Source organism: Gossypium hirsutum, chromosome D13 (assembly GCF_007990345.1).
Source record: "Gossypium hirsutum isolate 1008001.06 chromosome D13, Gossypium_hirsutum_v2.1, whole genome shotgun sequence".
NCBI classification, from domain to species: Eukaryota; Viridiplantae; Streptophyta; class Magnoliopsida; order Malvales; family Malvaceae; genus Gossypium; species Gossypium hirsutum.
Window position 1 is genome coordinate 13844032 of NC_053449.1, and position 72089 is coordinate 13916120.

The 72089-nt window shown below is 33.4% G+C and overlaps 1 protein-coding gene and 1 long non-coding RNA gene across 2 annotated transcripts in view; one reads left to right on the top strand and one right to left on the bottom strand.

The window, feature by feature from the left end:
• Positions 1-27700: 27700 nt before the first annotated feature.
• On the bottom strand, positions 27701-30505 carry LOC107918519 (uncharacterized). The gene is made up of 2 exons (XM_016848091.2): positions 30257-30505; positions 27701-28239 (listed from the first exon to the last, which is right to left on the bottom strand). Exons 1-2 carry the CDS (start codon positions 30358-30360, stop codon positions 27909-27911), a joined length of 435 nt encoding a protein of 144 aa, XP_016703580.2. The 5' UTR covers positions 30361-30505; the 3' UTR covers positions 27701-27908.
• A 37923-nt stretch (positions 30506-68428) lies between these two features.
• Positions 68429-72089, top strand: part of LOC107918606 (uncharacterized) — a 9365-nt gene continuing 5704 nt past the window's right edge. The window contains exon 1 of the long non-coding RNA XR_001690169.2: positions 68429-68849. This is a non-coding gene — a long non-coding RNA (uncharacterized lncRNA). The remainder of the gene's footprint in view (positions 68850-72089) is intronic.

Below are 72089 nucleotides of genomic sequence, written 5' to 3' on the forward strand. Positions count from 1 at the left end.
CATTCATATGTTAATATCTTTGTATTAAACAACTGTTTGAAAATGTATTGCAACATTACAATATTTAATACGATGATGCATGCGTCTTACATTAAACCTTAAAAACACTTGTAAGTCATTGCAACAATAATTCCTACACCTATTCAATGAAGCCACCTTGGCGTGATCATGATCAACTAGTAAGAACATGGATTTCCATCCAATTAGTACATGAACCTAATTCCTTAGGCATTCACACGTATTAATAATTGTGTAACATTAGACCATCACTCTAACTTAAGCATAGCTCCTTGGGGAGTTACTTAAGTGTATAACCATCAAATCAACACTTGTGGCATCATGCACCACAAATGAATCATCTTGGGACAATCTCACTAGCATGTTGTGACTAGTTGTCCCATTTAAAGATAAAATTTCTTGATATATCACAAGATAATACCTACCACAAAGGCTGATCCTACTATCCTTTGATTATAAGAAAATTCTGCTTACTTTTAGGAATTCTCCTCGATGGAATCCAAATAACAATATCTACCTTGAGGCAAGTCTCTTTCATGCCATCACAAGAGACCATTGGTGGAGGCTATAGATCTCCCACTCAATATTTTAAAAAATATGCAAGGTTTTTAATGTCCGGTTTCAACCATGAGTGATCAATATATGCATGACAAATTTATTGGCGTTCTCCCAAATCTATATGACATGCTTATCTAATATAGCATGAACATACATTTGCAGTCATATAATTATCATCATGGTTATCTCATAAAATTAAAAGTATAAATTAAATTACTCTAACTAGCCAAAGTTTCCATACTTCCATCCTAGAAAAATAAAAATGACAAAATTCACCCTAAAGCATACTTTGGCTCTTCAATTTTGCCATAACAGGCTTCTATTGTGGTATCGGTTCACATTTTTTCGTTGCAATCTTTTCACGATTGTTTCCATGTCGTCCCTGTCGTTGTTGAACCACCGTGAAACCACTACCAGCTGCTGTTGGATACCGCCGGATCGTCACTGTCGGACACTACCTTCAGTCACTTTTTGGTTTGTCTAGGTCAGTTTTGTGTCATCTTGATAAATTTATATGCGTATCGATTTTTCAGGTTTTAGAAGGAAAATTAGTTTACAAAATTCCTATTTTTGTTTCCGGCTCATATATTTTAATCTAAATAAATAATAAAATAAAAACCCTACGTGGAGATGATAGTCCACGATCTAAAATATACATGCCCAAGATAATAATAAATTACAATTAAATTTATAAGAATTACAACTTTGGCAAAATTACTTTATCAACCACAATAATAAAATAATAAAATAATATCATACATTTATTTGCATACATTCCCCTAATCATGCATACAATTACAAGAATACCACATTTTATCAAATATCATCTTACATGAAGAAGAGATAATTTCGATCTCGGGTTACACTATAAACATAGCATTTGTAACTTTAAAACCAATTTTTGGAAAAAAAAATAAAGTTTGAAAATGATATTCTTACATCGAGGAAAATAAAAATTTTGAAAATCGACCTGATTTGTGATATTTATAGCAATAAACCCTAGATCGAAATCGTACCTGTTTTTTTGGATAGACGGACCCTAGTCGTTCCTAGCTATCAACCAAACTATCTTCTTCGCTATTCTCGTACCACGAACTGCTTCAAGTGTGGACTCGAACCAGTTAAATAAAAACACAGAACTAGAAATTATTTTTTTATGTGGAAAGAAAATTTCTCTTCTCAAATAGAAACCGATAGAGTTTTTATTTTGGAAATATATATTTAATAGTCCAGAATAAATTTTCTCTATTTTTTGGTAAAGTAATAATATCTTAATGTTGTGTAAATAGCTCTACCGGTGCCATCTATTTATAAGGAGAGAAGGTAGAACCCTTGTTGAATTCGAGAAGTTTATTTCAACTAGAAAAAAGAAATCCTAGTTCTACTAGGATGTAGGTGGCAACAACCCTAGTTAAATATACTAGGGTTTGTCATCCCTCTTTATTACATAAAGAACTTTTGGGCCTCTTCCATATTGACTCCAATTACAAGTACTTCCCGGGCTTTTAGCCCAATACTTTATAATTTGATCCAACCAAATATTTGTTTTTCTATTTCCTCAAAAAATTTTCACTATTTATATTAAATAATTTTCTCATTCCAATTTACCTCCGATAAAATTATGACGATTTTACCCCAATAAAATTTTCAAAAAAATATATTTAATATTTCACCATTCAACTAGTTCACTACGATTGTATGATTTATTTTCATTTTCGGGCTTTAATATAGCTAAAAAACTTAAACTCAATCTTTCAATCATTTTTTAGAAATCCTTATTAATTTCTGAATGAATTCATTTCTCATTATCATCTTCATTTTGGAGAAAACCTTAATCATTCAAATGTTTCATATTTCTCCATTTCACCATTTCTATTCATTTATGCTCATTTGATTCAATATGTAATTCATTTGTAGTTTCATCGAGTTAGAGGAGGAATCGAGTGGACATATAAAATTAAGGCTCAAATTATTTATAATTAATTTCCAGGTTTTCACCTATTAATTATAAAATCATTTTAGCCACGAAGTCATTCCACTATAGTATTGTGATTGAGCTCTCCCCAACGGCATACCATTACGAAAGCAAACCGATTAGTGATTATCCAATGAACTTGTCATAAGTGTGTTACCTCATAGGATATCCTTAATCTCTTTGGGATAATATCCGTTCTCCTAATGTTATCTTATTTTATCTCATGGTAACCATTACATCTTTCTTCCTGAAGAGTCAACCACTATCAAATAATTATCAAGTCATCAATCACAAAGATGAACGACCCATGACCACGTTTTTTTTCATCAACCATGTAATGCTAATGAGAGGATATCATTTACCCATGTTTTAGGCTATGAATTCCATTATTGTGAATGATGCTACATACTGCAAAAGTCATACACCCAACACACTAGCTTTCGGTTTATTATTTTTTAAAACTCAGGCTTTTACTTACATCAAATTGTACGAGTCACACATAAGTCCATCCACTCAAGATTTAGGTATGCCACACTATGAACGTCACAAGTGAATAAATCAATAAATAGATTCAGGATCTATTATTCATAGGGCCAGTCTGATGTACTTGTCAGTCCAGTCAGTCACATCTATGTCTTTATCTTCTAGGAGTCATTCGCTTTGATGCCGAAGACAAAGCATCTCCCCAATCGGAATTGATAGATGGCATATTAGTCTTTCAATCAGTTTGCTCACTTCCAATTAGACTAAGGACATGTTTAGGTTCACCTACTAATATAAGTTTTCTTTCCATATTACGATCCAACCACGTAATACTACTTAGTATTAGTTAAACATTAGACAACCAATGAACAACATTTGTTTCCATTTTGCTTTGTATGCAAAAACCAAATGAGGACAATCGTACAAAGTATTAATGTAATTCATAAATAATTTTATTAACAAATCTATTCGAAAAATTACACGTGTACATTGACGAAAATACTACACTTAGGGCACCAGCTCCAACAAGGATATCCTTAATCTCTTTAGGATAATATTCTTTCTCCTAATATGATCCTATTTTTATCTCTTAGTAACTGTTACATCTTCTTTCATGAAAAGTCAATAACTATCAAATAATAACCAAGTCATTCATCACAAAAACTAACAACTCGTGGCCACGTTTTACTTCACATATACCATGTAATGCAAATGAAAGAATATCCTTTACCCCTTTTCGGGCTATGAATTCCACTGTTCTGAATGATGCTACATACTGCAGAAGTCGCATACTTAACGCACTAGCTTTCGATTCCTTATCTATTTGAATTCAGGCTTTTACTTATAAAAAACTATACGAGTCACGCACATATAGTCCATCATCCACTCAAGATTTAGGTATGTCATACTATGAACGTCACAAGTGAATAAATCCATAAACAAATTTAGGATCTAATCTTCTCGGGTCTAATCTGATGTACTGTCAGTCCAATTAGTCACATTTATGTCTCTATCTTTTGGGAATCATCCGCTCCGATGCCCTAGACAAGGCATCTCCCCAATTAAACTTGAGAGAGGGCATATTAGATTTTTTATTAGTTTGCTCATTTCTAATTAGATTAAGGACATGTTTAGGTTTGTCTACTAATATAAGTTGTATTTTCGTATTATGATCCGACCACGTAATATCGCTTAGTATTAGTTAAACATTAGACAACCAGTGAGCTAATTTTGTTTCTATTTTGCTTTGCATTCAAAAACCATATGAGAAAAATTATACAAAGTATATTAATGTAATCTATGAATTTATTTTATTAACCAATCTATTCTAAAAAATTACAAGTTTACCAACGAATATACTACACTTAGGACACCATATCCAACAAAAGGTAATCCAAAGGTTTAATATGGATAAAGCTAAAATGGTGAGAACTCCATTTCCTATGCAACTCAAATTGAGTGTCAAGCAAAGTCTTTCCACAGAGAAAGAGAATGAATACATGCAAAAAGTTCCTTACTATTTTACTGTGGGTAGTTTGATGTATGTAATAGTATGCATAAGACCAAACTTAGCTTATTTTGTTTGTACTATTAGTCAATTTCTTTCTAATCTAGGCAAAGAACATGGAAATGTAATATAACACCCTACACCTAACCCAGATGACAATTAGATGCAAGATGACACATCTATTGCTTAAGCAACTCAAAACCAATTCACATACATACTAAATTATGATCTTTTAATGCTAATTATGCAAGAGTGGCAATTAAAACATGTTATGCGTGTTAAAAAAACTCAAACGGTCCCTCATACATTAAATTGGGGTCAAGGATGATAAAAAATAAAGGCATGTTATGAATCATGGGTCAAACTAGCAAGATGCAGGGCAATGTCTCGAGACAGTAGAATCATATCTCAAGAAATACCACCCCTATTTCATGATTTTGCTTCGAAGTTGAATGTATCGAGACTTATAAGTCATTTCTCAAGACTTGGACTCAAGTCTCAAAAGTTAAGCTTGAATTTGCACTAATTTAGCATCAATATTTTATGTCTCAGAATAAGACCACGATTTCTCAAAATTTATCACACTCGAGATTAGCATGACAAGTCTAAAGACTTATGCCTAAAAATGTATAGAATGTAAGATAACATTCTTATGGTCTCTAGACATTAGTACAAAAATGCTAAAAAAATAAAATTTCAAGTCGTGCAAATGACCCTCTAAATACACTTAAACATGATCAACATGCAACCAACTTCACATGGGCATATTTTACATATTATAACAAGTCTAAAACATACATTCACATGACATTTAACTAGTTATATCAAAATCTCAATTGGTAAATACTTTGCAACATTAAACCATACTTAAACCATAGAAATTCGGTTATCAAAATGCAACATAAAACTAGTTAAGAAGCCTAATTTAGTTTCAAACTATATGCCAAATGCCTAAAATAGCCAAAATACCAAAAACCAAGTTTCAAGACATTATAGTCACTCAGCAACCTAGGTACAAATTCAAGGAAAAAGATAAGAGTTGAGCCTTAGATGCTAGAAAAATCACAAATCAAATATCGAGAATGCACCGAACTCCTACACATGGAACAAACAATCCACAAGATGAGCATTGAAAAGCTCAGTGATGATAATACATCCAATTTCTTAATATAAAAACATTAAATAACATAGCATACTAAAAACCAACATAAAATCAAGTTACCGTGCCATAATAAATCAAGATATAATTATTTAACAATAATTTCCATAATGCCCATAGAATATAACAATGGATAGAACCTACTTCATGAAAGATGTGCATAATGACAACACTTGGTTGTGTGTTTTTGAGTATATCAAAATCATCAATAATTAAGTTTGAATTCATCAATATAACCTTGTTTCAAATTAAGAATTTAGCTCTTTTAACCAGTTACGGATCAAGAGCAATTACATAAATTAATCCCCCAACACTCCAAGAATGCAAACTAATGCCAATTGGGCTTAAATGTACCAATGCATGTAAAAACATGACTTCCTCTAACAGTCTAAGAGTGCACACAAGTGCCAAGTATAAATTCATAAAAGCGCCAATAGAATGCACACAAGTGCCAAATCTTCCTCTATCATAAAATATTTCCTATGACATGTCAACTACACCTGAACCGTTTACAATATTGATAGGGTGTTTATTAATCAAAATGCTTTAATATCACCAACTAATATCAATTATTACAACATATCACCAAATAATTAATCACATATTTATTATATTAGCCTTTTCACAAATCAAGTCATAAGCATTTCCATGAGATCATCTTAAAACTATATCAAACGTTTACTCACATACATAAATGCATACATAACTAACATATTCTACCAAAAATAAACATAATTAACATCAGATCCTAAGCTAGATTACTTAATTGGAATTATATCACATAATTGCAACAAGTTGGCACAAACCGAAAACTATTACGGCTCAACGATCTTCTCCTTTCCTTTGCCTGTGGAACTTTCTCCAACTTCTATTGCTTCAAAATTGACATTTACACATTGAGTCTAGTTAGAACAACAAGAATTAACAATCAATGCCTTTAAAATTCAACAAAAACATGCAATGCAATCAAGCAATACATTTTCATGCTTCAATGCCCACTCTCAAGAACTTTAATTGAAACTTATCGTGCCTTAAATATAACCCTATATATACTCTTAGGAACTTAAAAACACAAATCACTGCTAAAATTCACCCTCTTCTCTTTCCCTTAAGCACTTATCAATGATAGTTTCTAGAAACTAAGACTAAACTCTATTCTAATCCAATTTCTAACATTTTATTAACTTATTAAAACTCATTAACAACTCAAATCTAACCTATAAACAACAACCTAATGAAATCTCAACTTCTTTTCACTATTTAAAAATCGAGACCGCAGTTGAGCAAATATAGAAAAATCATTGGAAATCCATTTTTAATATTAGAAAAGTAATAGACTAGAGTTAGAAACTTCACTACCTTGCTGTATTTTTTGAAATCAAATAAAAAAAACAAGCAAGAAGTTAAGAACTCTTTCTTTCTCAACTTTAATATTCTTGCAAAAATGGAGAAAATAGAAAAGAATGAGAAATTAAATTTTGATCTTAAAAAATTAAGAATCTTAATGAAAAATGATTTTACCATTCAAGATTGATTATTAGAAATTAAAGCTTTGAAAAAAAATATTATATAGAGATTTGAGAGAATTTTTAGAAAGTAGTAGAGAAAATTGTGTTCTTGCAAATGAAAAACCAACTGTCAACTTCATTCAAAAACTACCAAGTTTTAATTGCTATCGGGTTCTTGGTCACTTTTCCTTTTAAAAGCACTAAATTTTAAAAATTTAATTTTTACTAAATTTCAAAATTGTCCCAATTTTTTTTCAAATGTTACAATTTAGTCCATATCTTTAATTACTAATGTGACAGCCCAAAATTGACCCTAGTCGGGAAGTGGTTTCGGGACCGCTAAACCGAGTCACCGAAATGTTTGAATGTGATATTTATTGTCTAGAATATGTAATTATGAATGTGTGAAAATTTCAAGCTTCGATTTAGTCGATTGCATGTGAATTTAGTCAATAGGACTTATGTGCGACATTTTTGAAATGTGATAGGTCGAAGCATAAGGACCTATTAGTGCATGAAATAAAAAGGGGGACTTGCATGTCAAATTCCCCCCTAATTAGTAGTGGCCGGCCATGCTATGAGTGGAAACATGTCACAAACATGTTATGTTAGTGATGTATGTTAGGAACAATAAAATAAGGAGTATGGGTAATAAAGAAATGGAAAAAAAGGAAAGAATGTGTATGATTGTTCTTCCCCTCTCCATTGCCATGAATGTAAGAAAGAAAACAAAAAAAAAGTGTCCATCTTTCTTCATTGCTCTTGGCCGAATGTTCTAAGGAAGAAAGAAAAAAAAACAAGTTGTGTTCTTTGGTTCTTCTTGGCCGAATTGAAAGGAAGAAGAAGGGAGTGAAGCAATCGGTCATCTTAGGTCACTATTAAGGTAAGGAAGTTTGTACTAGCTTTTGAAATTTTAGTTGATATTGAGTGAGTTATCAAGTGATTTTTGTAAACCATGTTAAAATTTTGATTTTTGGGGGTGAGTATGGTTTTCGGCTATAAAAGATTAATAAGGGTGATGATTGTGTTTCATGCAAAACTTAGATTAATAATGGTAGTTGCTTACATCTTGATATCTATGAGTTCCTTTCTTGGCTCTACCATAGACCCACGAAGTATATGTTTAGTTGGTGTTGTTGGAGGTTTATGATAGAAGCTAATGAGTGAGAGTTTGATAGGTACTATGAGGTTAAACTTCATGAGATTGTAAGCTTGTAAGTTGGATGATGAAATTCATGCTTTGTGAAGGTAAATGGTGTAGAAGGAGCATTCGGCCATGAAAACAAAAAAAAAGGGGGAAATTTATGATGAATTAAGTTGGAAGCTATTATAATGTACTTGTGCATTCGGGTATGGGATGAAAAAAAATATATGAGATGGCTATAATCAGCCTTGTGATTCGGCTTTTGCATATATATATTTGCACATGGTGTATTGGTATGATACATATATATGTCATCCCAAGGTATATGTTTATATATGGTGATGGTTTAGTTATGGAGTGAATGATGGATGCATATTGAGTTGTAATATGTAATGCATTAGTTAGTAAAATGTATGTCATTTATATGTGGTACTAAGTATATAATTGGCCTCAACGTAGACATGCATATTCGGCCACATGAGATGGATTGGCGTTGCATGTATCTGGTTAGAGGCAAGCATATTAATGCTTATATCTTGGCTTAGACAATCGGCTAAAAGGAGTGTGGGATAATATGTTGAGTTGATGCATGATTTCACATGTATGTGACTTTAATGTCTAATGTATAAATATGGGCTAAGTGCCTTGTGTTCCTCTTTTCGATGCTCAAATGATTAAATCAATTTATTTGTCTAATTAAGCTCAAGAGCAAAGGGGATCTAAATCCGATAAAGGGAAGGAAAAAGTGGTCAAATAGCTATCGGAATCATTCGACAACATCCGAGGTAAGTTCTTGAGTAAAAGAGCTTAAATTATGATTTGATTAGATCATGTTTTAAGCAAATTAAAATCATGCTCTGTGTGTGTGGCTATTGAGCCGAAATTGCAAGAGTGATAAGTGTCTTGTGTTTGAGTTTTGTTAACGAAAATGAAATACGAATGTGCCATGATTTACTGTTAAATGTGCATGGTTATTTGAATGATGTCCGGGCTAAGTCCCGAAGGCTTTGTGCTAAGTGACCATATCCGGACTAAGATCCGAAGGCATTTGTGCGAGATACTAATTCCGGGCTAAGCCCGAAGGCATTTGTGCGAGATACTAATTCCGGGCTAAGCCCGAAGGCATTTGTGCGAGTTACTAAATCCGGGTTAAGTCCCGAAGGCAATTGTGCGAGTTACTATAACCGGGCTATGTCCCGAAGGCGTTTGAACGAGTAGCTATATCCGGTCAAATTCCGAAGGTACGTGGTTTGGGAATGAATGATCTTGCTGTAAAAATTTCAGTAAATACTCTAGAAACATCCCAACATTGAGGTATGTTTCGTATGTGCTTGAATTTAGTTGAGCCCTTACAAATAAGTATTCGCTCAGTTGATAAACGAGCTACCGGCCTTTGGCTAAGTTGATCTTTTGTGTATGTACATAAGGGTTGGTAATGTGAAGCAAGTATGATATTGAAAAATTGTGCATATGAAATTATCCGTTTAGCTACATGAATGCTATACTTTTGTTGTGCTGGAATTCCTTGCTCAAAACTTACTAAGCATAAATTGCTTACTCCGTTTCTTTGATCCTCTGTTTTATAGATTTTGGTTCTCCAGCTATCGGACTCGGGATTTTGAAGTCGAAGTCGCCCACACTATCAGAGCCCCCCCCTTTTTGGTACAATTTTGGTTGAACTTCGAAATGGCATGTATAGGACTACCCGTTTGTTGTGGGTCATGGACCCTATGGACTTGTATAATTTTGGATAGCCATGCGAAAATGGCTTATATATGTTTGAGTATAATGTTATAATCATTTGGTATGGATATGGTTATTGAGAGGTGTGGATATGCTTAACAAGGATTGGCCATGGGAATGGTTAATCACTATCATAAATTGTGCTATTTATGCTAAAAGGGCTAGTTGAATCATGGAAACTATGAAATAGGTAAAGTCTACCTTAAAGGCAGATGCTAACAGCAGCAGTGATGTAGATTTGGAAAATCACTAAAATAGTAGGAATGGAATTAAATAGTGAATAAATTATGTAAACAAACCTTGATGAATCTATTTTCATAGGAAAGTAACGAAACAATCATACGGACAGTATGTTAAGAGATATTCAGGTTCTTGTGAGACAGGTCCAGAACGGGTTCTGGATTTCCTGTTCCGACTTTGGAAATTCATTATAAATTAACCAGAGACAATTAGGAGTCAAGCCATATATGTATAGATTCCTCTCTGAGTCTAGTTTCTATAGAAACAAACGGCATCAGTGTTGAAGCCCTGTACAGGGAGATATCCAAGTCGTAATGCACAAAGGTCAGTGTAGTCGATCCCTGTAACATGGGAGACTTTGACTAATAAACTGTACTAATTGGCCCAACCAAAAATTCTAGAAAAAAATATGTAGATGGGCATATAAGTCTAGTTTCAGGGAAAATTTACGGAACTGGATTCCGAGTTTCTGAACTCAAGATATGATTTTTAAAGCGACTAGTACGCAGATTGACAGTGTCTGGGAAATTATTTTTAAAGTCTGTTAACACCTCGTGTTCGACTCCGGTGTCGGTCTCGGGTTCGGGGTGTTACAACTAAACTCTCAATATTAGTTAACTAATAATACTAATTAATACCCATGTACTAATTAATAAACCTATAATTCACTATCGTGCCCATTCCCAAAAATCTCTCGATTTAACTTTTTGTAATGGCTCGATATAAGAAATCTAACCCAAAATCAAATTTTCTAACATTGACAAAAACCGAGTTGTTACATGTAGACTTGATCATGGGTCGAGTCGAGTTCGGTTTGGGCCGAAGAAAAATTTTAGGCCCACTTTTTAGGCTCGGGCCTGGCTCGACCCAAAGAATGGGCCTAAAATTCTACCCAAGTCTAGCTTAGATTAAAAATGCTAAACTTGAGTCGAACCTAACATGCCTGTATTGAATTTTTCAGATTATTATTTTTACATAAAAACAAATTTAAAAATATAATACATTAGAAAAATTAAAATAAATATTTCTCAACAAACTGAAAATATATTAAAAAAATCTTTATACTTAAATAACATAAAGACAGTTGCAATTTAGCAAAGTAAATGCTTCTAAAATCGTAGCAAAAGTAACAATAAAACAGGAGTTATGTTTTTGCAAAACAGTAGCAAAATAGTATCAATATAATAATGAAATGATAGCAAAACAATAATAAAACAACAAGGGAAAAAGTTTAGGCTTATTCAGGCTGGGTTGGACCTAGGCCAAAAAATCCTACTCGAAGCCTGGACAATTTAGAAAATGGGTCTTATTTTCTGTCAAAACCTATTTTTCGGGCCTATATTTTTGCCCAAATCCTCCCACTTTTCAGGCGAATTTTGGGCATGGTTAGGTGGCCCGACCTATGATTAGATCTAGCTACATGCAGTGAAATGGATTATGAGATATGTTCGGGACAGCTCTAACTTTAAACTTTGTTTTAACAATGAGAAACTCAATCTAGTTGGTTATATAGATTGAAATAAGTCTGAAAACATTGAATCAAGAAGATTTACTTTTGGTTACTTAATTTCTTTTGTGGGGGAGTTGTGGCTTGGCAACCTATATTATAAAAATGTGTTGCATTTTTTATTATCGAGTTTGAATTTATTACAACCACCAAAGAATGCAATGAGTGATTTAGATAAACAAAATCATATACAAAACTCGACTTTCCTCAAGAGAGGTTTGTCTTGTTTTGTGAAAGCCAAAGTGCTATTGATCTTGATAAGAATTCCACTTTTCATGCCTAATATAAACATATTAATGCGAGGTATTATTCTATATAAGAAGTTCTTGAGGCTTAGTTGTTAAAGTTTGAGAAGATTTACATTGATGATAATGATATGTATATGTTGACCATGATTTATTGCTCGATGGTTGGTATAATGAAAACCAAAAAAAAAAGAGAGGAAAAGATTTATTGGGGCTTGGGTCCCACTATGTGTGGGAAAACGTAATTACCCATGTGCCCTATAATATAAAAAGTGAGCAAACCTTTTTTGAACAAGATTTTAGTGAGTTTGCAGCAAAAATCAAAATAAAAAGAGAGAATGGGAGAAAAAGAGAATTTTGTTCATCAAGTGTAGTTTTGATCAACTCTTTAATTGAGGATTTATTTGAAGTCCACTTGAGTTGAGTTTTGGGCATGAAAAGTACACGAAGATCTCAATCGTGAGTAATATGATTTTTCATGTGGGTATAATTGTTCGATTTTCTATTTCAAAGTTAGTCGTTTTTAACGTGAAATTTTTAATTTTTTTAAATTTACTTGAGATTATTTATTGATGGTCTTGTTGTGGTTTGTATTGTGATCTTGTTGCACGAATCTAATTATGGTGGGTTTTTGAATGGATTCTCAAGTTCTGTAATTTTTATCCTTTGCTATAAATTGGGTTTTCCATGTAAAATTGTCTCATTTTATTGTTTTTGTTTATAATATTGGGATTGATTTGTAATGATGTTGATATATTATATTATTAAATTTTTCATAATTACTAACTCGTATTTATTGAGAATATAAAAATGCGATTTATGTTTCACTGGAATTGGTGGGGTTTGGTTTCATCCCATCAATTCCTTCGTATTTTCCTCGCTTCCAGTACTCTTATTCTAACCACCTCTAAATTCGGAAATCAAAACAAATAAATTTAAAAATAAATCTTTGAATGGACTGATAAGATTTGAAAGGTTATTGCCCTATATAAGGTCATATTATATATATATAAACATAATTAGATGTACTCTTAATTAGTCAAGAGAGATAAGTGGTCCAATTTATAGACAACGAAAAAGGGTAGTTAGTTTGTAAGCTGTGACATATCTGAAAGACAGGACAAAGATTATCTGTCTTTAGGGCAAGAAGAAGAAGAAGAGGCCCTTATTACCAAATTGAAGAATCAAAGGACATATTGTTGTTATATTTTGAGGTAAAAACAAAAAGTTCAATTAATGGATCGCTCGGTCTCCAACTTTTCAGACACCATCATCTCTTGTAGTAAAATAATAAGCATTGTCATGTAAAACCTTTTTGCAGTATATGTGGAGAACACACACACAAATATATATATTCACACATATATTGAAATCATCATGCATGAATGCGTATCTGGCTTGCTGATTATAGCGTTTCTTTTTATATATAAAATCAAAGCTTGCACACTGAGCCTCCTTTGTTTTCTTTCTTCTGTTCTGCGTGTTTGCACATGTGGTCCCTGCTTTGCACGTGTGTAGAGCCATGCATGGGATCTCTTGTATGGCAGAAAAGGTTTTCAAATGTGAACTTGCAAAGCCTCAAAAATTAAAATATAGGATGCTTGTGTTTTGCCCTCGTTCTCTTGTCTTGGTGTATGTCACAAACTCCTTTCATAACAATAATAAGTAAAATCAAACAAAATTTCCACCTACATATATTTATTATTATTTGAGCCAAATCCAATCATTAAATGAGAGATATGATTATCTAATAATACTCAAATTTAAGATATTTAGTAAAAGAAAATTCAACTCTTTACCAAAGTAGTGGGGGCTGGGGAGGTAGACTCAGCAACCCAAGCACATCTGGTTCAGTTGGTTATTACCGAACATGAATTGAAGAAACATGCTTTTGGAATGGTAAGAAGATGTGGAAAATAGCTTTTCTAATCAATGCTTCTTTTCTTTTTCCTACTTCCAAGGGGGGGGGGGGAGCCAGCCTCAAATGCATGAAAAGAAAGGAGACGTCACATTGGATGTCCCCACCGTATAAATAGTAGGGCTGATCCCATAAGATTCTGTTGGGTCTGTTCCCTTGGAACCATATGAAAAAGCAAAGCCAAAATGTGCACTGTTTCCCAATGGGAACATCACAACACCCAACCAGTAGAAAATGAGACTGCATTTGGCAAAGCCAAATTAGGGTTTTTTTACAAAAATATTATAAAAAAATAAAAATTTACTAAAATATAATCTTTTTTTTTATTTACTAAAATATTATAAAAAAAATTTTATTTATTAAATATACCAAAAAAACAAAAAAAACTGACACAGCCAGATTAGGCCAATGCCGTTGGTGGCACCAATGGTGCCAATGCCATTGGCGGCACCAATGTGCCAAAGGACTAAAATGTGATCACTTGTAGTTTTAAGGACCTGACATGCAAATTTACCATTTTAAATTTTGAAAGTGAATTGCTGCTGTTGTGCGCACTAAAAGTGAAATGTGGCTAATTGCCTTCTAAGCCTTTCTTATTTATTATTTACTTTTTATTCCCTTCAACTCACTTTTTTATTTAATAAACAAGCCCTCAACATATTTTTGTAGTTAAATAAGCTCTTAATCTATAATTTTTACTCATAAAAGCCATTTATTTTATTATTAAAATAAGTATATTTTACCTAAAGTAAAGCTATTTAAAAAAGTATAAATTAATTCGCATTTTATGTATTATTTTCGTAATTTAATGAGAATAGTTTATTTAAAGAATTTACTAAATTTGATGAGAATAGTTTATAATTATACTTTATTTTTTCTATTTGGGTTACATTTATAGGTGATCAGTTTTATTATTACTTATAGTTAAGTGATAATTAAGATACTTAGAATTCTAATTAAGTAATAACTCTGTTTTAATTTAATAAACTATTCTCATTTAATAACTATATTTTAAATTAATAGAAATACCAGGCATGCCTTATTGAAAAACCAGAAGTAATAATAAAACTGATCACCTCTAAATGTAACCCAAATAGAAAAAATAAAGTATAATTATAAACTATTCTCATCAAATTTAGTAAATTTTTTAAATAAACTATTCTCATCAAATTACGAAAATAATACATAAAATGCGAATTAGTTTATACTTTTTTAAATAGCTTTACTTTAGGTAAAATATATTTACTTTAATAATAAAATAAATGGCTTTTATGAGTAAAAATTATAGATTAAGAGCTTATTTAACTACAAAAATAGGTTAAGGGCTTGTTTATTAAATAAAAAAGTGAGTTGAAGGGTATAAAAAGTAAATAATAAATAAGGAGGGCTTAGAAGGCAATTAGCCACATTTCACTTTTAGTGCGCACAATAGCAGTAATTCACTTTCAAAATTCAAAATGGTAAATTTGCATGTCAGGTCCTTGAAACTACAAGTGGTCACATTTTAGTCCTTTGGCACATTGGTGTCGCCAATGGCATTGGCACCATTGGTGCCGCCAATGGCATTGGCCTGATCAGGCTGTGTCAATTTTTTTTTTATTTTTTTGTTTTTTTTGAGTATATTTTGGTAAATAAAAAAAATTTATAATACTTTAGTAAATAAAAAAAGTGATTATATTTTGGTAAATTTTTATTTTTTTATAATATTTTTGTAAAAAGTCCGCCAAATTAAGAAGTCTCAGTTAAGCATTGTTGGGAAAAATTTAGTACCAAAATTTTAGTTTGATTAAAAGGATGACATATCCTTAAAGTGTATTGAAAATTAACCATATAAAAGATGGAGTATTTGGTAATTTTTAAATTTTACTTGGTAAAATTTTAAAAAAATTATCATCAATATAACGAATCCTTAAAACATCTCTTTTTACTGGTTTTGCTTTCGGTTTAAATATTGACATCTGAAACAAATTTTGACCCAAACAATAAATTTTTTAGGAGGATTTAAGCTTAAAAAAAATAACTTTTGGTTGGCTAAAATAATGTCAAGTTAATATAAAAAAAGAAGGAAAAAGAGGAAGAAATATATTGAACACAACAGAGATAGAGGTACAGGTAATTACGGATCGGGTTGTATCAATTCTAGACATGATATTAACATAATTATATTTGTTAAGTTTGGTCCGAAATATGAACTAAAGTTTTATTTATGTTGACTCATATTTATAAATAGTTAACCAAAGTTCATTTTAAGCTTGTCTAAATTACATTTTAAAAATATTAAAATATATGTTTATATTATTTTTAATTTTATATTTAATAATTTTATATATTTTTATTTATTAAAATTTTATATACAATCATCTTAATATTTTTTAATGTTTACATTATATTACTATAGATTTAATTTTTATATTTTATAAATTATATAATATATAAAAATAACATAATATAAAATATTACAAACTTAAATAAAATTGGTCGGTCCAAGCTCGAGCCTTGAATATTTAAGCCTGACTCTAAACTATATTTTAAACAAGTTTAATTTTTAGACCCAAGCCTATTTTTCGGGCTTAATATTTTTTTCTAAATTCTCTTAAATTTTAGACGAATCTTTGAGCTCATGCATGTAGCTCGACCCAATAACAAATTTAGGTGACAAATCACACAATGAAATGTAAGGAGCTATAAGTAGAGGTTAAGAGGTTTTTAGTCTAGTCAAGTGGAAGGAGGAAAGGAGGAAGAGTCTAAAAAGAATAAAAGAACCCAAAAAATAGGGGTATTTGTAAATAAGGATGATCCTCTCTTAACCTAGAGTCTTGACGCATACGTGGCACAAGTTTCATCATAATCGACTACTTCGGAGGCATAGGAGTCTTTTGGCTGAGCAATGATGAGACCAAGACAAACAGACTAGGCGAGGTGAGTTCCTTGAGCTGAATCTTGACTATGTGAAGTCTGGCATTGCTCATGACAAAGTCTCGGTGTTGATGTTTCACAAGGTTGTGGTGGCGGGACCCACACAATGAAGTGCTTATAACAAACGGTAAATTATACCAAAATCGTTAAATCATTAGTAAGTTTACATATTGATTACTCAATTTTAAAAAATTATAAAATGGTTATTAAATTATTCGAAAGTTTTTATTTAAGTCATCGAGTTGTTAATTTTTTTTAAAGTCCAGCTAGCAAGCTTCAAATGACGATTCAATAATCTATACAATGGATCAGTACCGATCGACTATTTTAGATCTCAGACAATCTAACAGTCAATATTGGAGAACGAAGAAGAAAGTTATTTGGATTTTGATTTGTAGATTCTTGATATTTAAAACTATTTTATAAAAAGAAATTGAACGATAGAAGAGAAGGGAAATGAAAGATTTCGATTGGTGCAGGCAATGTGAACAGGAAAGGTCATACAACAGTAATTTTAACAATTCAATTGCTTGAATGAAAAATTTTGAATTGTTTGATGACTATTTTATAACTTTTTGAAGTTAAGTGATCAAAATGTAAATTTTCTGATAGTTTAATGACATGGGTGTAGTTTTACCCTTTTAACAGAAAACAATGTAGAAAACAGTAGCAGCAGATATACATTATGTATATTGTCAAATGACATTTCATTTATCCAATAATGGATATAAATGGAGATCCAGTGATCCGAAGGGAACATAAACCCTACTGAATGCATGGCCGTAGGAACCAATCCTGGGTTTAGAAAACTCTTCTAATTCAGTCTAGGACTATATATATTAATATGATCTTCGAGACAGTTGGAACACTTCTGGGTTTGTGTAGGATAGCTTTGACTTCTTAAGACCCACGTTTAAAAGTGATCCATGGATGCCTGCACCAATAAATGCTTCTCTTTCCACACAAGGGATCAAATTTCAGAACATTGTACCTCAGTCAAATGACCCATTGCTGCTTAAGAGCCATGAAAGTTATTGACATGCAAGTAAAAAGAAAAAAAGAAAGAAAAGAAAGAACAGATTAAATGAAATGAATTTAGCTGCATTTAGCAAGATTCTTATTTTACTTTTGAGCTAATTGCATTTAAGTGAACCCTAAAATGAAGCCTACAAAAGATAAAACAGTCATCAAATATGGTGAAACATTGTAGTCGCACTTTGATATCCTAGTGGTACTAGTTATAAGATACCAATAAAGTAGAAAACAAGCTGAAGTCAGCATTCAGTACTGATCAGGGCATAGGGATAGGGTTTAGGGTTAAAACAGGGTTTCATTTCATAGACTGATCTGAATTATCCAAAACAAGGAAAGAGGGGATTTATATGAATGAGAGAGAGAGTTAGACCATACCCTATTTCTTAACGGTCAGTAAGCATTTTCTGAAACAGAAACCACAGGGAGAGCTTTAAAAAAGATATGGAACTGAGTCACTGTCAAAAATTAATACTACATATAGTAATTATAGGTTTGTTTTCCTAGCTCTTTTTGGTTTTTTTATGATTTGCAGGATATAAACAGCTAATTGCAAATGGGTGGTCTACGCAATGACTTAGGGGGGCAGGTTTTGGAAACCAAAAAATAGGCTTATATTAGCCTACTTACTACTAATTATTTGTACAGTGTTTGTGAGAAGTTAAGCAACTGTTCATATGGGGATGAGTTTGTCTGTTTGAGACTTTCTTTCATTGATTGGGGGATGAGACACAGTTTTACTAGCATAGATGAATTGTCTGTAGGCTGTAGCTTAAGAGTTGTTTTTTGTATAGTTACTTATTTGCTACAGTGTTTAAACTCTATTCTCTTCACTGAGCAAAGAGGAACAAGTGATTGTACCTATCCACGTGTGTAGACCCCTTTTCGCGCTGTTCCAAACAAACGAAGCAGGCCCAACGGTTCATGGTCCTGTTAGACAACCGTACAATAAAGGGTTGTGTATTGCGTGTCCATTGCTTGCATGTATAATTTTCAGACCTGGTATACTGACATTGACAAGGGATATACAGTTTGTATGTTTAGAATCCTTAGTGAAAAAGAAAAAACAAAGGTGGGGAAATGCAATGTTTTAATAACATGCTAACATTCGACTTCCTAACTATAAATTAAAGGACCCTTTTGCTTGTTTCATGGACGACATCTACATCCTCTTGCAATCTCACTCCCAAAGCTTCTCTCCTTCCTTCATTTTCATGGATGCATTTAGAGGCATTACGGCTTGAGCTTCGAGACACTTTTTCGAGGTTTAAATTAATCCTTCTACTTTGGTTATGTGCTTCCCCCTCACCTTAATCCAATGGAAAACATGGCATTAACTCAGTGAGGACATTGTTCTAGATTTAGTGGTATCCCTGAGAAATGAGACAACAAAATAGTGCCTTGATTACCATTGGGTCCCTTAAGGCTGGAAGGCTTACATTAATATATACTGTAAGTGTTGTACTAGAGGGACTATTTAGACCTCATTGAACATTGATTCCCATTCCCAACATTCATATTTCTTTTCTGAAGTAAATCCATATTTCAATCTTTGGTAAAAAAGAAAGTAAAAGATGTGATTAAATTTATGAATATTTGTTTCTTTATGATTGACAGTTCCCTCAGTGGAGGCAACAATAATTTCAGTACTTCTGTTCTGTTTTACCCCCATGGCCATGGCTGCACTATACGAAGATTCTCCTGACACAAGAAAAGAAAGAGCACAGTCACAGAAGGAATGCTCATAAATGCCCATGGAGAAAGATGACAAGTTTTCATGGATGCCAAGATATATGTTTTAATAGACAGAAAATATTCAGGACAGGAACTAGAAAGAGAAATTCATGTTACAAAAGGAACAACAAAAACCCACTGGGAGAGAAGAACACGACAAAGGCTAATGTACTAGGGATTTATGTGGCTAGTTCGAGCTCTCCCGCCACTAAGTACCAGTGTATCATCGTGCACTACTAATTGCTTTATAAATGCAGATAACTAAACATTCATCTAGCTAATGGAAAATTGGAGCAACATTTATATGCATAAAAGCTATGGCCAAATAAAGAAAATATAAAGTCATATACATTGCTCCCACTAAAACGAGACCAAAGCACTGCAACAGTCTATCAATGATGTACAGTCAATAACAGTTTCTATGTGTGCACGAACGGGTGGTGGGTGTGGAATTGAGGGAAGGGATGATAGAAAGTAAAGATGAAAAGAAAAAGCATTGCTAACTAAAAAGAGGAAGTTATCTTCAAAGAATGTCAGCTTTAAATCAACTAAACTCTTTCCTTGGTGTATGCATACCCTTTTATCCTTCTTACCCACGCACATCAACGGAGCAAAAGCATCCCCCTAGGTTTTTCATGAAACAAATCATTGTGGATCTCGCTGTTCTTGAAATTTGAATTTGTGTTATTACATTTATAAGAAAACTCCTACTATTTTTATTACATTAATTATGGCAATCTAACTCCAAATTCATTGTAGTAGGATTCTAGTATTTCCGGCCTGTTAAAATCTTTAAATTGACAAATTAGAGCAGAAGGCAACTTACCATAAATAGCCTCAGAATATGTTTGAATGAGGTCTCCAAATCAATTAAAGTCAAGTCCCCTATTAAAACCCTTGAAATACCAACTTCAATGTAAACCATACTGTCCTTCAAGTAGAAAGCATTGTATTGCATGAGCCAAAATTTTTTAGTAGTGCTAATTGCATGTCCCAAATGTAACACAATTGCAATTGGGTTGTGCAACTTGCAATATTTGTTGACAACTTTTTGATAAAAATATTGGACCTTTTTCATACATATCTTAGAGGATTTTTGGTAGTAATGGGTCGGACTATGTTAAATTTGATTCTAGTAAGGACTCATTTAAAGACTTTTAATGTGATTGAGTTTCCTTAATTTAGGAGATCCTTCTTATAAAAGAAGTTTACTCCTAGAAGAACTACATTATTTTGATTCCATATTGAAGACCTACTTGAGCTAATTTCAAGGTGTTTAAAGTTCACATTGATTGAAGTTTTGCCAAACTCATATATGCTTATTTAAGAGGATGCTTGTTATTGTGATTAAAAACGAGAGATAGAGAGCATTTATTTTGTTCATTGTGAGAAACTTATTTTAGTGTAAAAATCATTTTAAAAGCCTATCCTTTTAGTTAAATTTGTAATAGCTTTCAAGGGGAAAGTCTTAATGTCGAAAGTGACCTAGTTGATGTCACTACACCAAAACAGGTTAAAGTGCCGCAAAAAGTGCAGCTGTTGTCAACGTCGCAAACGCCGTTATAGAGCAGGGTCTTTAGCGGCGCTTTCTCCACAAACGCCGCTATAGAGCAGGGTCTTTAGCGGCGCTTTTTCTACAAACGCCGCTATAGATCAGGGTCTTTAGCGTCGCTTTTTTTACAAACACCGCTATAGATCAAGGTCTTTAGCGACGCTTTTTTACAAATGCCGCTATAGATCAGGGTCTTTAGTAGTGCTTCTTTTACAAACGACGCTATAGATCAGGACCTTTAGCGGCGCTTTTTTTAAAAATGTCGCTATAGATCAAGACCTTTAGAGGCGCATTTTTTAAAAACGCCGCTATAGATTAGGACCTTTAGTGGCGCTTTTTCCACAAACGCCACTATATCTCAGGACCTTTAGCGGCATTTTTTATAAACGCCAATAATTTTAGCAGATTAGTATAAAATTTTCCATATTTCAGTCCTTCTGTAGCATAAAAACTAACCAAAAGTAATAAATCTCAATAACATTTAAAATTAAACGAATTATATTTAATATAAATATCAATAAATGATATATAATTTATATTATTCGTACAATAATGTTAAAAGTTACAATGGTAACAATATTTATACGATAGTCTAAGATGGCGAATGTTGCGACTGCTGAAACATCTTCATCATATTCTGAAACTGTTGTTGGAGTTCGTTGTACTTTCTCATCTACTCTGCTTCCCTCGCTGCTGCATCAGATTTAAGTTGTGCCTGGAGTTCTTCATATTTTCTTTGAACCTCAGCTTCTCTTGCTGCTGCCTCTGCTTCCCTCGCTACAGCCTCTGCTTTAAGTTGTAGTTGGAGCTGTTCATATTTTCTTTGGACCTCAACTGTGGTCGCTTGCATCTGAGCCATCTGGTCTCTTAATCTCTGAACCTCAAGTTGAGACTGACTCCCGGAAGGCATGTATTGGTGTGAGCTAGATCCAAAATATTGGGTTGGGTTAAATAAAAATCCTTGAAACCGAACCTGTCCATACCTTTCAGGACCCAAAACTTTAGTAATAATCCTGTTATCAATGTCGTCAATATGAACAGAACTATCACTCGAAGCAATCGTTTCGTACTCCGCCTTTTTATCCTTTAGTTTCTCCTAATAAATAAATCAAATAGTTAGGCAGGCAATACATATTATAAAAACAAATGCAACATAACTTAACAATATCTGCATTACAAACAATGAATTAAACCATTAGAAAATAAACACTATAAATATTTATACTATAGTCTTTTCATTAAGTAAAGATACCAAAATTTCTGCAGCTTTAGAAGTCATAGGAGATCCATCTTTCTTCCTATGTGTAATGTCAAAAAGCTAAAGGCGTCCAACTTTTTGACCGGACGATAGTTCCTACAATATAGTAGTAAAAATATTATTTAATGGAAAGTAATAAATATTTGACACTATTAATATATTCAAAGTACCTCGGCCTTAACTACACAAGTAAAACTTTTCGACCCAGCAGTGTGAGTGAATTTCTGTTTTTCCAACTCGTTCACAATCCTACATTATGAAATTATTATTACGTATATAGTAGATACTATAAATCGAAACAATTATAAGAGTTTAGAAGTACGTAATACCTCTCCTTTCTTTGAATTCCAAAATCTAACCGCATCTTCCCATTGGTACCTCAGCATTCCCAGCAGGACATTTTGCAATTTCTCTTCGAGGGTTGCTTTTGTCTCAAAATAATCTTTTTTTAAAGTACTTTTATGGTCTCTCCATCTTTTTTCCAATGCCTTCTTTACATAAGTATCTGAGACCTCTAAAGCAAATTTCGCCTACAAAAAACACAAGTTAAGAAAGTAAATATAAATGAAACTTAAACCCCAAGTATTATAAATGACGTTAACGTTTTGTTACCTTAATATTATCGAGAGCTTGATTTTTGTTACTATCAGGCATTTTATGCCATGACTCGTAGTTGATAGGCAACATATTTGCATTTCGTGCTAAGATGCCCAAATAGCCTGCTAAAAGTCGAGCTTCTGATCCAATAGGCTGACCAAAACTATTTCTACATACTTTGACACGTTCGACTGGATCTAACTCGTATAAATCTTTAAGTAGCGTACGTCCGCGACCTCTGCGCGTTCCACCACTTTCAGCTGAAAAATGGTATATTATAGTATAAGAATTTGAAAAAGACATCAACAATAAGTCAACAAGCATGTAAATTAAATGGAAAATTACTTTGAACTTCTGTAGGATCGTCAGGTGTAATCGGAACATTCGAAGATCTAATAGCAGCCTGTGGTTCACTACTTGTTTCTTCCGAGTTTGGAGTATTTTGAACAATGCTTAGAGCTCGCACTTTTTTCTAGGCATTTTCTCTGCAACACACATAAAATATTTGAAAATTTAGTAACTAATTACAACAATAACAACACATATAAAATAGTTGAAATAATAAGGGTAATATTTGAATTATGATATTACATATAATTAAAAAATCGTAAAATCTTACAACATTATAATTCGTAAATATCTTCATTTGTGTCCTGGCGAACCCATTGAAATTGTGTACTAGTACTAGGGATATTTTCATTTAAGTTTTGTTCTGGAAAGGGCAAAGTTCCTGATCCGTCGTCGATGTCATCTCTACTTCCATTGCCCATGTCAAACAAGTCTCTAGGGATGTTACGGAGTACAACGTACCAACCCTCATCAGTTGGATCTTTTGAGTAAAAAACTTGTTTGACTTGAGAAGAAAATACATACGGCTCATCTACCAATTGTTGAGAAGAAAATACATACTGAGTAATTATAAATGTTATGATAAGTTATTATTATTTTTTCGGGAAAGCTTAAATTGTTTATAACCCCGAACAAACCCATCAACAATTAGATGCTCGTATACAACTTCACGATAATGCCAGTTTATGTTGACACACTTCTTACACGGGCAAAGAATCATGTTCTCTTGGCTTGCATATTGAAATGCAAAATTTAGAAAAGTCTGTACTCCATTTCGATAACTGTCGCTTGTCCTTGACAAATTCATCCAAGACCGGTCCATATCTTAATTGTGTAAGTTGTTCAATTATAACTATAAATGAGTTATGTAAGTTATCATATGATATATATTTATGTATTAGGTACGTTATGTATAATATTTAAGTTGTGTATTATGTATTATGTACGTTATGTATAATATTTTTTAAGTTGTGTATAATGTAAGTTATGTAAGAAATGTATTATGTAAGTTGTGTATAATGTTAGTTATGTACTATGTAAGTTATGTGTATTATGTATTATGTATGTTATGTATAATCTTAATTAAGTTGTGTATTATGTATTATGTACGTTATGTATAATATTAATTAAGTTGTGTATTATGTATTATGTACGTTATGTATAATATTATTTAAGTTGTGTATAATGTAAGTTATGTAAGAAATGTAGTATGTAAGTTGTCTATAATGTTAGTTATCAAAGTTATGTATTATGTACGTTATTTAAGTTACATAAGTTGTGTATAATGTTAGTTATGTACTATGTAAGTTATGTGTATTATGTATTATGTATGTTATGTATCATCTTAATTAAGTTGTGTATTATGTATTATGAACGTTATGTATAATATTAATTAAGTTGTGTATTATGTATTATGTATGTTATGTATAATATTATTTAAGTTGTGTATAATGTAAGTTATGTAAGAAATGTATTATGTAAGTTGTGTATAATGTTAGTTTATGTATTATGTACGTTATTTAAGTTACGTAAGTTGTGTATAATGTTAGTTATGTACTATTTAAGTTATGTGTATTATGTATTATGTATGTTATGTATAATCTTAATTAAGTTGTGAATTATGTATTATGTACGTTATGTATAATATTAATTAAGTTGTGTATTATGTATTATGTAAGTTATGTAAGAAATGTTAGTTATATATCCATACCATATATGGGGTGATATATTAAAAAAATAGGTTTTATTAAAGAATACATGTACAATTATTTTTAAAATTATAAAATTTATTGACAATAAAATTCAAATATAGGTTATATATCCATACCATATATAAAAATTTTAAATATATATATATAAATTTTAAGTAATGTAATACATTTAAGTAATGTAAGTTATAAATTTTAGTAAGTAATATATTTAAGTAATGTAATATATTTTAGTAAGTAATGTAAGTAATGTATTATATACTTAAACTTTAGTAAGTCATGTATTTAAGTAATATATTTAAGTAAATTTTAGTAAGTAATGTATTTAAGTTATGTAATATATTTTGGTAAGTAAGGTAAGTAATGTAAGTAATGTAATATATAGCGGAAAATATGTATTTAAGTAATGTACGTTATAAATTTTAAAATATATATATTAATAATTCATTGACATTCATTGATTATTAAACATTAACATTCAATCAATTAATCACATCTAACGTCGATAATTACACCTCTGGTCTTGGAGATTTTAAAACATTAATTACTAAGCAATCAGAAAAATATAAAGGACCAAAACATGAAGTAAAACATTCTGTTAAATCGGGTAGCCCATTTTTACAATGTATATAGAATATCAAAATCTCGTGTCTAAGAAACAAACAGCAGAGAAATAAAAAACTCATTGAACAAAACAGAACATACATGTAGGAACTCGGTGTGAAAGGAACTTTTTGTTCTCCATGTGTTCTATATCAATGTTTGAATATGTGTCGGGAATCCAGATATAGCTGTCAGACGGATACTTTAGGAACAATCGGAGAATGAAGAAATCATGTAACATAGTTTAACATTGTTTAACAACTACAGAGCTAATTACAGAGTGCTGGAAAATCGATTACATTCTAAGAAAATTACTTTCAACAATTTTTACTACAACATTCCGAAAAATTTTAAAATATATAACGAATGAAGAGTAGCTTACCTAAATACGAGCAGTAAAAAATGCACAAAAATTTCCAAGCCATTCAAATGTTGATAAAAATAAAATCAGCAAACTTACCTAAATACGAGCAGTAACAAATGGTTAATCCACAATTTTCAGTTCTCCTTTCTTTAACAGTTGGGCAAATGCAGTGTTACTCCTAGGGAACAAAACATGAACATAAGAACACTATAAATATTTTTAAGGGCCCTTCAACAATTAGAAGAACAAACTAGAAAACAAACACAGAAGATCGGAACTTCTTCCCAAACCCTAGACATGCAAAAATTCCCAAATTCCCCAAATTCCCAAACAAACTGGTACAAGCTTGGTGATTGAACTTGGATCCTAAACCCCAAATTCCCAAATTACACTGAACCAAAACCTTAAATTAAGATACAGTGTTTCGAAAGAAAAAAGCTTACCTTTTAACCACAAATTCTGCAGGTTTGATAGTATCCTCTCAAGATTGACTCGTACGTTATGCTTCGTTTCTGATGATTTCTGAGTTCTCCTCTCCCTTTTTTCCTTTGTTTTTTCTCTTTCGTTTTTACCCCTTTCGTTTTCTCCTCTGTTCTGTTTCTGTTTGTCTTCTACCTACTGAGATATAGAGAAAATTATAAGTTAAAACACGGTACAGAAACGACGTCGTTTCGCGAAAAGTTTAAGAAACATTTGTGGCATTTTTTGCAAAAACGCCACTAAAAATTAAAGTTCAAACCGAAACGACGTTGTTTAATTAAGCTTTAATGCACAGTTCTGGCGTTTTCTGTAAAAACACCAGTAAAAATTAATTTGCTTAAGCAAAACGGGGTCGTTTAGACAATATTTTAAGGCTTAGTTTGGATAGGCGGTGTGTTTAGCTCCGGAGAGGTTAAAAACAGCGGTGGCGGTGAGATTAAGTACTGTAGCGGTGAGATTGGATACTGTAGCAGTGAGATTAGAAACAGCGGTGGAGTGTGTGTTTGGATTCAAACGCAGCTGTAGCGGTGAGGTGAAAATAGAAAATGACTTTTAAGGACATTAGATTGAAAATAATATATAATCGAAGTTTTTAAAATTATTTAACAATTACAAAATTAATAAAGAATTAAAAATTATTACAATTATATTTATTTGTATTGCTCTTACAAAAATACCTTTTATGTGTATTGCGCTTACAAAAATATTGAATATAAATATGTGTTAACGAATTAAAAATCCACGTCAACTAAGCAAAGTTTAATCAATAGATGTGTTTCTTATTTTCTTTGAAAATATATATACCTTAACCAAATATCCAATATTTTATAAAATAATAAATATTATTTTGAAACTGTTTTATATTTTTATATTAAGATTAAAATTCAAAATACCATAAATTTTTATATTTTAATTTATACCATCTACTCAGTTGAAAATAAGAAAACTTGATTAAGCTTAGAAGCTACTAGAATCAAGCATTAAGAATTCAAGCTTATTTCCAAGCATAAACCCACACAATTTGCAATTTCAAGCATCTCATTTGAAGGTATAAAATCAAAATGTAAATAGAAATGAGAGAGAAATACATCAGTCAAGCATATTCACAAGCTTAATTAAATAACACAAAATATCTTTCAAAAGGTTTGGGTAAAGAGTGTAAAGATCAATAACTGAATTCAAATCATTCAATCAAGCTAAACTTTAATATCAATTCCATTATCAATGAGGGATTGAACCACAGCTCTGATTTTGCCTTCGAATTTGTCCCTCTCCCTGGGAGTATAAAAAGCTGTATACACATCGGCTTCTCACGCTCTCTCAGCTAATATCTGCCCGATTGCCAAGCAAGCTGGAATGTCCGATCTGGATCTCAGTACTGCTTTAATGTCTTTCGAGTTTGTGCCTACGACTGCAACTTGATTACATGTCACCCTATGTGTGACAAAAGTGGAAACAAACCGCTTCGAGATGAAGACATCGAGTGTAAATGGTTTCATGTAGGCTTCGGTCCGTTGTTTAAATGAGACATGCTTGTTCGGATTCTTCGACTTTTTTCCTTTCTGATAAGTGTATGGCTTGCTATTATCATCATCAAGAAAATCCTCTACCCCAAAAAAAACTTCTTGGTGAACAATGAACCTGTACAAGGGAAAAAGTTGTATAAAGTCTGCAACTCTGAACTTCACAAGCTAATGAAGCAACACTTCGGCACCAGTGGGCCTCGAACCCAAATAAAGGGATAATATCAAACTATACACTTCTCAATATTTGAGCATTCAACAATAAACATGAGACTATAAGGAAATCATGCATTTTGACCGACAAAAGAAAAAGAAAATTTTGCATGTTTTGCGGATAAATTGGACTACTCTTTAGACTTCATTATCAAACACACACATATATACATATTGCACCTTAGTTCAACAAGCCAATGCTTTTATTTTTTGCAAATTGCATCTTAGGCATATAAGCATAGATTGATAATATGAATTGGACAGATGATGGGGTTGAGATTTGATGCAGATTAAGCAAAAAGAAATAGGAAGAAGGAATGAAGCAGGTATTTTTCTGGAAAAGTAGAACCTTTCAACTAGATTTACACAACTTCCTTCCAATTAACATATCAAATAAATGAACAGCTTATATACATCGTCGAACTAGATTTACACGATTTTCTTTGAATCAACACGTCAACAAAACAAAGATGCACGAACAGAGCTTATGTATTCCCTCTCTCATCTTTCAAATTTTCTTCTCCACCATTTTCAAACCCCTAATGCAGGCCATACTTTACTTTAAGTTTGCCGTATGGGTAGATGTTACATTACTAGCATCATAATTTCTTCAACAAGCACGTGGTCAGAGCCCTAGGCTCCGAGCACATGACTTCATGTTCTATTTCACTCTCCACAGGGTTCATTTTCTCATGGTACTACTTTGCTATCGAGGAGCATTTAGCCTTATTTCAGTCAACACCAGTTCAATTCTTTTATTCATCAAACCAATATAAATGGTTTTCTATCACCTTACTCAACTTTGAGATGAATTTCATCATATCTAACTACATCCTTAGTCTTACATCTATCTTAACATTTGTGTCACGGCTAGACTAGTGTTTTGTATATATTGCTTCTTGTTACCCCAACATTCCTTACCGTATAGCAAAGCAGGTCTCTTAGAACTGTCCTATAGCAAAGCAGGGCTCTTTTTGTCATAAGTCTCCACCTTTAATCCTATAGTTAACATCTCCATTAATCTCTCCTATCTTTCTTATTTATACTGCCCCTAGGTACTTAGAACAACTGTTGACAATCAAATTGCTTCTTCAAATAAATGTACACAGCTATAGACTCGATTTTCAATCTATACTCAATTGCAGTTATATATTGCAAAAAAGAAAGACACTAGAAGATGCAACTAATATTATACAACAATATTTGTTCACAAAAATTTAGATTTGAATCAATCAAAGTGTGATGAAGCTATAGTATACAAACAAATGAATATTTGGTTTCCAAACATGTAAAAAAAAATTGTCATACAAAAAAAGCATACTTGTGTGTTAATCCAAATTAAGGGAAAAAACTGGCAAGAATCAAGCCTCTTCTTTCTTTCTCAAGGTTGCTGTAAAATAATAGGTATAATAAAAAAACAGCTAAGAACAGGATTTAAGAGTAATCAAAGAGTTTGATGAGATTCAATAAGCAATGTATTTAGCATAATCTGAACAGCAGCTTCATAGATAGCTCCATCATAATGCATGCCGTCAGATGTACAATGCAGGCCACAATTCCAAGTTAATGACTGAGAATCCAACAAAAACAGCATAATTCATCGGCTAATTCATTAAAACAGCATAATCCACAATTCCACAATTCCAAGTTAATGACTGAAAACCCAATAGATAATCTATAATCTTCATCGGCTACTACACTTTCTCTCAATTTGATGACAATCAGCATAATTCATTAAAATAAAAATGTTAGAAATCAAAGAACGACCATCGCCTTAAGCCAAGACCCATCGAAGAATTCATGGTAGATTTGCATGAGAAAGAGAGAAAGAGAGGAAACAAAACAAAATATGCTGAGAAGAGAAGATGAAGAACGGAAGAAGAAAAAGGAATGAAGAACGGAAGAAGGAGAAGGGGCCTTACCTGGATGAAGGAGGAACCGGAAGAGGTCCTTGACCAAACTGATTTGCAACTAAAGGGGAAGGGGAAGGGGAAGGGGAAAGGAGAGAAGAAGGGTAACCAAACATCAGAAAAGCCTGAACAATGCAATGGGTAAAAGAGGAAAAGAAAAAGCAACTGAAGTTGCTAAATTTTTCCTGGAGCAAAAGGCTCCAGTCTGAAATTAAACCTCCGGTGAGGTGAAATGCATTTTCAACGCACTGAAGAAAGCTTTCCAAATAGCCTTGCGTTTAACTAACGTTTCAGCTGTAATTTTTTTTAGCGTTAAAAAACCAACGCACTGAGATGCAGTTGCATCCAAAGGAAGCCAATATTTTAAGTCATTTTGCAGCGTTTCGTGCAAAAACGCCACTATAAATTAAGAGAAACGGCGCCGTTGGATTAATTTAGAGAAAATTCTAAGTTAAAAAACTAGTACAGAAATGGCGTCGTTTAGACAAAATTTTAAGACAATTTTGCGGCAAATCCTGGACAAACACCGCTATTGCTTGTACATTTACGGCGTTTTCTAAAAAGCGCCACTAAAATTTAAAGTTCTAATCCGAAAAGGCATCGTTTTATTAAGCTTTAATGCACATTTCTGGCATTTTCTGCTAAAACGCCAGTAAAAATTAATTTGCTTAAGCTAAACGAAGACGTTTAGGCAATATTTTATGTCACTTTTTGTGGCGTTTTGTGTAAAAACGCGACAAGAAATTAAAAGAAACGGCGCTATTGAATTAATATAGAGAAAATGCTAAGTATAAAAGCGTGTACAGAGACGACGTTGTTTACCAAAAATTTTAAGACACTTTTGCGGCGTTTATTGAACAAACGTTACTATAGCTTGTATATTTGCAGCGTTTCTAAAGAATCCCCACAAAGAATTAAGGTTCTAATCCAAAACGACACCGTTTTGTTAAGATTTAATGCACATTTCTGGCGTTTTCCTTTAAAACGCCACTAAAAATTAATTTGCTTAAGTTAGACGTCTATGTTTAGCCAATATTTCAAGTCACTTTTGCGGCGTTTCCTGAAGAAACGCCACTAAAAGTTAACATAAACGGCGCCGTTTAATTAATATAGAGAAAATGCTAAGTTAAAAATCGTGGACAGAAACGACGTCGTTCAGCCAAAATTTTAAGTCACTTTTGTGGCGTTTCTTGTACAAACGCCGTAATTGCTTCAACATTAGCTGCGTTTTAAAAAAAAAAGCCACTAATTGTTAAAGTTCTAATCAGAAACTGCACCGTTTTATTAAGCTTCAATGCACAGTTCTGGCTTTTTTTTTTAAAAACGCCACTAAAAATTATTTTACTTAAACCAAACGTGACGTTTTAAATAATTAACTCTAAACTTTTTAAGTAATATTTATAAGAATTATATAAAATTATAAATTTTAGGTTTTCTTGTCTTTTTTTATTGTATTTTTATTTCATTTCTTATAATTTTGTCCTATATATATATCCAAAATAATTAATTATACATATATATATCCATCCATACATATATCAATACTTTTTTAAACTTATTTATTAATTCTATTTAAACTAATATTAATTAAATATATCAATTGGTTTAGATTAAATTTTTAAAATATATTTTAAAAAAACTAATTACTCTAAACCTAAAACCTCGATCTAACCCCAAAATCCCTAAACCCTAAATCCCTAACTCTCAACTTTTAACCCTTAAATCCTAAACCTTAAATCCCAAACCCTAAATCCATACAAGTGTCCACCAAGCATTGTTATTCCATTAACATATGTAAGTGTCCACCAAGCTCTGGTTCTTATTCTATTTATTGATTTTTTTCTATTTCTTTAAGAATTATTGTTTTATCGTGGTTTAATGTGGTGTTTTATTAATTATTTCAGATTTGGTTGGTTAATAATTTTTATTTATGTTCAAAAATATAAGAACATATTTAAAATATAAATTAAAAAACTAATTAAGATCTAAACACTAAGTCCATAACTATTAGCTTTTAACCCCTAACCCTTAACCCTAACCCCTAAACTTTAAATCCCAAACCCTAAATCCATACAAGTGTCCACCAAGCTTTGTTATTCCATTTACATATGTAAGATCTAAACCCAATACCCTAACCCAACCCGCCTAAATCCCTAGCTAAACCATAAATCCCTAACTCCTAACCCCTAACGTCTAACCCAGCCCCTGACCCCTAAACATTAAATCTGATCAGCTCTTAAACCATAATCCCTAAATCCATATATATACACTCCTGATCAATTATAATAACCTTAAAATAGTAACCCGACCCTAATTCTGACCTAGCTAAAATCTTAAATTAATAATCATATATATATTATACCCTAAACTTAAAACCCTAAATTAACTATAGTGAGAATTAATTAATTCAATATTTTAAATTTAAATTAATACTATCTCTTTTATGATTATATAAGAAATTTTTTATGATTATAAATTAAAGAACAATCAGTAATCATGTACCTAAAAAACTTTAAAATTATTTTAAAAAATAGCATTTCAATTTTTCCATGTTTTTTTTATTTCAAATTCTTTCTACGTGTTATTTTTTTTAGAAGATTTTAAATATTCAATTAGAAATAAGTTTAATTTTATTTAATAAATATAAATAATAAAAAAACTAAGATAAAATGATTTTTGCGGCGCTTTGTCAAAAACGCCGCTAAAAACCCGAGCATTAGTGGTGCTTATCCATAAACGCCGCTAAAACCACGAGCATTAGCGGCGCAAAACTAAAAACGCCGCTAAAACCCCGAACATTAGCGGCAATATTCTGAAAACGCCACTAAAGCCCCCAAAAGGTCAACAAACGACGTTGTTGGGTTTGGTTTTTTTGCAGCGTTTTCCTCAAAAACGCCACTAATGTTTTCTTTAGTGGCGCCCCCAAAAGGTCAACAAACGACGTCGTTGGGTTTGATTTTTTTGTGGCGTTTTCCCAAAAAATGACGCTAATGTTTTCTTTAGTGGCGCCCCCAAAAGGTCGACAAACGACATCGTTGGGTTTGGTTTTTTGTGGCGTTTTTGGAACGCCGCTAGTGTTTTCTTTAGTGGCGTTTTTTTATAAAACGCCACTAATGCACAATATTTAGCGGCAATTTTATTAAAACGCCGCTAATGATCCATTTTTACCTGCGTTTTTGCTTCAAACGCCGCTAAGGGTTCCGTTAAAAGCCTGTTTTGGTGTAGTGTGTATAGGAGTGAGGTAACAACTTGGTGAGTGAACTGAACTTAAATCACAATTTGATACCATATTGATTGTGGATTACGTTCTTGGTAAGGCCTCACTGAGGTAGGAAGTTCTTCCAAACTTCATAACCAACTTTTGTGCCCATCTCTGATATTTTACTCATCTAGGTGTTAAAGTTAGTTACAATTGAATGTGCAACTGATAGACAAATTCAACAATTTTTTAATTGGTATCGAAGCTAGACACTTGACGAACTAAGTGAAAATCCTATCATTGAATTGTTTAATAGATGGAATGAACACCAATATCAAAACTCCCTATGCTAGATGGCTTTAATTATGCCTACTGGATGGTCAGCACAAGGGCATTTATTAAGTCCATAAATGAGAGAGAGTGATGTTCTATACTGACTACTTAAGAGCCTATTACCATTTATGTAAATGGTGTGAAGACTCCTAAACTAAAACTATTTGGACTATTGAAAATGCTAAGTTGGCTAAAGCTAACTCAAAGGCATTTAATGCAATTTTTAGTGAAATGGACCCTTAAGAGTTCAAACGTATCTTCAAGTGTACTATTGCAAAAAAAAGGGGGGGTTATTCTTGAGATTGTCTATGAAGGCACAACTATTGTGAGTTGTCCAAACTTCAAATGATGACAACAAAGTTTGAACTCTAAGAATGTTGGGGGATGTATCTCTGTATGAGTTTCATGCAAATTTGTCTGACATTAAAAGTCATGTATTTGCTTTCAGTAAAGAGTACTCCAATGCAAAAGAAAGTCAGAAAAGTTTTTAATATCTTTGCTAACAATTTGCGATCTAGGTGACTGTTATAGAAAAGGCCAAGGACATTAAGACAATAAGGATAAATGAACTCATTGGATTGTGGCAAACGTTCAAGATAAATCTTAAAGAGTCCAAAGGTAGCAGATGGATTGATTTCAAGTTGTTGAAAATGTTTAGAATCTAAATCTAAAAATTAAACAAACAAATTATTAAAAAGAATGAAAATAAATAGATTTTAAAAGAAAGATACCAAAACAAGAGGAGATAGATTTTAGCCTATATTTGAAGGATTTTGGAAGGAGAAAAGTCAAAGTTTATTCTCCAAAAAGATGAGGTCCAATGGAACATCCCTAAAACCCTTTGATCGAAAATAATATGAGATAGATTTTTAGTGAAATAAGATATAAATAAAGTAAATGATAAGGGATGTTAGAGAATAATGAAATAAGAAGTATGTTGTGAAATATTAATTTGAGCTAGGGACTAAATCATAAAAATATGAAAATTTATGTGGTTTAAGTGTAAATATTTAACATGTGAGGGGTTGAAGAATAAATATAAAAAAGTTGAAGGGCCAATAGTGTAAATATCTTAAGGGTTGAAAGGTCTAGAAAATAAGGAAAATGGGTTAATAAGGACCAAATTGAATAAGTGGAAGAAATACAAGGGACTAAATCGTAATTTACCAAATTAAGTGATGGTTTAAGGATGAAATTTTGAAAGATCATAAAGGTAAAGGGTAAAATAATCAATTGGCAAGAGAGATAATTCTAGAATATAATCATTATGTTGGTGATATTTTATGATTTTTTAATTAATAAAATATTATACTAATATAATTTAATTAGATATTTATTAATAATTTAATTATAAAAATATTGATATAAAAGGGAGGAAATATGAGTTTTCTTCATCTTTCCAACGTGAGGAAGAATGGAGGAAGAGAAAATTTTTGATTTTTTTTACAAATTAGTCCCTTACCAAGAAACCTCATTATTTCACCCAAAATTCTTGGAAACTTCCATAGACATCGAAGAGGAAATATGAAGCAAAGATCCTAGAGAGTATATTAATCAATTTAGAAGCAATAAATTGGTAGATGAAAGTGAAGAAAATTAGAAGAAAAGAGAAGGATAGTGAGGAAGATAAGAAATAAATGGAACTGAGGAAAAAAGGAAAAAACTCTTGACAAAAAAATGTAAGTTTTCATACAAACCATACTTTTATTCAATAAATTAAATTAAATATGTTTTGAATAAAATGTATGAAATGTGTATTTTAATCTAAATTCTTGAAATAGAAAGTATGTAATGAAGCATGACATGTAGAAACTTGAAATACTTTCAAGTAAGAGATAATATGATGTGTGTTGTAAAAAGCATTATGATTAAAAAAATGAGTATGTTATCTACACATAAATATGAGTGACTAAATTGAATATAAATAAAAGGTATAATGACTATGTATGACTGAATGAAAGTAATGTACAAAACCATTGAAAAAAAGAGAGAGAAATTTACTAAAAACAGTTTTGGACAACATTTGTGTCTCTAATTTGAAATTTTGCCAAAAATAATAGGAAACGAGTTAGAGGTAGACCTATCCATGGGCCAAGCCACCCGACCCGGCCCGAAGGTCCACCCGAAAAGTGGAAGGGTTTGTTTAAAAATATAGGCCCAAAAAATGGGCTTGGGCACAACCGTTTAGAAAATGGATCAGGCCTAGTGTAAGGCTCTTTTGGCTCGGGCCCAACCCGGCTTGGCCCGAATATGCAAAAAAAAACTAATGTTTATTTTTTTACTGCTTTCTTGTTTTTTTTATTGTTTTGTTGTTATTTTCTTCTTCTTTTTTCACTATTTTGCTACCATTTCACTATTATGTTGCTATTATTTTTTTGTTATTGTTTGGATATTGTATAACTCTTATTTTATTGCTAATTTTTTTTACTATTTTAGAGGCATTTGCTTGTTAAGTTGTACCTATCATAGTGTTATTTAAGTATACATATTGTTATTTAATTTATTTTTAATTTGTTGGGAAACATTTATTTTAATGTTTTTAGTATTTTTGATGTATCATATTTTTTAAAAATAAATTTATATAAAAAAATATAAAAAATTTTAATACATGCAGGCCAGACCCGAATTTTAGTATTTTTGTTCGGGCTAGGCTTGGAAAAAATTTCAAACCTATTTTTCGAGCTAGACCTGGGCCTAACAAATCAGCCTAAAAATTTGGTTAGGCCTGGCTCGGCCCATGGACACTTTTAGTTAGAGGGTGAAAAAAATATGAAATTAAATCTTATTGAATCTAGTTTTGTATGGAAGAACGCTGTAAGTAATGGAATTGTATATTTTGAGATATATTAGTTTTTGTGGGACAAGGTCAGAATAGTTTCAGGTTCCCCTGTTCTGATTTTGTAAAATCATAAAAAAAATTGTAAAAAATTATTAGGGGATGAAATTTATATGTTTAAATTCTTAATTAGTCTATTTTCAATAGAATCAAATGGAAACATCATTTGAACCTCCTACTAAGAGATAATTAAATTTTAATAAAGAAATGTTAAAGCTGTCAAACAACAGAACATGAGAAAATTTAAAGAATTTACTGTACTGATTTAATAAAGTAGAAATACTTAAGCTTTTATGGTAAAAATATATTTGAGTCTAGTTTCAAAAATATCAAGAGGATCTTAATTTAGAATTTTGTAGCTCAAGATATAAACAATTTAGTGACTATAACTTAAGTTAACAACTTTGATATAAACACATATGTAAATAGTGGAAAAGTTGAAGGGTCAATAGTATAAATATCTTAAGGGTGGAAAGGTTTAGAAAATAAGGAAAATGGATTAATAAGGACCAAATTGAATAAGTGGAAGAAATACAAGGGACTAAATCATAATTTTACCAAATTAAGTGATGATTTAAGGATGAAATTTTGATGCGTTGTGAACCAACTAAAAATTTGACTACGGTAAATGCACCTATCAATTAATAGTATAGCTACGGTGAGCAGAGATATTCGTTCCCACGAAGACTAAAAGTACTAGTAATTACTGTTTTTCTATTATTTAACCGAATAATTTGAGTGATCGATTTAAAAACTAAAATTAATTAAATTATTTAATTAATGAACTCAACAAATTAAGAACAATTCAGGAAATAAACAATTAACAACCAAGAAGCAAACAATACCCATAAAAGAATTCACCTAGATTTCATTTGTCATTATCAATCGAAATTACGCAATTTCTTTACTTAGTATCTTGATCCATAGAAATCCCTAATTTATACTAATATCTCTTTTGAGAGTAAGAGCAACTGACTCTAGGTTGATTAACCGAAATTTCTTTCTAATCAAAACCCCTATTATCGCATTAACTTGATTTATGGATATCCCTATTATGTTTGACTCTAATCCGGTAGATTTATGTTGTCCTATTTCTAGGATTGCATGTAACTCCACTCAATTACGCAAGATCTACTCTTAAACATGGATCAATAGTCTAGAAACATCAAACCAAGAATTAAACATACATAATTGAGAACAAGATCTAAGTGTTTATTGCGTAAAGTAAAAATCAAATGACAGAATCCACCATAGGGTTCATCTCTCCTAGATATTTAGAAAATTAGTTCATTCTTAAAAATAAAAACATCCCAGAGACAATATATCCAAAAGAAATAAATAAACTCATTATAATCTCCTGAGAAATCAACTGGGAGCTTCAATCTTGACGGAAATTTGCTTTAGAATCGGCTTCAATGGTGTTTTTCGAGTTGTTTTCTTGAATATTTTATGACAACCTACTCATATCTTCTTATTTTTGTCATATATACGTCTTAAAATGCTTGAAAAACCTAAAAATTGCATTTTTTCGCTATTCAAAGTGCAAATTTGCGCAATCAACAAAACCTATCACATGGCCATTTGGAAGGGGTCAGCCCGTGTGGCTCTTATAACTTGCTCCAATTTTTCGGTTTTCGCTCATTTTTCGCTTCTTTTGCTCCCAATATTCTTCTAAGTATAAAAACATGAATTTAAATGATTATGAGTATAAAATTAATCTTCAAAATCCAATAATCACCCAAAAATGCATTAAGAATGAGATTAAAACATGTTACTTTTAGCACTTATCAAAAATTGAAAGATCATAAAAGATAAAATGGTTAAATAGCAAGAGAGATAATTCTAGAATGTAATAATTGTATTGGTGATATTTTATGATTTTTTTAATTAATAAAATATTATATTAATATAATTTAATTGGATATTTATTAATAATTTAATTATAAAAATATTGATATGTTTTCTTCATTTTTCCAACATGAGGAACAATGTTGGAAGGGAGAAATTTTGATATCTTTACAATTTAATCCCTTTCTAAGAAATCTCACTATTTCACCCAAAATTCTTGGGAATTTCCATAGAAACCGAAGAGGAAATATGAAGAAAAGATCCTAGAGAGTATATTCATCAATTTAGAAGAAAGAAATTTGTAGATGAAAGTGAAAAAAATTAGAAGAAAAGAGAAGGATAGTGAGGAAGATGAGAAATAAATGGAAGTGAGAAAAAAGGGAAGAAACTCTTGATAAAAAGGTAAGTTTTCATACAAACCATACTTTTATTTAACAAAATTGAATTAAATATGTTGTGAATAAAATGTATGAAATTTTTATTTTAATCTAAATTCTTGAAATAGAAAGTATGTAATGAAGCATGACATGTAGAAACTTGAAATACTAAGCTTGCAAGTAAGAGATAATATGATGTGTGTTGTAAAAAGTATTACGATTAAAAAATGAGTATGTTATCTACACATAAATATGAGTGATTAAATTTAATATAAATAAAAGGCATAATGACTATGTATGATTAAATGAAAGTAATGTAAAAAACCATGGAAAAAGAGTAGAGAAATTTACTAAAAATAGTTTTGGACAGCAACAGTGGCTCTAATTTGAAAATTCACCAAAAATAATAGGAAATAATTTAGAGGGTGAATAAAATATGAAATTTTATCTTATTGAGTCTAGTTTCATATGGAATAAACGTTTTAATTAATGAAATTTTATATTTTTAGATATATTAGTTTTTGTGGGACAAGGTCAGAATGGATTCGGGTTCTACTGTTCTGATTTTGGAAAATTATAAAAAAATTGTAAAAAATTATTAAAGTATTAAATTTATATTTTTAAATTATTAATTAGTATATTTTCAATAGAATCAAATGGAAGCATTATCTAAACCCCGTACTAAGAGATGATTAATTTTTAATAAAGAAAGGTCGAAGCTATCTAGCATCAGAACATGAGCAAATTTGAAGAATTTACTGTACTGATTGGCTAAAGTAGAAATACTAAAATTTTTATGGTAAAAATATAATTAAATATGGTTTCAAAAACATCAAATAGATCTTAATTTATAATTTTGTAGCTCAAGATATAAATAATTTAGAGACTATAACACAAGTGAACAACTTTGATATGAACATATAAGTAAATAGTGGAATTATAGTTAATGTTACATATAAGCATGTTATACTAAAAGCTAAAGATTATAATATATATACATAAAAGATGAGGAATGGAGAGGAGGAGGAAAAAAATAGTAGATGAATTTGAAATGTTACAAAATGGTTATAAGTGATGGGATGATTAATACATGCAGGAATGTTTAAACGAATTGATAAAATAATAACTGAATAATTGTTAATTGGTGTGATTTTGGAGTGATACGGAATGAACGGAGGAAGCGAAAGAAGGATCGAATTCAAGTTGTTTGACTCGAAAAGGAAAGATTTGGATCTGATCTAAAAAGAAGAAATAAACAAATTGAGTTATAAAGAAGTCGAAAACAATAAAAGAAGAAATTTAAGAGAAAATAAAAAATAAATAAAAAATATAAAAATAAATAAATAGACGAAATTTAAAGTGAAGGATGGATTGAAAAAAACGATGGTTATGATGGATAGAAGGGTAAATGTCTAATTGAACCCTTTGAGATATAAATCCCAACAAACTCAATTAATGGCTCTAATAAACCTTCCAAGAAATAATCCTTGGCAAATTGAAGGGTGAAGAATGAATTCCCACGACTTCTTGAAGAAACTCGAGAAGAAAACTACTTCTAAAAACCACAAGAAAAAATCTTGCACAAGAAACAAACTCTCAGAGTTGAAAACTTTATTAATGAAAATAATTATCTGCTTAATGAACAATGAAGAAGAATTTATATAAGCTAGCTAAGTACATCCAAATAAAACTTTAAAGTATACTAAAACTCTAATTAATCTAAACAAGAAGTAGTTAAAAAAAACTTTCTTGTTAACATAAAACTCCTAAATAACTTAAAATACTTAGTACTTATAAAAAATTCATAATAAAAAAAATAAAAAGATATAATAAATACAATATTAGGCTCATGTCTAATAAAAATTAAGCCTAGGACCCGAACCCAATATGAAACGCCTAAACTTGTGGGATTGATTAAGGTCCTTGTAATGAAACATCTAAGCTTGTGAGATTGATTAGGGTTATTGTAATGAAACGCCTAAGCTTGTTAACGTTCTCCACATGAGCTTGTCATCATAAATTGAGAGTTTAGGCCCACAAATAAAAGTAATCTTTTCTAATTTATCTTTGCTCGAAAATCCATCATCTTGAAGCTCCAACTCTTTTTCTCGAATTTTTTTTGTGATAAAGTCTTGAACGAATAAGTTGAGGTTTGACTTTAGCTGCTTGGATTTGGATCTCGTGATTGGGCCTTGAGGGAAACTAATCCCATCTCTATTATGACCTTTGAATTGGACTAAGCTGCTCGTATCATGGAGTCTTAGCTAAAAGTTTATGAAGAATTAAATTAATTGGTACAATTTAGAAATAAATATGAAATATACATTGTAATACCTAAATTTTGGCCCGGTCCTTAATAAATAAAAATAAATAAAAAGTCCAAGTTTGTTTTTTTTACAAAGCCGAATCCAAAACAAATAATTGGCCTAGAATACATGGCTCAAATGGAAATAAAGCAGAGGCCCAAATATAGTGGCCTAAAAATAGTGGCAGAAACCCTAGGTTTCTGGGATGAGCCTCGCGCCGCAACCAAGATCTTCACGTTCGCGCCGCAGCCCCGACCTTCACCTGCACAAAAAGCAACAAATAGCAAATATGGAAAGCGAATCAAAGATTCGCAAATCTAATAAGAACAGATTTTGTTTCTTCTTTGTAGGATTTTCATTCGGCTATAAAGAGCCATCAAATACATTGTAATTGAGGGGGGAAATCGATAAGAAAACGATTATTTTCAAAGAGAATACAATACAGAGCAAAATGAATCCAAGGTTTACATTTACAGTTTTATTTTATCTTGCTTTATTTTAATCTATTGTTATTTTTTTTATATTCGAATAAAAAATAAACTAAATAAAAGGAAAGAAACAACCTTTATTTCGGAAGCGACGTCGAGACGATTGAGGAAGCCACCCCCGAGGATCGGTGGCCAGAAACCGAATGGTTTCGTGATCTCATCGCGCTTTTTGTTGTGTTTTTTTGGAGATTTTGAACCCGGATTCGGGCTTAGAGGGCTCGAAAAGGCCAAACCAGGGATTTTCCCCTTTTTCGGCCACCGCAGACGGTGGTGACGGCACCGGAGATCGGCAGCGGCGTGGTGGCCGACGACCGACCGATGACCGGGCCCTGGCCAAAGAACAGAGAGGCTAAGAGATTTTTTGAAAGGATTTTATTTATTTTTTAAAAGAAAAGTGGTTTAAAATGAGTTTTTTTTTTGAAGAATGAGGGTTTTTATAGGGTACCAAAATGATATCGTTTTGGAGAGCCCCCAGACGCCCAAAACGGCGTCGTTTTGAGGAGACCGACCCGACTCCGACCTGACCCAGTCTAGGATCCGGGTGTTTTTTAGCGGAAGGGCAAATTGCGCTTTTAGCCTCTCCGCCTTTTAATATATTTCCAATTAAGTTTTTTTATTTTTTAGATTTACCCTTTTATTTATTTTAATTTCAATTTGGTCCAATTTGCAACGGTGCCGTTTTAGAGAAGAAGGGATAATTTCCTTTCCAGCCCCTCTGTATTCTTGGCACGTTCGATTTGGTCCTCCAGACTTCAATTATTTGCGAATTTACCCCAAATTCTCGTCTATAGTTCAATTTAGTCCTTTTTTATTTTCTTTATTTTTTTAATTAATTGATAATGTAAATTTTTTTATATAATTATTTTTTTATCTATATATGTGTATATATATTTTGTTTTTTTGATGAATATTTTTCTATATATGTATATTTTTTATATTTATACGTATATATTTTTTGTTTTTAAAATGATTAAATATCTACTTATTTTATTATTATTATTATTATTATTATTATTATTATATATAAGTATAATTTTGTATTTTTTTCCTTTATTTTCATAAATACATTATAGATTTTGCTATATGTAAATTTTATAATTCTAGATTTTATGTGTAAATCCACTTGCTCGTTTTTTTTAAAAAAAAAGTTTCAATGTATATATTATGTACCTTTTATTCTTTATTTTTTATTATTTAGTTCTTTCATTTGTTTATTAATTTGTGTTTTCATTTATATTATTTTTGCTCGTTTATTTGATACTTTGCATGTCATTGCTTATTTTTTTTTATGTATATTAGTTTCATTTATGCATTTGTATACATTATTTCTATGCCATTGTTATATTTATTATTGTTGTATTTATTATTGTGGCATATATATATATACATTATAACATTACATCATCTTTTTACTTGATTTTAAAAATAGAACTTTTCAAAATAGGGATAATACTCGTATTTAGGATTTTTCAAGAAAATTGAGCCCTAACGTATTGGGTTCCGATTTTCTTCGTTAAATCTAACAATCGAGAATTGCTCTTTGATCAAAAGAAAAACTTGTTGTTGGGAATTTAATATGTTGTGTCCTAACGCATTGGATGTGAGGTATTGATTTCTCGAGACAAAGATTTTTTTAAAAAAATAAAGAAAATATTTCAAGGTTTGGGATTTTAAGAAATCGTGCCCGAACGTATTGGGCTGCGATTTTTCATAAATTTTAAACAACTAAATATTTTCTTAAATTTTATTACACGAGTTTTTTTTTGGACCAACTCATCTTGAAAAGAATAAAATATTATGCCCTAACGTATTGGGTGTGATATTTTCTTTTTCCTAAATGAGAAAGTCTTAATAAATAATTTAATTTAAATAAAGATCGTATTTATTAACTCTCGACATTAAGACGCTAATTAATCAATTTGGTACCAAATTTTGGGCATTACGGGGGTGCTAATCCTTCCTTGTACATAACTGACTCCCGAACCCTTTTTTTTTCTAAAACTCGTAGACCAAAGCTATTTTTTAGGTGATCCAATCACACCTCAATAAAAGATTGGTGGCGACTCCAAATTTTCATCGATAACTAATTTTTGTTTTTTTCCAAAAATAAAAATGGTTTCGACAGCTTGGAAACTCCACTGGGGACATTTTTTAAAAAATAAGAGAGTCGAGCCACAAAGTTGATTAATTTTTGTCTTATGGTCGAGAAAGTATTTTTTTTTAAAAAAAATTCATGACATCTTTTTGCATTCATGTATTTAAGTGTTGTTTGCATTACACATTACATGAGATGAATGATTTTACCCTTTTAAGTGGGAGCGAGAAACTAGTCCTTCGTGAGGTTTTCACCTCCGTGTAGGGTAGTGGACCGCTTTCGGGATACATCCGTACCTATGTCTTCGTGAGATTTTTATCTTCGTGCAGCCATAGGGAAATGTATTCCCCTGAACTAAACTTGATCTATATGAGCCTATAATGGGTGAAGATTAAGGAATCTGCTGGTTCGGGTACCTTTACCCTAGAAGCCGAACTTCATATAATGAACCTTAGGAATCCACCTTAGGTAGAACTATACTGAACCTTAGTAGATATTCGATTAGGTGTTTTACTATTTCTTGATTATATTTTATGTTGTTATATGACACTGACTTTTTGTGTTTTCTTTTGATTGTATGACATGGCATTTCATTTCATCATAAAAGGCATCGGTTCATATTCAGTTGGTAGATAGAAAGCTTATCATGGAAAAAGGGTTTTTTGATAAAGTGGAGGATAATGCGGCTGTTCGAACTTGGTCTGAAACAACATAGCAAGAAAAGGGTGATAGTTTGGCTGACAGGCATGTATCGGAATTATGAGACTTTACGCACATCAGTGTAACTCAAAACAATTTGCATGAATTGAAGGAAATCTGGGGTCAGTGGAGTGATGAGGTTAGACAACTATTTTATAATAATTATGGGGATCTACCTTATTTGCTTGATGTAAAGGTAGACAAGCATTTGTTTCAAGCCCTCGCCCAGTTCTGGAATCTTACTTATAGCTGCTTTACATTTGGGAAGGTCGATTTGGTGCCTACGATAGAGGAATATATGACTTTACTCCGATGGTCAAAGTTTCAAGTGGACAGGGTCTACTCGAGAGCGGTAAATGTGCCAACCTTTTCAAAGAAGCTGATGAGTATAACAGGAATGTGTGAGCAGTAAATGCATTCCTTGGAGAAGTTTGAAAGATGCAATTCTAACACACTCAGACGTGAAAAAGACGTTAGATGTCTTTACTTTAAGCATATACGGTTTGGTTGTCTTCCCTAAAGCCTTGGGGTATGTGGATGAAGCAGTCACCGATTTATTCGACCGGCTTGATAAGAAGGTTACGCCGATTCTGGCAATTTTGGCAGAAACCTTTATGTCATTGAGTGCATGCCGAAAAACGGGTGAGGGTAGATTTATTGGATGTGCACAGCTTCTACTCACATGATTTCACAGTCACTTTTGAAAGGTGGATAAAGTTTCGTATCGGGTTTTCTCTTAAAATTATTCACCACAAAAGGAGATAGTAGCTACTTCTAGGAGAGATGACATTTCGAAAGAGAAATGGATGGTAATTCTTCAGAATCTTCAGTAGGAGGATGTTGAGTGGAGAGCCCCTTGGTTGTTACCAGATGAGATCTTGTATAGGTGTGGTAATTTCGATTGGGTTCTACTGCTTGGAGTTTGGGGAGCTAGATATGCCCCATTATTGGTGCTAAGGCAATGTAGGTCAAGGCAATTTATACCTGCGACCCAAGGGATACCTGATTGTGAATTTTCGTACAGAGATGATGGATATAGAAAGAAAATTCAAGAGATGTCTAATGCATGGAAATAGACTCGCCGAATGAAGGGGTTAGCTGTGGGTTCGATGACAACTCCTGAGTATAATGAATGGTGGGGTAGGAGAATCAACAACAATATACCCAAAGTAAGTCAGGAAAGTTGCCAGTCAATAGAAGAGCATTTGCGAGTCATCTCTTCTGAGTTGGAAATCATAAGACAAGATTTTGAGAGAAGAAATGCGGATTTAGAAACGAAGATACAGCAAATAGAGGAGGAAAAGACGAATTTGAGATTGGACATAGACGTTCAGAAGCTTGAAACTGAGAAATTAAATAAGGAGAAAAACAAGGCTGAGGAGGAGCTGGGTAGTCTAAAGACGGATTATAAAAAGTTGCGTCTGTCAATGAGAACTGCCGGGTTGGGAAAATCTTTAGAACAGTGGCGAGCAGAAATTTGAGAAGAAAAGGACAAAGCCGATAGATGGGAACAGAAATTCCAAGAGATGTAGAGGCGAAACGAGGCTTTAGAAAAGAGTTTTTCAGAAAGCCAAAAGGAAAATGGCTAGTTAAAGGATAGGGTGATCATGTTGGAAGGATGTCTTCGTCAGTATCGAATCCGAAACCTCGCGAAAGAGTTGAAAGCAAGCTTGAGAAAGATTGAAGAAATGAAGAAAAGAATCGAAGAGCTAGAAACGGTGCTGCAAAATTGTGAGATCCAGATCAAGTACTTGAAAGCAAATGAAAGTCGTAATAATGAGCAGCTCCACTACTTTCAGAGTCAAGTTAGGAGCAGAGATCATCTTATAGAGGAAGCTGTGGTCCAGATTCGAGAAGTAGCCAATCATATACAGACTTTGGCAGTACAGGCTGACATGCTGAGTGTGAAGTATGAATTAGAATTGGATCGGGGGCAAGAATTAGCTTTGTTACTTAGAAAGATTAGAGTTCTGGGTACTAGGGCAAAGTCTTATTTATAGTTCACTTTATGTAAAGGAATTTAATTTCTAATAAAGTTTTCTTAAATGGAATTGAATCAAAATTGACGCTTTTTGCATTCATTTCATGCATTCCATTGCTCCATATGCATTAAAAAATACAGCAAAAGATTCTAATTAATTTAAATCACTCCTCAGTTAATCTGGAAACCAATCAACCTACCAAACACCGCTACGGTGCTCGTTCGAAAACTAAAGACATGGATCAAAGGCTAGAACAGTTCCAGAAGGAAATGCAAGATCAACTTCAACAACAAATGAATGAGCAGCTTGAGAAGATTCAACAAAAAATGATGGATAAAATGATGGAATCTCAGAGGAGTATGATGGCTAAGTTGACTCAATTGTTGACTGGAGGAGTTGATAAAGGGAAGGGCTCTGTGATCAATATTGAAGAAGGAGACAGCAAGGGACCTGTTTATCCCCCAAGCCTTACCCCTCAGCAAGTGGAGGTATATTCGCGCAAATCCTCCATCACCATCAAGCCTCAGCATTCTCAAGACGGTGCTGTAACACTAATGAACTTTCAAGCTAGATCAGGCTCTAACTCCGGAGACAACCTTGCTAATCCCGCTATCCTAGACTTTGACGAAACAGTTGAGAAAATGAAGGATGAATTGCCAAAACAGCTCGAAGAAAAGTATAAATGGTTGGAGGAAAAACTTAGAGCGATGGAAAGTACTGAGAGCTACCATGGAATTGACGCAAGAGAATTGAGCTTGGTTCCGGGTTTAGTACTCCCTCACAAATTCAAAATGCCAGAGTTTGAGAAGTACAACGGAACTAGTAGCCCCGAAGCCCATATTACTATGTTCTGTAGACGGATGACTGGGTATGTTAATAACGACCAGTTGCTGATACATTGCTTCCAAGATAGCCTTATAGGGGCTACATCCAAGTGGTACAATCAATTAAGCCGTACCTAGATTAATTCATAGAGAGATCTAGCACAGGCATTCATAAAATAGTATAATCACATAACTGACATGGTACCTGATAGAATCACGCTACAGAACATGGAAAAGAAGCCTGGTGAAAGTTTTAGGCAATATGCACAGAGATGGAAGGAGGTTGCCGTCCAAGTTCAGCCATCTCTTCTAGAAAGAGAGATGACGATGCTTTTCATTAACACATTGAAGGACTCATTCATTACACATATGTTAGGAAGTGCTTCCAAAAGCTTTTCCGACATAATTATGAATGGTGAGATGATAGAAAATGCTATCAGAAGCGAGAAAATAGATGTTGGAGAAACTAGTAGAAGGTCGGCCTCGAAGAAGAAAGAGAACGAGATCAACAACACAAGTTCATATTCAAAAACGATTACGGTGAATCAATCGGGAAAAATTGCTGTTAACCAGCAAGGATCATCAGAACAGGGATCTGACACAAGACAAAATACGGAGAAGCTTCAATTTACACCAATTCCAATGTCGTATAGGGAGCTATATCAGAATCTATTCAATGCACACGTGGTTTCCCCTTACCACTTGAAACCTCTGCAGCCTCCATACCCCAAGTGGTACGATACAAACGCATAATGCGATTATCACGTGGGAATCGTGGGGCATTCTATAGAACATTGTACGGCGTTCAAGATGCTGGTAGAAAGACTCATAAGCATGAGCGTTGTTAAATTGGATGATTCGCCCAGTACAGAGAATCCGTTACCTAATCATAATGAAAATGGAGTGAATATGATAGGAGGTGAGATGGGTAGAAAAATCAAGGAAAATATTGCAGAAGTGAAGATTCCTTTGAGATGGATCTAGAAGAAGATGGTAGAAAGAGGGTTGTTTGTTTTGGATTCAGAGAAAAGCTTTGAAAGGGTGGAAAATTACTGTAAGTTCCATCATGAGGAAGGACATGAAATTCAAGAATACACAGAATTCAGAGCCTTGGTTCAAGGCCTGATGGATAACAAGAAAAATAGAGTTTTATGAAGATGTTAAAGAGGAGGGGAGTATCTGCACATTCGAATCCGCGAAGGTTCCAAGAGTGGCGCAGCCTGTGGTCATCATCTCGCGACCAAAGAATGATGAAGCGAGAACGCCAGTAATGCCGATGATCATAATAAAGAAACCTGCAGCATTTTCTTACCAAGATAGTAGGAAGGTTCCGTGGAACTACGAATGCAATACAATTGTCCCTGGAAAGGAAACTACAAAGGACCAGGATGTGAGTGTCAATCCAGAACCTGTGAAAAAGGCCGTAATAGTGGAACAAAAAGGGAAAATAGTCAAGCCTGTGCTATCTATCAATAAGCCGGTGAAGGAAGAAGAATCTGTGGAATTCTTCAAATTTTTGAAGCATAGTGAGTATAAAGTCATCGAGCAGTTGCATAAACAATCGGCTCGCATATCTGTACTAGCCCTACTCTTGAACTCAGAAGTACATCGAAATGCGTTGATGAAGATGCTAAACGATACCTATGTGGCCAACGATATTTCTGTTGAAAAGTTAGATCGGTTGGTCAATAATATCAGTGTTGATAATTTCATATTCTTCAATGATGATGAAATACCTCCTGGGGGCAAGGGATCTACTAAGGCTTTGCATATCACTGCACGATGCAAGGGGCATATTTTGCCAGGAGTGGTGATTGACAATAGATTAACTTTGAATGTGTTGCCATTATTCACACTTAGCAGGCTTCCCATAGACAGTTTGCACATGAAAACAGGCCAAAATATAGTGAGAGCGTTTGACGGTATAGAAAGAAAGGTCATAGGATAAATTGGGATACCCCTATTGATTGGCCCAACAGTTTGTGAGGTAGATTTTATTGTGATGGATATTGAACCTTCCTACAATTGTTTATTAGGAAGACCATGGATACATTCGGCGGGGGCAGTACCGTCATCATTACATCAGAAGTTGAAGTTAGTGTCAGAAGGTCGGCTAGTGATAATAAACGCCGAAGAGGATATAATAGCTGTTGTATCCAATGAGATGTCATACTTGGAGACTAATGATGAGTCAGTAGAATGCTCATTTTGATATTTGGAGTTTGTAAATGCGGCATTTGTTCCTGAAGAGAGCAAAATTTTGGTGCCTAAATTATCCAAAACTACAGAGATGGGTTTGCAATTGTTGGTAGGAAAAAGAGCTTTACCCGGAAGAGGGTTGGGGAGATATCTTCAAGGGAGGACTGAGGTTCCAGTGCTGAAAGAAAAGCAAGATCACTTTGGCTTAGGATACAAGCCAGATAGAGGACAGAGAAAGAAGAAGTTAGAAAAAAGACAGGAAAGAAGAAGGGCGCATCTAAGTGGGGAGGAAACCAAATGGGAGCCAATGATAATTCCAAACGTATCCAAAACTTTTGTATCTGGAGGAGTCATTCATGCTGAGAGAAAGATATCGGTTGAGGAAAGCATTGAAGAGACGTTGGGAAATATGCACATCAATGCCATTCATGAGCATGCGAATGAAGAGAGGAGTTGGTTAGACATTTGTCCTTATGAACCTGGGAGTGTTCTAAATAATTGGACTGCAGAAGAAATACCTGAAGTCTTTAGAACTGTCTCAGAGTAATATTCAGAACAAACTTGTTGTTTTAGCCTAGAAATAACAAGAACTCTTTTGTGAAATAGGCTTATGTTTAAATATCATTATTTTAATAAAATAAATCTTTGCAATTGTTTCGAGCAAATATTCTTTCATTCTTTCCATACAAGTAAATATATTCTTTCATAATCACATTGCACAAGTAATTGTACATAAATTCATACATTCTTTTGTAATCATATTAGGTCCCTGTATATCAACGACGTGAATGACGCCGCTACGAACTCAGAGTGTCCTTTTGAACGAAACATGTGTTTAGAGGGATCGCATGACTTTGAAGGTGATGAAGATTGTGGTTTATCTCTGGACTTGTTGAGGATGGTAGAACAAAAAGAAAAACAAATCCTACCTCATAAAGAATCAGTAGAAATTGTGAGCTTGGAAGAAGGAAAAAAGGTGAAAATTGGAACTGAGATTTCTACAAAGACAAGACGAGACCTCATTGAATTACTCCAAAAATTCAAAGATGTCTTCGCATGGTCATACTAGGATATGCCCGGATTGAGTACTGACATTGTAGTGCATCGCTTACCTATAAGGGAGGATTGCAAGCCAGTTCCATAGAAGCTCAGAAGAATGAGGCCTGATATTGTGCTTAAAATAAAAGAGGAGGTCAAGAAGCAGTTTGATGATGGGTTTTTATAGGAGGTTAAATATTTTGAATGGGTAGCCAACATCGTTCCAGTCCCTAAAAAAGATGGAAAAGTACGAATGTGCATGGATTATAGAGATTTGAACAAAGCAAGCCCAAAAGACAATTTCCCATTGCCACATATTGATACTCTGGTGGATAATATGGCTGGATATTCGCTGTTTTCTTTCATGGATGGGTTCTCAGGATATAATCAGATAAAGATGCATCTGAAAGATATTGGAAAGACTACATTCATTACCTTGTGGGGAACATTTTGCTATAAAGTGATGCCATTCGGATTAAAGAATGCAGGAGCAACATATCAGAGAGCCATGGTAGTCTTGTTTCATGACATGATGCACAAAGAAATTGAGGTGTATGTTGATGATATGATCGCCAAATCCAGAACAGAGGAGAAGCATATACAAGTCCTAAGAAAATTATTCTTAAGACTAAGGAAGTTTAGCTCAAGCTCAATCCGACAAAATGCACTTTTAGAACCAGGTCAGGGAAGTTATTGGGCTTCATAGTCAGTGAAAGAGGAATCGAGATTGACCCAGACAAAGTCAAGGCAATACGTGATTTACCACCACCACGTACTCAGAAAGAAGTTCGAGGTTTCTTAGGAAGACTGAATTATATTGCGTGGTTCATTTCACAGTTGACCGAGAAATGTGACCACATATTTCGTCTTTTGAAGAAACATAATCCAAGGGTTTGGAATGAAGAATGCCAAGGAGCTTTTGAGACGATAAAGCAATACTTATCTAATACTCCAGTGCTGTCACCACCTAGCCCAGATAGACCTTTGATTTTGTATTTAATAGTGTTCGACAACTCCGTGGGATGCGTGCTGGGTCAACATGATGCAACTGGAAAGATGGAAAAGGCGATATACTATCTCAGTAAGAAATTTACTAATTATGAAATGAGATATTCGCCTATCGAAAAATTATGTTGTACTTTGATTTGGATGACAAGGAGGTTGAGGCAATACTTACTCTATCTTACAACTTGACTAATTTCAAAATTAGACCCTTTAAAGTATATGATAGAGTCAACGACGTTGACTGGAAGAATGGCTAGATGGCAAATCTTGCTCTCCGAGTTTGATGTAGTATATGTAACTCAGAAGGCCATCAAAGGGAGTGCGATAGTAGATTTCTTGGCCAGCAGAGCTTTAGAAGATTATGAGCCTCTGGACTTTGATTTCCCGAATGAAGATTTGATGTATGTGGCAAATGCTGAAGAGAATCCCCAAGAAAATAATTCTTGGAGATTAAACTTTGACGGAGCATCGAATGCGTTAGGCAATGGGATTGGGGCAGTCTTGGTATCTCCAAATGGAGATTATCATCCTTTCACCAGTAAATTGGACTTTGATTGCACTAATAACATGGTTGAGTATGAAGCTTGCATCATTGGTATCCGGGCAGCCTTAGAGCGAAAAATTAAAACACTAGAAGTATACGGAGACTCAGCATTGGTAATATACTAACTAAGAGGGGAATGAGAGACAAGAGACCCTAAGTTGATCCGTTATTGGAGATTGATTCTGGAATTGATCGAAGAATTTGACAACATTACATTCTGTTATCTCCCACGGGAAGAAAATCAGATGGCTGATGCTCTGGCCATTTTAGCCTCCATAATTAAAGTGAACAGATTAGAGGACATGAAGCCCATTCAAATTAGTATTTATGAGATCCCGGCCCACTGCTACAATATTGAAGAAGTGGAGAATGATGATCGTCCCTGGTACCAAGGTATATTGCTATATGTGAAGAATCACGAATATCCTGATTAGGCAACGGAGAATGATAAGAGGACATTGAGGAGGTTAGCTATTGACTATGTCCTAGATGGAGAGATTCTATTAAAAAGGGAAAGGGTCGAGTACTGTTGAGATGCGTGGATGCTATGGAGGCTAAGGAAATCTTAGAAGAAGTCCATGAGGATATTTGTAGAACACATGCCAATAGATTCACCATGGCTAGACAGATCATGAGATTCGGATATTACTGATCCTCCATGGAAGGAGATTGCATCAACTATGCCAAGAAGTGCCACAAATGCCAAATTTATAGGGATAAAATGCATGCGCCTTCTTCACCTCTTCGTGTTATGACTTCTCCATGGCCTTTCTCCATGTGGGGTATGGACGTTATTGGACCAATATCATCAAAGGCTTCTAATGGACATCGTTTCATTTTTGTGGTTATTGACTACTTCACTAAGTGGGTAGAAGCAGCCTCATATGCTAATGTTACGAAGTCAGCAGTTAGTTAGTTTTTGAAGAAAGAGATCATATGTCGATATGGAATGCCTGAAAGAATCATATCTGACAATGCGTTGAATTTTAATAACAGCACAATAGCGGAAGTGTGCAGTCAATTCAACATTAGACACCATAATTCATCACCGTATCACCCAAAAATGAATGGTGCAGTGGAGGTGGCCAACAAAAATATCAAGAAAATTGTGGCGAAAATGGCTGAAACTTACAAAGATTGGCATGAGAAGTTACCATTCGCTTTTTTTGCTTACCGAACATCTATCAGGACTTCTACTACGACAACACCTTTTTCTTTGGTTTATAGAATGGAGACAGTTTTACTCATTGAAGTTGAAATTCCTTCTCTCCGGGTATTGGCTGAGCTAAAGTTGGATGAGGCTGAATGGATCCAATCTCGGTATGATCAGTTAAATCTGATAGAAGGAAAAAGACTAAAAGCTATTCGTCACGGTCAAATGCACCAGAAACGAATGATGAGAGCATATAACAAAAAGGTTCGTCCTAGAGAATTTCATGAAGGGGACTTGGTGCTGAAGAAAATCCTCCCTTTACAAAAGGATTTCAGAGGATAATGGATGCCAAACTGGGAAGGACCTTATGTTGTAAAAAAGGCTTTTTCTGGAGGTGCTTTGATTTTGAGTAAAATGGATGGTAAAAACTTACTGAATCCTGTAAATTCAGATTCAGTCAAGAAATATTTCACTTAAAGGAAAAGGAGGAGTCAAAGTGAAAACCCGCAAAGGGCGCTTTGATTCCCAAAAAAAAAGGATAAGGAGAGGCCAAGGTGAAAACCCGGAAAGGGCACCTTGAGACCAAAGGGGACTTGAGTTGAAAACCTGAAAAGGGCGGCTCAAATATTGATCAGATTAGGGCATATGATGATCTTGCTATACCTAACAGGAAAAGGATATGCGACATCTTGGGGGCATCGACAAAGTACTGTAGATCTTCTAAACTCATGTTAAATTCAAAATGGTCATTATTTTGTACGGAGAAGTTCAAGCTGCGATATCTGAGCCACCTAGTCTTCATATTACTTGTACTGAATTTGTTTGTTCTTGTAATGCTTTATTCTTTGATGATCTTGAAACCTTTTTCTTTTCCAGACACTTACTATCAATAAATTCCTTTTCCATTATTCGAGTTATCCCTTGAATTAATTCATTTCTTAGTCAGTATCTTGATCTTTGTGCAAGCATGCTGCATTAGAATAATGATTAATGGACTAATAAACTTTCACAAAAGAAGTTTTGCATATTACTCTTGGAATTTCTAAATAGTTTAGTAACCTGAGGCAGGACTATTTGTTTAGAATGCACCAAGTTTAAAAGTATAAGAAGGAAAAAGTCTAAATTAATACTGTTCTTTCAGATGTTGTTGTCTAAATACTGAATGAGATGACATGAAGTCTTGATTGGTGACAAGGCTTCAATCACCAAGGAGAAGGAAGAAATTCCCTCTGGAAAGAAAGCTCTTCATTTGTGCATGAGCATTTGGTATGACACCTTGGGAATGGTGTAAAAGAGTTTCATGATATACATCCTTGAATTACGATAGGAGAGGACTGAAAAGAGCCAAATTTCCCTACCCTCGATTCACGGTGGAAGGAGGATGGTGTAAATTCTGCGTCCTGGTGGATTGAGCTTTGAAATTCACAATGGGGGGCAATTTGATTAAGCGTTTCTTTGAAGATATCAGCCAAGCAAAAGGCGTCAGTGATAAAACCTTAATAAACTTTGAGAAATGATAACTTGAGTGATAATTCTCGAAAAATGACATCCTGCATTCATTCAAATGTCAGTCATACATGTTTAGTTAAGAGCATGGAATTCATCTTGATCATAACATCCTAATCACTAGGCATAATTAAGTTCATAGAATGGATTTTTATAGGTCTTGTTCCCTAGAGAACAGATCGGTGGCCAATAATCCTATCTCCCTGAGGTTGCAGTAGAACAGATTAAAACCTTAGATCTTATCTCTCTGAAGTTACAGAGAGCAGATCGCATCTAGTCTTATCTCCCTGAAGTTGCAATGGAGCAGACTAAGTAAACAAGTCTTATCCTCCTGAAATTGCAGTGAGGCAGACTGAAGATGGCAAATCTTATCTCTCTGAAGTTGCGGTGGAGCAGATTAAAGCCGATAATCCTATCTCCCTAAGGTTGCAGTGGAGCGGATTAAAACCTTAGATCTTATCTCTGAAGTTACAGAGAATAGATCACATCTAGTCTTATCTCCCTAAAGTTGCAGTGGAGCAGACTAAGTAAGCAAGTCTTATCCTCCTGAAGTTGCAGTAAGGCAGGCTAAATATGGCAAATCTGATCTCCCTGAAGTTGCAGTGGAGCAGATTAGAGCCGATAATCCTATTCCCCTGAGGTTGCAGTGGAGCGGATTAAAACCTTAGATCTTATCTCTCTGAAGTTGCAGGGAGCAGATCGCATCCAGTCTTATCTCTTTGAAGTTGCAGTGGAGCAGACTAAGTAAGCAAGTCTTATCCTCCTGAAGTTGCAGTGAGGTAGACTAAAGATGGCAAATCTGATCTCCCTGAAATTACAGTAGAGCAGATTAAAGCCGATAATCCTATCTCCCTGAGATTGCAGTGGAGCAGATTAAAATCACAGATTTTATCTCTCTGAAGTTGCAGAGAGCAGATTGTATCTAGTCTTATCTCCCTGAAGTTGCAGTGGAGCAGACTAAGTAATCAAGTCTTATCCTCCTGAAGTTGCAGTGAGGCAGACTGAAGATGGCGAATCTTATCTCCCTGAAGTTGCAGTGGAGCAGATTAAAGCCAATAATTTTATCTCCCTGAAGTTACAGTGGAGCGAATTAAAACCACAGATCTTATCTCTCTGAAGTTGCAGTAGAGTAGATCACATTGGGTCTTATCTCCCTGAAGTTGCAGTAGAGTATACTCAAGAAAGCAAGTCTTATCCCCTTGAAATTGCAGTGGAACAGACTAAATAAACAAATCCTGTCTCCCTAAGTTGTAGTGGAGTAGATTAGAGTGATGGATTTTATCTCTTTGAAATTACAATTCAGCAGATTAAAAGTTACGAGTCACCAATACTATCTCCCCGACGTTGCGGTAGAGTGGATCGAGACACCAATTCCTATACCTCTGAAGATGCAGTAGGATGGAATGTGGTTGCTTGAAGAAGAATAGCACCAAGATCCAGCATAATCGGGCAAAATTGGGTATTTTTAAAGTCTTTGCTTCGTTCCCGTTACACGATAACGAGCAAAGAGGGGCAGCTATAATACCTAAATTTTGGACCGGTCCTTAATAAATAAAAATAAATAAAAAGTCCAAGTTTTTTTTTACAAAGCCGAATCCAAAACAAATAATTGGCCCAGAATACATGGCCCAAATGGAAATAAAGCAGAGGCCCAAAACCAGTGGTAGAAACCCTAGGGTTTTTGGGATGAGCCTCGCGCCGCAACCCCGACCTTCACCTGCACAGCAAGAAACAAACATCAAATATGGAAAGCGAATCAAAGATTCACAAATCAAATAAGAACAGATTTTGTTTATTCTTTGTATGATTTTCATTCGGCTATAAAAAGCCATCAAATACATTGTAATTGAGGGGGGAAATCGATAAGAAAACGATTATTTTCACAGAGAATACAATACAAACCAAAATCAATCCAAGGTTTACATTTACAGTTTTCTTTTATCTTGCTTTATTTTAATCTATTGTTATTTTTTTTATATTCAAATAAAAAATAAACTAAATAAAAGGAAATAAACAACCTTTCTTTCGGAAGCGACGTCGAGACGATTGAGGGAGCCACCCCCGAGGATCGGTGGCCAGAAACCAAAAGGTTTCGCGATCTCCTCGCTCTTTCTGTTGTTTTTTTGGAGATTTTGAACCTGGATTAGGGCTTAGAGGGGTCGAAAAGGCCAAACCGGGGATTTTCCCCTTTTTCGGCCACCGCAGACGGCGGTGACGGTGTCAGAGATCGGCGGCCGGCGTGGTGGCCGATGATCGGCCGATGACCAGGCCCTGGCCGGTGAACAGAGGGGCTGAGAGATTTTTTGGAAGGATTTTGTTTTTTTTTAAAATGGGTTTAAAATGAGTTTTTTTTGGAAGAATGAGGGCTTTTATAGGGTACCAAAATGGTATCGTTTTGGAGAGCCCTCAGACGCCCAAAATGGCATTGTTTTGGGGAGACCGACCCGACTCCGACCCGGCCTAGGATCCGCGTGTTTTTTAGCGGAGGGGAAAATTACGCTTTTAGCCCCTCCGCCTTTTAATATATTTCCAATTAAGTTTTTTTATTTTTTAGATTTACCCTTTTATTTATTTTAATTTCAATTTGGTCTAATTTGCAACGGCGCCGTTTTAGAGAAGAAGGGATAATTTCCTTTCCAGCCCCTCTGTATTCTTGGCGCATTCGATTTGGTCCTCCAGACTTTAATTATTTACGGATTTGCCCCAAATTATCGTCTATAGTTCAATTTAGTCCTTTTTATTTTCTTTATTTTTTTAATTAATTGATAATGTAATTTTTTATATAATTATTTGTTTATCTATATATGTGTATATATATTTTGTTTTTTGATGAATATTTTTTTATATTTATACGTATATATTTATGTTTTTAAAATGATTAAATATCTACTTATTTTATTATTATTATTATTATTATTATTATTATTATTATATATAAGTATAATTATGTATTTTTCTCCTTTATTTTCATAAATACATTATAGATTTTGCTATATGTAAATTTTATAATTCTAGATTTTATGTGTAAATCCACTTGCTTGTTTTTTTTTTTAAAAAAAAGGTTCAATGTATATATTATGTACCTTTTATTCTTTATTTTTTATTATTTAGTTCTTTCATTTGTTTATTAATTTGTGTTTTCATTTATATTAATTTTGCTCGTTTATTTGATACTTTGCATGTCATTGCTTATTTTTTATGTATATTAGTTTCATTTATTCATTTGTATACATTATTTCTATGCCATTGTTATATTTATTATTGTTGTATTTATTATTGTGGCATATATATATACATTATAACATTACATTATCTTTTTACTCGATTTTAAAAATAGAACTTTTCAAAATAGGGATAATACTCGTATTTAGGATTTTTCAAGAAAATTGAGCCCTAACGTATTGGGTTCCAATTTTCTTCGTTAAATCTAACAATCGAGAATTGCTCTTTGATCAAAAGAAAAACTTGTTGTTGGGAATTTAATATGTTGTGTCCTAACGCATTGGATGTGACGTATTGATTTCTCGAGACAAAGATTTTTTTAAAAAAATAAAGAAAATATTTCAATATTTGGGATTTTATGAAATCGTGCCCTAACGTATTGGGTTGCGATTTTTCATAAATTTTAAACAACTAAATATTTTCTTAAATTTTATTACACGAGTTTTTTCTGGACCAACTCATCTTAAAAAGAATAAAATATTGTGCCCTAACGTATTGGGTGTGATATTTTCTTTTTCCAAAATGAGAAAGTCTTAATAAATAATTTAATTTAAATAAAGATCGTATTTATTAACTCTCAACATTAAGACACTAATTAATCAACTTTGTACCAAATTTTGGGCGTTACGGGGGTGCTAATCCTTCCTTGTACGTAACTGACTCCCGAACCCGTTTTTTTTCTAAAACTCATAGACCAAAGCTATTTTTTAGGTGATCCAATCACACATCAATAAAAGATTGGTGGCGACTCCCAATTTTTATCGACAACTAATTTTTTTCCAAAAATAAAAATGGTTTCGACATACATAAAAAGGGTAAAGTACTTTAATAAGTGCAAGTCCTCCAATGGATTTATTTGTAAAAATTTAATAGTTGTGTTAATTTTATAAACTTTGTTATCTTTGATTGAATATCATGTTTTAATGAGCTGCTTTAACTCATAAATAGTTCTGTCATAAATTTAATTATTACTAAAATGATTAAAATGGTATTGAATAAACAAATAATAAGATAACTTAACTTGAAATTTTTGTAGTTGTTTCGGCAACAACTGTGACATCCTGATACCTTGACCCGACGGTTGAGTTAGGTATAAGGGTGTTACACCAAATTTGAATTCTTGAATCTAAAATTAAAGATAAATAAGTTAGGTACAATTTAAGAATAATAAATTAAAAATAATTAAAAAGAGATGAAAGATGGAATGATGATAAAAATGATGTTGGTGAGATGAGGAGGAAAGATATCCAATGGAACCCTTTGAAGAACAAGTTTCAATAAACTCCACTAATGGCTTTAATCAACCCTCCAAGCTAGATAACTTGAAAAACTGAAGGGTGAAGAACTCCCACCAATAATCTCGAAGAAGATTGAGTTGAAAAATCTTTTAAAACAAACAAGAAAATGATTTCTCGCAAATGAGAAGAGTATTTTTATTCAAATCAAAGTTGGATGCCCTTTATGGTGGGTGGCTACCTCTTTGATACTATAAGAGAGCTGCGAAAAAGAGAAATAAATCTATAAAAACTAGTTTCAAAAATGTTTATGGCTATTAAATTGCTCCAATTTTTATGGCTTCACTTTCAGAGGAAATTGGTGCTAGAGTCACAAAGAAGGTACATAGTCGTGCAGATGATCCACCAGATGAAGGGGGTGGAGATGCTCCAATGGAATATGTTGCTTTTAGCACTGTTTCATTCATAGGTATGGTGATGAATACAATACACGGAGACAATCAAAAGAACAACTCTTGGGTAGAGGAGGATATAAAATTACAATAAGGTGATGTGAAAAAGGGAATTATTAATGGATTCTCATCCATTGAATTCTCCAATAGAGTTGTTTCTCTTATTGAGAAGAGTATGGCAAGAACTTTTGTGTTCAAATTATTTGGAAGAAAGATAGGATATGTGTTGTGGAACAAAGTGTGTACCCTATGGAAGCCAGTAAAAATATTCTAATTGATGGATATCGAAAATGACTATTATCTTGCTAAGTTTGAATCAGTTGATGATTATACAAATGTGATTTCTAAAGGACCATGGGTGGTGTTTGGATAGTATTTGACGGTTCAGCCATGGTCACCCCAATTTTCACTACTGTAACCCTTTAATCACAATGTTGTTGCATGGATTTATATACCAATGCTATCAGGAACTTTATATAAGAAGAGTATATTGAAGGAGATTGGTGAAATGGTTGGTACTGTAATTAAAGTCGTCCTACAAACAAATAAGGGTGCTAGAGGTCAATTTCAACGTTTTGTTGTTCATGTGGACTTGTTGAAGCCCCTCGTATCCAAAATTTGAATTGGAAAAAGAACACATAGGGTAGAGTATGAATCATTTCCCATGATCCATTTTCACTGTGGGACTTATGTTCATATGAAGGACAACTACCCTCATTCCCATAAGAAGACACTAGCGGAAGAAGTGAACTAGGACAATATAAAAGCTAATATGCCTGCTCAAACACCAAAGGTGTCGGTTCAGGAGAGAGTTAAAAAATAGAAGTTTGGTGATTGGATGGTTGTGGAGCACCGACAACAAAGAACAGTAAAAAAGAACAATGATGGTGGGAAAGTAAATGTTAACCAAGGCAAATTCTTAATGGATCGAGATTTAATGTTATCGGGAATTTAAGAGAAGAAGGTGGAGAGAATGAAGCAAATATCTTAAAAGATTTAAGAGGAGGAATTATGGGAAATATTAATTCTTGGTTGACAAATGATTTAGTGGAATCAATCGTGCCAGAAAAAAAAAAGAGGTTGAAGGAAAAACTCAAAGATGTGTCTGGGAAGGTTTTTAATGGGGTTTTAATAGCAAACAGACTAAGGATAAGATGTAACACCCTAAAATTAGGCCTAGGAGTTTTAGGGGTATTTTAGGGATTTTAGCCTTAGGGTGTGAAATTTTGCGACATGGTTTATTGGTAATGTTTTTGACTATTGGTTTTTAGAAAATTAAATCAATTTTGAAAAATGAGTTTTAAATACCTTTAATTTGTAAAAGGGTCTAAATTATGAGTTTTTAAAAGGCAATTAAACTAAATTTTAATTTTCACCCTATTTTCCCCTTTTTATATTCACAAAACCTACGTTAGTCTTCTCCATCCTTCATGGTTGTTTCCCTTGTTTTCCAAGCTCTTCTCATTCAAGTTTTGCTTCCCAAACTCTAATATTTTTATTTCTATCATCACCCAAGCCTTAAACCTCCATTAAATACAAGAAAAACACCCAAAATCACCATAATTTTCTCCATTTTCAAGCTTTTGGGTTTTTCTTGGATTCTCATCATTTAAGGTCATGATTCGATTCCTTATGAGTTTCTAATTTTATTTAGTCTTTAAAACTAAGTTTTTAGCCATTAAATTGCATGTTTTGAATAAAAGCCAAAACTTGGTAAAATTCAGGATTTTGCATAAAAATGATGTTTTAAAGTTTTTTTTTCCATTAGTTTTGATGTGATTAGAAGGTTTCTAAACTTATTTTAAAGTTTCATTAATGATTTCTAAGGATTTAATGAATTTTCATGAAAATAGCCAAAAACATGTCGAAAAAGTCGGTATAATGAATTGAGTAGTTTTGTGTAGTTAAAAGGTTGAAAACTATTCATTGACTAATAATTAGATGAATGAAGCTCGATTTAGGCGAAAAGATTAAGTGTAGATCAAGATATTTGGATTTCAAGTTGGTTATGTTAAAGGTTTCAACTACATGAGAACATAGCTTTGGCTTATGTTTTTGATTGCTTGTGGTGAGTCCTTGGATGATTTGTGAATGTATTGTTGTGTGAATTTGTTGTGTTAAAGTTTCGAATTCTATAAGACCTTTTACGAGTAGAGATAAATGCAAGAAAAAGCTAGTTTGAGTTTTCGGCTTTTCAGCGAAAACATTGATACGAGCCAAGGAGGTGACACTCAAAGGGTTGTCTTTCCTAGTGGTCCAATCACTCGAAGCTAGGCACGACAATTAAAATCAAAGATGAATGCTTTTGTCCAAGACTTTGTTGCGACAAATTTAATTCATCATGTTCGTGACATTGATAAATACGGGAATGCAATTCACTGGACCAATCTTGGAATAGTAAAAGCCCATAAATTGGTGGATTAATTTTTTATGTATCTTATTATTATTATTATTTACTTAATTCTCATTGGTTGGGACACATCATTTATGAGTTAAGTAATTTTATTGGTTAGGTTATTATTTATTTATTTTCTTAGATAATTTTAAAGAGTTTTATTAGGATTCAATTACTCTTGTAATTTGCCTATAAATAGGCTTGTTTTCTACACATTGAGGGAGGCATAAAAAGAAGAGTATTTGTTTTCTTTCAAATTTGTGTGAGGCAAAATTTTTTAGAGTAAAGTGATTCTTCTCTTGCTATTTAGTTTGGAGTTTGTTACTTTCGAGGGTATTTCGGAGTTGCAAATATTCAAATTTCTTTCTCGTTCATCGGTGTTTCTAGAGGTTCTTCTTCTAGGGGTTTCGTAGGGAGCCGCTCAATCATTGGCGTTTTTGGTTACAAGTTAACCAAGGGTTCCATAGGGCAAATCTATCCTTTTTATTTATTTATTTATTTATTTATTATTTAACTAATTTTATTCTCGTTTTATTTCTAATTTGTGTTTCTCTTGTGTCTAAATCCGGGATTCCGCATCAGTTGGTATCAGTTTCAGGCCATTCAGTGTTATTTTCGAAGCTAAAATCAAATCCGAAACGAGTCAAAATACCAAAAACACTTTTCATCGGTTTCGTCGATTTTTTTTAAAAAAAAAGTTTGTGTTTATTCTCCTCTTATTCTTTAAATAAAAGCAAAAAAAAAGTAAAAAGCGCAAAAAAAACAAAAAAAGCAAAAAAGCGCAAAAAAAGAGAGAGAGTAAAAAAGCGCAAAAAAAAGAGCAAAAAGCAAAAAAGCGCAAAAGCGCAAAAAAAAAAGTTGCCTACCTTTCATACATAGGTTTCTTCTTTTCCTATTATTGTTATTCTTTTTATTTTATTTTTTCCCAAAATTGAATTTTTTTCCCTTTCTTTCTTGACTCAAATATAATTAAAGCTTCAATTTTTGAAAATCTTAACACACCAAACGTTTCCGATTTTTTGTTTTCCTTTAAATTGGGTAGGGTTTTCTTAAGTTTTCTTCTTATTAAAGCTTTTCTTTGACTCTAGAGTTAGGGATCGTTGTAGTTCTACGTTTTTTTTGTTTCTCTTACGGTTTCTAACACTTTGTTTCTTCTTGTGTTAGCAGATATTAAAGGCACGCACAATTCCTTCATCCGTGTAGCCTCCATTACAAATTGCTTCGTCAAGTTTATTGGCCTCTTAAAGCAATTAGGATCTTCATTGTTTCTTTGAAGTTTGCACCTCCATTATTTGATCTTGATTAGTAACCTCTCCAAACATATTTACAAGTTTTGAATCATTCAGAGAGTTATTCTTTTGAGAGCTAACGAGTGAGATTATTATTATTTTTTCTTGTTCCTGTTTGTGTGATTTTTTCACAGATACCATGCCGATCACTAGATCCCAAACTAGTAAAAATGAAGAGGATGAGCAAAAAGAGATAACGATCCTTTGGTCGAGTTGTTACAAAAAGAGATGAAAAAGTTGCAAACTCAAGTCGAACATCGCATGACCCAGATGATACAAGAGCAAAGGGAGTATCTTGATACAAAACTTACAACTCAAGAGAGATACATTACCGATAATTACAAGAAGTTGAACGAAGCCTTTATAAGCCGATCAAATTCGCGCGATCGAACTTTTAAACGAAGGGAGGACCATGTTTTTGATGATGACTTTGAGTCCGAGTATGTACCTAGAGAAAGGGTGGAACGAAACAATGACACCCCCAAACCAAAATTTCCTTCTTTCTCAGGGAAGAATGATCCTGATGCTTACCTTGATTGGGAGGAAAAGATGGAAGCAATATTTGCTTGTTACAATTACTCTGATGAGAAAAAGGTAACATACGCTGTCGCTGAGTTCATTAATTATGCACTAACATGGTGGAATCAATTATGTAAAAGCAGGATTCTTTATAGAGAGCAACCTGTTACTACTTGGGTTGAAATGAAGCGCATCTTACGAAAACGGTTTGTTCCACCATACTATTATCGAGAACTCCATCAAAGACTCCACCATCTTGTTCAAGGAGATAGATCTGTGGATGATTACTACAAAGAGATGGAGACTATTCAGATTAGAGCCAATCTTGTTGAAGAGGCTGAGGTAACTATGGCTAGATTCCTTGCCGGCCTAAAGCCTGAGATTGCAAATCGAGTTGAGTTACAACACTACATGGATGTTGAAGAGATGCTTCAAATCGCACTCACCATTGAAAAGCAATTACGAAAGAAAGGGACACCAAAAGGTGCTAGTTCAGTTTCTAATCCTGCTTGGAGAGAAAATTGGCAAAAACAAGATGATAGATTGTGGAATGGGAGAGATGCACGGTTCAAGCCAAATGAGCCTAGAACTTACTCCAAATATAGAGGTATGCCTAGTTCATTTAAAGGTTCTACTTTTACTAATCAAGCTCCATCTTCTTCTTCTACTTCTCCAAGTGCCATTAAGCAGCCAAAAGATATTACCTGCTTCAAATGCCAAGGAAGGGGTCACTATGCTCGAGAATGCCCTAATAAAAAGTCATTGGTGATTCGAGAAGATGGCGAGGTTGATTTTGAGTCTGATAACGAAGATGAGATGCCTCCTTTGGAAGATGCTGATGATGTGCATGCTCATGATGAGTATGAAGAATACTTGGAGTATGGTGAGAAAGCACTTGTTGCTCGAAGGGCTTTAAATGTCCAGTTTGAAGAGGAAGGGCGTGAACAAAGAGATAACATTTTCCACACGAGATGTTTGATTGGTGGACAACCTAGTTCATTGATCATCGATAGTAGAAGTTGCACCAATGTGGTGAGTTCTTCGCTTGTTGAGAAACTTGGCCTACCTTGTGTGAAGCATCCAAGGCCATACCGCTTGCAATGGCTGAATGATAGTGGGGAGGTAAAAGTATCTAAACAATGCTTAGTTTCATTTTCCATTGGTAGATACTCTGATAAAGTTTTGTGTGATGTTGTTCCAATGCAAGCTGGGCAGATATTACTTGGACAGCCATGGCAGTTTGATCGACGAGTAAATCATGATGGTTTCCTTAACCAATATACTTTTGTATTCCTTGGAAAGAAGTTTACTTTGGCTCCACTTCCTCCTCAAGAAGTCTACAATGATCAACTCAAACTTGCTAGTGAGATGGGTAAGGGAAGTGAGGTAAAATCATTGAAAAAGGCTAAGAGTAAAGAGGCCCTTAGTGTTAAAAGCCAACTTAAAGGCCCAACATTGGTGACTGATTGCACACACAAGTCACGAGATGAGAAAGTGAGTTTATTCGCTAGGTTTCGAGATATCAAATTTGCTCCTTGTACAAAATAAACATTTGTAATTATTAGGTTTAGGGAAAACTTCGTTTTGACTAACCCTAATACACATTTGCCTAGTTGTCTTGTTAATTTTTTGCAGGATTTTGAGGATGTATTTCCTTCTAAGAGAAAGAATAAACTTGAAGCACGAGGAGATGGACCATTCCAAGTTCAGATTCGAGGACGAATCTTCTTGAAGAAGGGGAGAATGATACGAGCCAAGGAGGTGACACTCAAAGGGTTGTCTTTCCTAGTGGTCCAATCACTCGAAGCAAGGCACGACAATTAAAATCAAAGATGAATGCTTTTGTCCAAGACTTTGTTGCGACAAATTTAATTCATCATGTTCGTGACATTGATAAATACGGGAATGCAATTCACTGGACCAATCTTGGAATAGTAAAAGCCCATAAATTGGTGGATTAATTTTTTATGTATCTTATTATTATTATTTACTTAATTCTCATTGGTTATGAGTTAAGTAATTTTATTGGTTAGGTTATTATTTATTTATTTTCTTAGATAATTTTAAAGAGTTTTATTAGGATTCAATTACTCTTTAAAGAGTTTTTATTAGGATTCAATTACTCTTGAAAGAGTTTTATTAGGATTCAATTACTCTTGTAATTTGCCTATAAATAGGCTTGTTTTTTACACATTGAGGGAGGCATAAAAAGAAGAGTATTTGTTTTCTTTCAAATTTGTGTGAGGCAAATTTTTTTAGAGTACAGTGGTTCTTCTCTTGCTATTTAGTTTGGAGTTTGTTACTTTCGAGGGTATTTCGGAGTTGCAAATATTCAAATTTCTTTCCCGTTCATCGGTGTTTCTAGAGGTTCTTCTTCTAGGGGTTTTGTAGGGAGCCGCTCAATCATTGGCGTTTTTGGTTACTAGTTAACCAAGGGTTCCATAGGGCAAATCTATCCTTTTTATTTATTTATTTATTTATTATTTAACTAATTTTATTCTCGTTTTATTTCTAATTTGTGTTTCTCTTGTGTCTAGATCCGGGATTCCGCATCAAACATGTTGGTAAGTGTTTGGGATAATTGCTTGTGGACATGATTTAATGCGTTATTTCAAAATTTAGTAGTAGCCTAAACCCCTACTCTGAATTCCGAGTGTAAGCTTTCTCATACCTATGCTATCTTGTGAACAATGTGTTTATGTGTTTGTGAATATGTGAATTGAGATGAGATGTTATAACATGTGGTATGTGGTTATGGTAACCGTTGTGAAAGTGAAAATGTGTACATGTTATGTATATGTTAAATGCTAGTGATAGTGTTTTGCTAAAGATGCAAATATGCAGTGGTAGTGCATAAATAATCAGTAAGTGATATATTTTTTATTTTGGATATTTTGGCCTTGTGATCTTGAAACCGTTGGATATAGTTGGCATGCCATAGGATTTTAAGTACTCACATATATGTACAGTGATTTTGGGTGTTGAGGCCTTGGGACACGTTGGAGGGATAAGGGATTTGAGCTAAGCTCCATTCAACAGGACATGTAAGGGGAAATAAGGAGAGTGTTAGCTTTATGCTTCACTTTTGGGACATGTTTGACTTTATGAGTCTATGTGGTGTATTGGAGATTCGCTTATTCGATGAGTGATGATAGAGCTCACTTTTACGTTTCATAGCTCAAGTGTCAAATTATCTTAAATTATGAATATGTGTGTATTGTGATATGTGTTTATATGACATGTGACCATTATGCAATTTATCTATAAATATGTTTTGAGTATTGTGATATATGCTTAAATGTTATGTGATTATTTGAGTATTGTGATATATACTTGTATGTTAGGCGATTATATGTGTAATACGATATATGCTTAAAAGTGAATATGTTTACCTTGCAAAAGAACTAGAAAATAATACACGAGTAAGTCTATTATGACATTGAAGTTGGAACTGTTGAGGTTGTGCTATATGGTTGTTTCGATAATGATTGATGAATTGTTTGCATGGTATTTTTTCTAGGCATTCACTGAGCTTGTTAAGCTCACCCACTTCTTTTAAATCATTTCAGATTCGTTGTGTGTCGGTGTGAGCGGTGTGGTTCCAAAGGGTAATCAAAGCAAGTGCATTTCCGTGTTTTTGTAGGTGTTATTGTTATTTTTTGGTGAAATAAAGGCAATGTGGTAGAATTGCTGCATGAATTTTGCCATGATATTTTGGATGTTTCCATATTTTATTTGTTTATAGGATTTAAAGGTTTAAATCACTATATGTTGATTATTACTCAGACTTGTTCTCGATGATTGAAACTGTGATCATAGTCATTTTGATGTTTATTTGATAAAGATATGATAGCATGATGAATTGGTACAAGTTGGAATGACTTATATGCTTAAAAATGTTGTATTTTTCTAGTCTAAAGCAGAGGTATCGATATTTGTGTTGTAAAAACGATACATCTGTGATTTTGAAATGTACAGAAAGTCAGAATCGTAAATTAGTATCAATACCATATCACGAGTTTCGATGCTTGAGCTAATTTTATCAATACTTTTGCAAAGGTACTGATATTTTTCGAGACTTTAATTTTAGTTGAGAAACAGAATAATGATTTGGTACTGATTTTGCAAACGGTATTGATACCGTACCAGGAAAAATCGACACCCTTATCCTAGTATTGATACTTACGTGATTGTCTTGGAAATTTTGCTAAGTGACCTTAATGCATGTTTAATTATATTTATAAGACTATTTGAAGTATGTTTGGCATGTTCTAATTATGAATGATATATCTTTGACTAGAAATTTTTAAGATCACTGATCAAGAGGATAATTTCTTAATAATGTGGCAATTTACTATAAGTATGACATGAGGCGGTGGTGTGACATCCTGACATTCGGGCTTGACGATTAGGCTAGGTATAGGGTGTTACATAAGGTCCAAGATAAGAATCAGGCCAACAGAAGCAATCCAGGTCGAAAACACATGGTAATAGGCTTAATTAGTGGAAAATTTTAGAAAAGGAAGCATGAGGGAAACGATATGAAGGACCGATTAAATAGGATAGGCTCAATGGATATACTGAATAAGGATCATTTTGTGTTTAATTTCTCAGCCCACAAAGTGAAAACGGGTCTGGATCAAGCACACCACATAGCCATTTCAATTATGGACAACCAAAGAACTTTGCTAAACATAGTGAATCGGGATAATACTGACTCTGAATTGATCATACAGAACTTGGGGCTTTTTCCTCTCTGCCCTGAGGATAAATGAGTTTTTTGGAAAAAAACCCAAAAACGATAGAGACTGAAAATCATAATCATGATTTGTCAGAAGAGAATTGGGCAATTCCGATTCAGACAGTTATTACTGGGATTGTCGATAGGTTGGAACAATTCTCCCAAGAGGCTAGGGCTTTGGACGAGAATTTGGGAAAAGGGGATGAAACTCAAATGGAATTTCAATCAGACAAGTTTAAGCTGATTGACTTGGTCAGAGGTGATGCTGGAGAGGTTACACACATGGATGGTGCCTCTCAAGACTATTGAGTTTAATGCAGGTCAGTCTCATTTCATTAAGTTTTTTTTTTTTTGTGATGAAAACAAACATTCTCATCTGGAATTGCCAAGGTGCTGGTTAGTTGAAATTTCATAGATTCTTGAGGGAGTATTTGAGAGAATTTGATCCGGGTGTGGTGGTTTTAGTAGAAACTCAGATTACTGGGTCTAAAGCTGATAAGCTAATTGGTTGAATCAGATTACCTTTTTTCTCATAGAATCGAAGCTAAATGCTTTATAGGGGGAATTTGGGTGCTCTGGCAAGAAAATATTAAAGTAGAGGTTCTTTTTGAGAGTACGGTTCCCAGACTTAGTTGATGATTTTTGTTTCATGGCGGTTTTTGAGTGCCCTCAACAAATTAGAAGAAAGGATCTTTGGGTAGGATTAAATCATATCACTGAGTCTATACAAAGCCCATGGTTGATTGCGGGGGAATTCAATGTGATGCTAAATGCTGATGAGAAGAAAAGTGGGCAAGTAGGAACGTTGAAGGTTGCCCTTTGTTCAATTAGTTTGTCAATGACTGTAATTTGAAGGATCTTGGTTACAAGGGTCCAAAATTCACTTGGAATAAATGACCTATTTTTGAACGGTTAGATCGGGCACTTTGTAATTATCAATGGGATGTGAAGTTCCCATGTACGGCAGTGTATCATCTCCAGAAAGTCATGTCTGACCATAGGCCTCTCGCTATCAAGTTTGGAAATGAAGGATCTAAGTTGAACAGACCGTTCAAATATTTTAGTGGGTGGTGCACACATAAAAGCTTCCATTCGATGGTTAATGAAAACTAGTTTGGTAATGGGTCTCTTGAAAGTTTGGTTTGTAGTTTTACAAATGAAGTAAAGAAATGGAGTAGAGAAACTTATGGTCATGTCATTGCTAAGAAATAAAGGATATTGGCTAGGTTACAGGGGATACAAAAGGCTCTTGAAAGATTTTATTTTAAAAATCTGATAAAGGTCGAAAATGAGGTCTGGATTGAATTGGAGAATATTTTGGATAGTGAATAACTCTTATGGAAGCAAAAATCTAGAAGCGATTGGCTGGCTAAGGGCGATCAAAATACCAAATATTTCCACTGTAGAGCAATTGCCAGTCGAAGAAAAAATTAGATTAAAGCACTTAAGTTGTCTGATGGAAACTGGTGTTATGAGGAAGAAAGGTTACAACTTGAAGTTGTCAACTATTTGACGAATCTCTATACTATTGATGGACAAAGTATAGGACGTTTCCCTGTTCGAGAAAGATTTCCAGCGGTTGATTTAGATATGATGGAAGCAATGGGGAGGAGTCTCATAGGTGAGGAAGTTAGGACGACACAATTTGAAATGACACAATTAAAGTCACCAAGGGTAGACGGATTTCATGCACAATGTTATCAGACTCAATGGAATATTGTTGGAGAGTCTTTGGTGGATATGATTAGAAGAGTGTTTAATGGAGGGGACATTGAACCATTTTTTAATAAGACAGTGATTGTTTTGATCCTGAAGGTGGATGCGCCAGAGGTAATTTCTCAATATAGGCCTATCAGTTTATGCCTAGTGTCTTACAAAGTGTTAACCAAGGTAATAGTTAATAACTTAAAGCCTATTTTATCAAAACTTATAGCACCTAACCAGACAAGGTTTATGGGGGGGAAGAAACAGAGTAGATAATGTGATCATAGCTCAGGAAGTGATACACTCGATGATAACACGGAAGGGGAAGAAATGATGGGTGGCGATTAAAATAGATATAGAGAAAGCATACGGTTGTCTACGATGGGACTTCATACAAGAATCATTAGAGGATGGTCGAATTTCAGAGAATATGGTTAGAATAATTCTGCATTGTGTTAAATATTCAACTATGCAAGTGTTGTGGAACAGTAGCTATACAGTTGAGTTTATTCCATCAAGAGGCATTTGATAAGGGGACGCCATTTCACCATATTTATTTGTACTGGCTACGAAACGAATTGGACATATGATTATTAAGGAAATTTCGAGGGGAAGATAGAGACCGATCCAGTTGAGTATGGTTGGACCTCTAATGTCTCATTTATTTTTTGCAGACAATCCAATCCTTTTTAGAGAAGCGAATACAGAAAATGTTTAGACGATTAAAAGAGTACTCTTATCTATTTTTCTCTTTTTCAAGTCATAAAATCAACACGGACAAGTCAAAGATGTTCTTCTTAGTAAATATGAAGGAGTTAGAGAAAGAGATGTTAAGAAAGGAGGTGGGTTTCCAATTGGTGAATGATTTAGGCACATATTTGGGAGTTCCATTATTGCACAATAGAGTGACTAAGGGAACTTTTCAATTCTTAATTGATAAATTCCAAAAGAAGTTGAATGGATTTGATGCTAGATTACTGTCAATGCTTGGGAGAATCACCCTAGTGAAATTAGTGCTACAGACTATTCCTAGTTATCTTATGCAATCAACAATGATACCATTAGGAGTGTGTCAAAAAAATTTTCAAATGATTAGAAGATTTGTGTATGGATCTTCTAATGAAGGAAAGAAAATGTCGTTAGTGAGCTGGTAGAATTGTTGTCAACCAGTGATGCATGCAGGATTAAATTTGAGAAAATTGATTCCCGAAAAGTATTCCTTTTTGATGAAATTGGCTTTTCAGGTTATTATTGTCATAACGTTGCCCACGTAAGAGTACGAGAGCCTAGTAAGCAAAGCTAGACACGGAGGGCCTAAACTAAAGTAGAATCGCCACTAACCAATTAGGGCTAGGTTGGTTAACCACCTATCGTCTAAAAATTTAGAATTAAAACTACGGAAAAACTCTACAAGTCTAGACTCCATCTCATCACCAAATTTCGGGTTCAGGAGTACAATTATGTGTGAGGAAGGTTATAGCACCCCCATAACACCTATCTGGGGATAGCCCTATGGGGTCTTAAGAGTTAGATTTTTTTTTATTTAAGCATATTAATGTCTTAATCTAAGATAAAATCTTATGAAAATATTAAATAAAAACTCTAAAGAAAATGTCTCCAGTTTACTTGTAACTCAATTAGGATGTGTTCACCAAACTTATCTAATTTGAAACTTAAATTAGAGATTTTTACTTTTAATGGGAATCCTAAAGGATCCTAAATAATTCTAGTAAAATACCTTCAATTCCTTAATACCATCTACAACTTATTTGATCTTTATCATTGTTATTATTGTTATTATTTAAAAGATTTAATTAATAACGTTGAACCTCTCAAAATATTCTAATCTTTAAAAT

Excerpts from the sequence above, each read along its gene's own strand:
- LOC107918519 (XM_016848091.2), bottom strand. The coding sequence starts at position 30,360 with ATGTTTGGTTACCCTTCTTCTCTCCTTTCCCCTTCCCCTTCCCCTTCC. Across the intron at positions 28,240-30,256 it reads CCGGTTCCTCCTTCATCCAG|GTTCATTGTTCACCAAGAAG; the intron begins GTAAGGCCCCTT and ends TCCCTTGTACAG.